At 44.6% G+C, this 72,089-nt stretch overlaps 2 protein-coding genes and 1 long non-coding RNA gene across 4 annotated transcripts; 1 reads left to right on the top strand and 2 right to left on the bottom strand.

Moving 5' to 3' along the window:
* Positions 1–33,062: 33,062 nt before the first annotated feature.
* LOC142767553 (uncharacterized) lies at positions 33,063–70,294 on the bottom strand. The gene is made up of 2 exons (XR_012884984.1): positions 70,223–70,294; positions 33,063–36,296 (listed from the first exon to the last, which is right to left on the bottom strand). It is a non-coding gene; the product is annotated as an uncharacterized LOC142767553 (long non-coding RNA).
* On the top strand, positions 51,189–54,708 carry LOC142767551 (uncharacterized). The gene has a single exon (XM_075869464.1). It carries the CDS (start codon positions 52,411–52,413, stop codon positions 53,431–53,433), a length of 1,023 nt encoding a protein of 340 aa, XP_075725579.1. The 5' UTR covers positions 51,189–52,410; the 3' UTR covers positions 53,434–54,708.
* Positions 54,923–58,288, bottom strand: LOC142767552 (uncharacterized). 2 transcript variants are annotated; one of them, XM_075869466.1, is made up of 3 exons: positions 57,882–58,285; positions 56,954–57,074; positions 54,923–55,475 (listed from the first exon to the last, which is right to left on the bottom strand). In XM_075869466.1, exons 1-3 carry the CDS (start codon positions 58,195–58,197, stop codon positions 55,370–55,372), a joined length of 543 nt encoding a protein of 180 aa, XP_075725581.1. In that variant the 5' UTR covers positions 58,198–58,285; the 3' UTR covers positions 54,923–55,369. The 2 variants fall into 2 exon arrangements, with proteins under 2 accessions (XP_075725581.1, XP_075725580.1); XM_075869465.1 differs by having other exon boundaries at positions 55,049–57,074; positions 57,882–58,288.
* Positions 70,295–72,089: the final 1,795 nt, after the last annotated feature.

Genomic DNA, 72,089 nt, shown 5'->3' with positions numbered 1-72,089 from the left:
TTCGGCAGAATCGATAGTGTCTAACACCTTAAGCCCGGTTCAGAACGTTTTGCGGATCACTGGAGCCGCTCCTTATTCCCTTGGTACTTTGCTTTCACACAATTGTCCGCAAATAGTCACTTGTTTGTCCTCTGATGGGACAGTGCACTTTGAAAATGAAGAAGCTACTCGAGAAATGCTCTTTAAGGCAAGTGTGAGGGCTTATACCCCGCACCCTAAATAAGTTTTAAAAATGGGCAGATCCCACTTAAAACGGGAATCGATATGTGAGGCACAAATAAGGAAGGTTGATAAGTCCCTTTAAAATCAGCACAACGGTACGAGGCGGAAGTAAATTGTGTCGTACATGACACGCATGCCATAATTATCATGTTTGGACGTGTCATTTACATTCGTCGTCTATTCACGACACGTAATACCAAGTTTCGTATATGTTCAGCTAGTAAAACGGCCACGAGCGCGCAATGAGCATAGCATGTGTTCATCTTTTACATGACACGCATATCAAGATTATCATGTTTCCACCTGTAATATACATTCGTCGTTCATTCAGGTCACGTAATACCAAATGTTGTATATGTGGAGCTCGCAAAACGGCCGCGAGCGCTTCATGAGCGTGGTATGCTGTCATGTTTTTACATGACACGCATGTCATGATTATCATGTTTGTGCCAGTCACATACTTTCATCATCCATTCACGTACTGTAATACCAAATTTGGTATATGTGAAGGTAACGAAACGGCCTCAAGCGCATCATCAGTGTGGCATGTAGTCATGTTGTTACATTACACACTTGCCATGGCTTGCATGTTAGGGTCTGTCGTTTGCGATCGCCATGCAGTCATGTCATACTATACCAGTTGTTCAACATGCCATGTGAACGAAACTACTGCAAGAGCAGCAAGACCATGAAATGTAAATTATGACTATCATGACATACGTGTCATAGTTTTGATGTTACGGCAAGTCAATTATGCTCGACATACAGTCAAGTTATGCCATACCAAGTTTGGTATCGATACCACTATCGAAACGACCAGGAAAGCAAAAAGTCGGATGCAGATAGATAGATAGATAGATAGATAGATAGATAGATAGATAGATAGATAGATAGATAGATAGATAGATAGATAGATAGATAGATAGATAGATAGATAGACAGATAGATAGATAGATAGATAGATAGATAGATAGATAGATAGATAGATAGATAGATAGATAGATAGATAGATAGATAGATAGATAGATAGATAGATAGATAGATAGATAGATAGATAGATAGATAGATAGATAGATAGATAGATAGATAGATAGATAGATAGATACGCTCAATGTCACCGAATTTCGCTAAGCAATGCTTCGCATTTAACAAAAATAAAACAACACTACACCAATGTCTTAGTGGCAAGGGTAAGCAAAGCGGGCGCACGACTATCTAAACCTAACAAGACACGAAAGACACCAAGAACACGAGAGCTCGTGTCCTTCGTGTCCTTCTTGTCTCTTTGTCGTTGTTATCTTCTCGCGCTGTAACTATCGTCATATCATACCAACTAGCCCAAGCTGCCACACATCTAAACCTAAAGCAACGCGTTCTGTGATTTGCAGCCATAAGGAAGACATCCCTGGTAACACGTGTTGTCGACGAAATCGCTAAAAGCTACGCAGGAAGGGATGGCGTGGAGAAAGAAATTAGGTCACCCGATTCTTGTAACCTTGAGTCCCATTTCCGTTTCTTTATCTTCAAATAGGCTGTTTTAGGCATATCATATGCGCACGCTTGGACAAGCCATGACCTCTCATGGCGGTTTCTGTAACGAACGATCGCGCCATGCTCCAATCTGCAAATGGATGATACAAAGGCTTTGACGAGCGATTTTTGACCATGTAGTCTCATTTGCCCAGAGAGGATAAGAGTTTTTTTTTTGTTTGAATTTGAGAATATATTGTGATTCGCAAAATGCGTGCCATGCTATGATATTTGGCTCGCGTATTTTCAATAGCGTGGACAACCGATTGGTAGCGTTTTCTGACCATGCTCAAGAACTGTTGCATGGGACTTTAAGTATACATTGGGGCTTCGCTGCAAAGCACAGTTTTCCTTTTTTTTCAGGTGCTTTCACTGCTTAGCAGGACCACACTATAATGAAGCCACTTCAACCGGTGGTTGAATATGTGGCTATATATACAGCTATTCGTTCATTATGTATAGTTCAAAATTTCTCATATTTTAATTCGAATCAAAGTCAGTTCGAATACTTTTCCGTTCGTTAGAACCTTCGAAGCATTCGAATAATCACACAAGCTTAAAATAAACGAATAAAATTTATTAAGGGTGGCTATTCATTATACTAGCCATTGTTGAAAACCCTTTTGCACGAGTTTTTCGCTAGCATCAAATATGTCATTAAGTACTTGCCTGCATACCATAATTACTTGCATGATGGACGCACACTGAAAAAAGGAAATCATGCAAAATATAGAGTTGCAATAACTATGCACAGTAAATATTCCACAGAAATGTCGTCACCCTATGTATTAAGGAAAAGAGTGTACATTTAAGGGCTTGTCTTCTTTCTTAGACACAATCCTAATGAGATCTAACAGTCAATTATGTGAACAAAATTATAGAAGATGATATTAGAAGTAATGATAACGTAAACATGAAGAAATAAAAGAAGAACGGACGAAAAGTTCATTCACCACGGGCAGGGACCGAACCTGCAATCTTTGAATAACGCGAATACATGAATTGCATGCTCCCCTTTCATTCTTCTCTCAATATACAAATTACACGAAAATCCAAAATAGCCCAAACTGTTGCCCTTACTTCTCCTTCTCACTGCTTGTTTTGTCGTTCATGCATCTCAAACAGATGATGCAGATCAAGTTGCAACCACCTATATCATGTCACTATAGTGACATGATATAGACTTATATCACTAACCAACGTTGACTTCAAGATTTTCATGAAGGTTCTAGCGAAGAGACTTCGAAGTGTCATCATAAACGTCGTTGCAGATCGCCTAACCGATGGGATAAAATGCAGAACTATTGGCTCCAACTTTAACAAAATGGGATGCGTGTTTCAGTGTTGTGACGAAGCGTCACTTGGTCTCGCTGTGCTTCAGGTCGACCAGGAGAAAGCATTTGATTGCGTAGCGCACGATATCTTGTTTGCCATTTTAGACCATGCTAAAGAGAGAGAGAGAGAGAGATAAATAGAGAGGAAAGGCAGGAAGGTTAACCAAGCATGGCTCGGTTGGCTACCCTACACTTGGGGTGGGGGAAAAGGAGAATAATAGAATGGAAAGAGGCAGAAAAGAAGAGGATTAAGAAAGAGAAGCATAAATAGTCAGCTCTAGACTACACAGCACGGCCTCGCACAGTTCATTCACAAGCGGTCGTGAAGTTTGGTGGTCCTTAAAAAGTGCAAGAGGGCTTTCGTGGCTTTGCGCGTATTGGAAGCCGTCGGCCAAGGTCCCAGGATCTTCTCTTCTGTAAGCGGCCGTGAATCCAGCTGACAGAGCTTGGCTCCCATAATACGTCGTTCGGTCTGGTATGCTCGGCAATGACATAGAATGTGCTCAAGCGTTTCCTCGCAGGCGCAGATGTTGCATGCCGAAGTGCTCGCCATTCCAAAGAGACGAGAGTACGAATTCGTAAATGCCACGCCCAACCTCATGTGACACAGTAAAGTTTCAGCGCATCGTGGGAGCCCGGGTGGCAAATGAAGTTGCAAGTTTGGATCGATCGAATACAGGTGCGTGTTGAAGAAAGCCTGCGTATTCCATTGTAGGAGAGATATACAGCGAGCAAGTGATTGCAGTAGCCTTGCAGCGTCCGCTCTCAAGAGTGGTATGGGCGTGCGCTGGTCTTGGTCTTGAGCCGATCGAGCAGCTTCATCCGCGTGGTCATTACTGACGATTCCGCAATGACTCGGCAACCACTGAAATACAATATCGTGACCTTCCGTGAGCGCTTCGTGGTAGTCGTGCCTTATCTGATATACTGATTGTTCATGTAACCCGTGCTGCATAACAAACCATAGTGACTGTAAGGCTGATTTGGAGTCGCAAAAGGTGGCCCATTGGTTATGTTGCTGGCGAAGAATGTACTTTACTGCACCTTGAAGTGCTGCGAGCTCTGCTGCTGTCGACGTCGTGGTGTGAGAAAACTTGTACTGAAGCAACGCATTTTCTGATGGAACAACCACTGCTCCTGTGGAGCTGTTGGAATTAGTGGAGCCATCGGTATAAACATGAATGCGGTCGAAGTACCTTTCGTCCAACAGACGCAAAGACAATTGCTTCAGGGCTAGCGTTGACATGCGTGCCTTCTTAAAGATTCCAGGAACTGATAAGCGCACGTCAGGTTGACGAAAACTCCATGGCGCAGTTGCTGGATGCATCGCAAGTTTGAAGCCAGGCGGTAGTATGTCCTGATGTTTTGTCACGATACCGCAGTACGAAGAATGGGGCCTCCGAGCTGTCAAACACGCTAAATGATGTGACGGTAGCCGTGATAAATGCCAAATGTGCGCTCTCAGCGTCTCGACAATGATGTGCGTTGTGACCGGTTGTTCTTGTGCAATAACAATAGTTGACACTGTCGATGAGCATCTTGGAAGGCCAAGTGTCCGAAGTGCTTGGGCATGTACGCTTTGCAGTGCACGGATGTTAGTCTTGCACGTGTTGGACAGGACAGGAAGGCTGTACCGGAGAGTTCCGAGAAAGAGGGCTGTGTAAAGCTGTAACATGGAGTGCACGGATGGGCCCCACAATTTTCCGGCGACGAACTTGAATACATTCTCAATGCCAATGAGCTTTTTCTTCAGGTATGTGACATGCGGGCTCCAGGTTAGGTCACGATCTACGATGACGCCTAAGAATCTATGAGTGCTCTTATATGGGACTGATCTGCCATCGATGCACAATGAGTAGAAAGACATCGGTTTGCGTGTAAACGCCACCGCTGCGCATTTTTCTGTGGCGATAGTCAAACCTTGCCTGCAAATGTATGTCGATATCATTGTTGCCGCTTTCTGTATTCTTGCGCGCACTTGAGGCCGTGTCACGCCGGACGCCCAAATGCAGATATCGTCAGCGTAGAGAGCTATATAAGCCGTCTGTGGCAGGATTTCGGTGAGCCCCACGAGAACCAGGTCGAAAAGTGTTGGACTCAAAACACCGCCTTGTGGCACCCCACGACTTGTGAAATACTTATTCGTAGACCCATCTTCAGTTAAAACGAACATGGATCTCTTTGTGAGGTAGCTTCTTACCCATCGAAAGACACGACCTCCAAGTTCAGCTTCTTCAAGAGCATTGAGAACAGCCTCGTGGGTCAAGTTGTCATAGGCACCCTTGACGTCTAAGAACAGAGCTACCGACAGCCGCTTCTGAGCTTTCTGATGCTGAACAGAGGTCACTAGGTCAATAACGCTATCAACTGAGGACCGACATTGTCGAAAATCAGCCATAGCATCAGGATAGATGTTATAATGTTCCATGTACCATTCCATGCGTGTAAGCAGCATCCTCTCCATGACCTTGCCAATGCAGCTTGCTAGTGCTATAGGCCGGTATGATGCCAAATTGAATGGAGACTTTCCGGGCTTCAGCAAAGGCACCAGGCGACTACACTTCCACTCATCAGGCACCATTCCATCATGCCAAGACTTATTGAAAATGTCCAAGTGACAGCGCTGTGCCTTCGGGCCTAGGTGACGTACGGCAGTATAGGTCACTCCATCCGGACCTGGGGACGATGAGTGTCAGCATGTGTTCAATGCCGCATGAAGTTTTTCCATGGTGAATGCAACCTCCATTTGCTGATCTCGTGCGACTGGAACATCCTGTGGCAATAGATCGATCGGTATAGAGATGTCGCCGGCGATCTTTGCACAAAATTCCCCAGAAACATAAACCTGTGAGCGACGTTTATGTAGCGCCAGAGCGGCGAAGGGGTGACTCTGTTGCGGATGCGAGTGAATACCTCGAAGAGTCCTCCATACGGGAGACAAGGGCTTTTGAGGGTCTAGTGAGTCACAAAAATTCTTCCGCCGTTGTTCATGAAGTTTGTGCATTCGACGCTGGATTTTTTTCTGGATGCGTCTGGATTCTTTGAGGTCAGAGATAGATTTCGTGCGTCTGTATCGTCTTTCGGCACGTCGGCGGACCGCTCGAAGTTGTTCCAACTCTTGGTCGAGTGCCGATTCTTTCGAACATATCTTCGTGGAAGTCTCCATTGCACAACTAATCACTTTTTCAATGGATTCCGGTGGTTCGTGCATGCACTTGCTCTCCACTGATATCTGAAACTCTTCCCAGTCAATAAGTCTTGAATGTCCAGGGGAAGGGGAATCGTCCAAACCTCTGACTGTCACGTACGTGGGGATATGGTCGCTGCCGTGTGTTTCAATATCTGTGAACCATTGGACTTTTGTGACAATGATATGCGACACTGATGTCAAGTCCACGCAACTGCTGTAAGTTACTCCTCGGAGATAAGTAGGGCTGCCGTCGTTCAGCACCTGAAGCCCGTGCTCTGATGCGAGATCAACTAGGTCCGTGCCTTTTCGATTTGTCCTGATGCTTCCCCACAATGGATCATGGGCGTTCAAGTCACCCATCAATATCCAAGGTGCTGGAGTCTTTGCAAATATACCATTTAATATCTGTTGATCTAGTTCACGTGAGGGCGCTATATATGCGCCTACCAGCGTAAACGACCACTTCTTTTTAACATATAGACACACGTAGTGATTTCCATTGTGAGACTCTACTCTTTGGAGAACGTAAGTGAGTTCTTCATGGATGTACACAGCAACTTGACTTCGCTCAATGCACGATGAAGAAACGAACGGTTCATAGCCAGACAGACGAGGTATTTTTGAAAAATTCGGTTCACAAATGATGATGATGGGAAACTTATTTTTGAAAATGAATTGTCTGAACTCAGGCATTCTTGACTGTAGACCTCTTGCGTTTCACTGAATTATGGAAGGACGTTTGACTTTTTCTCGGAAAGGCTGATGCGGTCTATGGTGCGCCATGTTGTTACTGAAGTCCGGCAAGGACTGGTTCTAGTGTGTCCAAGATTTGCAGCGCGCATTTAGCGGCAGGGATCTGTAGACTATCCAATAGAGTGCGAATAACACTCATGAACAACCTCAATACAGAAAAGACTTGTACCTTTTGGGCGGGCAGACTGCCTGCTGGGGGCATATTCGTTGTTGACTGTCGATATTGTGGTTCCGTAGACACGTGTACCCGCGGTAAAGTGGGCCAGTCAGAGCCGGATGCTCTCTGTAGCGCCACAGTGTTTTCCGGCACCTCTGGACGTACCCCACCTATTGGCGGGGGCGGGGCAGGTCTCTGTGGTCGTGGCGGCGGTGGTGGTGGCGGTGGCGGCGTTAGTGAAGGCACCTTCGGCACAGGACTGCTTTTTTCTTTTCTTCGAGCACCGCCGTCGACGGAAACGCCGTCGTTGAACAACCGTTACCGCTTCCTTTCGTAAGGATCCGTCTTTAACCATTTGTCTCAGAATGCTCCTCTCTTTCTTCAGTACTGGGCAGTCTTTGGCCGAGGTCTCATGGTTCCCGTTGCAGTTGCTGCATTTTAGGAGAGTTGCTTGGCAAGCCTCTGCTTTGTGGGGTCCGGCACAACGTGGGCATGCTTGCTTGTTGTTGCACACAGCACTAACATGACCCAGTTCTAGACAGTTGTGGCACTGTAGTAGTCTAGGGATGTATGGTCGGACAACGTGACGAAAATGACCAACCTTTACATGTGATGGGATGCAATCACCTCTGAAGGTCACCTTGATGCAACGGGATTTGCCAAGCCGGCATACTTGCAATATGTCTGTTGCCCCAGTAGCTGGCTTTATCGGAACAGGAAGGTCTGCGTTCGGTATGGAAACATCAACGTCATAAATGACGCCTGTCGTCGTGTCACTATCCTGCGGAATGTATGTTCTGAGATAGATGCCTCCAAGCTCCGGGACAGTTCACAGGGTATGTAGCGCAGCCGGGTGCTCAACGTCTATGGCCAAGATATTCTTCCGTGGGTTGAGTCTAATATCATTTATCTCATTAGGCACGATAGCGTCGAGACGCACTGATATCACTTGCCTGTTCATGTTCTTCAGGTTGATCGAAGAGTCGACAGGAACAAAAAGTATGGTATGGCGTTCAGAACTGCACGCCGCCTTCACGGTAGAGACGCTAGCTGGCGAAGACGCGCCGACCATTCTTCTTTTAGCCTAACGCTTCACTGCAGGTATGAAATCATCGTCGCTGTCTTCACTACTCGCCGTGTACAGTTCAGTGCTGTCACTGGTGCTGTCGTCCTCCCGGCTGTTGCGCTTCCTTGAGGTTGACGTCGAAGGTGACGCCAAGTCCGGATTGTGTACGGTGGGGCCTGGATCCATCGCTGCCCACAGGAGAGCGATGATCCTCGGATAAAACGTAAATTCACACAAAAAACACCAAACGAAATAGGCAGCGTCCGGGAGAAATACACTTCGTCGTCGTCTCTCAGACCATGCTAATGTTGGTTCCATCATCAAGCAGGGAGCGTACCAGAGCTGCACAACACGTTATTTGTCAAGAAGTCTTTGGGGCCCCCATTCACGTGATGCGATCCGTTTCACAAGCCTTCCCCCGCCGTCCTCTTTTGTTTTGTTTTTACATTGAAGAGATGTGTTTGGCAATCAATGCAAACAATAAAGCACGTGGTTTCAGCTTGGCGGAAGCGGAAGTAAAGCTGCTGGCATATGCAGCTGACATTGCAGTATGTTGTACAAACAAACAAAATGTGCAGAAAACAATATATGTGGAGGAATTTTTATGTATTGCCACAGGGAGCCGAGGAAGTTGGGGGAAATCTCTTGGGCTGCAGCACTGAAGGTGGCCTTCAACACAAGACCATTTCGCAAAGGTGCGCTGGACGAAAGTGCCGACAAGGCACATTGATGTTCCCCTAGAATGTTACAGAGACAGTGCCGAGTATTGGTCGAGTCAAACCAAACAAACAAAAGAAAGAGCAGACAGGTGGAAAAGTATTAAGGTGTCTGATTTTGGTAGGGCTAGATATGGAACATATTTTTCATCACTAAGCTGTGGTACGTGATGCAGGTGCTACATTGTTTCAGGATGAACGTGCGAAGGCTGCACAGCGTGTTCGCGGCGTTTATACGGGCTCGCTTAGAAAAGGTGCAGGCAAACTATTTGGTTCAGGTGCGTGAAGGACAGAGTCATCGTTTAGCATACCCGTTTTTGTTCATCCGTCACGTCGGTAATCCTTTTCTGCGTATGGTATGCCAACTCTGGTTAAGCAACGCCTTAACAGATCTCGTTGTCACAACTGACAATAGCATGCCGGGGACATTGCGCGGTTATCTCAAAGAAGTTGTAGACAGCGTACGTTTCTTAGTTGTTCGTTTTTCCTTTGATTGTCTATTTGGTGTTAGAAGAAAAGAACACTACAGAGATATGTTTTTCCAGTGCCGTTGTACAGGATCATATACAAGGGAAGACTGGGACAAAATGTACAGAAGCGAATGAAAAACATGCAGGTACCTACAGAGGTGCGAACATTTTTTTTTCAGATTACACACAGCAACACTATCAGTAAAGACATCCACAAAGAAACAGAACTGTTATACGCCAAGGGGATCACAGTGCTTGATATGCAAGAAGCCTGAAACAATATATCATATTTTTCTCCACTGTCGGGGGGGTATACTTTTAGGACGTCTTACAAAGAACAGTAAAGAAGGAGTTCCTACTGAATCCACACGGAATCAGGTGTCAGGCGGTGAATATCATGATAGAATCCCATTTAATATCGTGATGTTGACTGTCCTCCACTGTATATCGCGTAAACGAATGAATGGATACCACAACGACCCGGATGCTAAGCCAGCAAAGATATATTTCAGGCAAAGCATCTCCGTCGTCACTGAGATGGTGTGTGTGTCTCTGTGTGTGTGTGTGTGCGTGCGTGCGTGCGTGTGTGTGCGTGCATGCGTGCATGCGTGTGTGCGTGCGTGCGTGCGAGCGTGCGTGCGTGTGTGTGTGTGTGAGTGTTTGTGTGTGTGTGCGTGCGCGCGCGTGTGTGTGAGTGTTTGTGTGTGTGTGCGTGCGCGTGTGTGTGTGCGTGCGTGCGCGTGTGTGCGTGCGTGTGTGTGTGAGTGTTTGTGTATGTGTGTGTGTGCATGTGTGTGTGCGTGTGTGTGTGTCAGTGTTTGTGTGTGTGTGAGTGTTTGTGTGTGTCAGTGTTTGTGTGTGTGTCTGAGTGTTTGTGTGTGTGTGCGTGTGTGTGTGCGTGTGTGTCTGTGTGCGTGCGTGTGTGTGTGTGAGTGTTTGTGTGTGTGTAAGTGTTTGTGTGTGTGCGTGCGTGCGTGTGTGTGTGTGGGTGTTTATGTGTGTATGTGCACGTGTGTGTGTGTGCGCGTGCGTGTGTGCGTGTGTCTGTGTGTGTGTAAGTGTTTGTGTGCGTGCGTGAGTGTGTGTGTGAATGTTTGTGTGTGTGTGTGTGTGCGTGTGTGTGTGAGTGTTTGTGTGTGTGTGTGTGTGAGTGAGTTTGTGTGTGTGTGCGTGTGTGTGTGTGTGAGTGTTTGTGTGTTACCTTTCTTTTTTATGTGATTGTTAAAAAAGAAAAGACGAAAAAACTGAGCTCCGTAAGTGTCTGCATCACAGTGCGACACCTCAACAGAATCTCACGATAAACGGGGGTAAGGAGGGATTGAAAGGATATAGTTAAAGGTACAGAGATAGAAAGAAAAGGTAGAAGAGAGCGTGGCGCAGGGAGAGCGCCATACGGAACTCAGGAGAAGATAGGAAAGATGGACACGGTCGCAGGAGTCCGAGGACGGGGCACCACTCGGCGAGAGCTCTTGTCGGCATCAGGAAAAGGTGTAGGTTGAGCCAGTTGGCCAGAGCTGCGATGTCGTTGGAGATCGCGGGGTCACAACCTGTCGGCACGAAATCCAGCGAGCGAGCCTTTGTATAATAAAAAAAGTGTGTTTATACTTTGTAACACAAGTTTCTGAATATTGTCTGAGACCGGCAATAACTAAAAAATGGCAAATACCACATACAGTGGCAATGAATGATTTGAGAAGCACCAATTAGAAATGTTGATATGTTAATTTAAAAACGGCAAAAGTTGTGGAGGTAAATAATGACGTACATGAAATGATGACGTACACGACATGACGTACCATATCATGTCTGGATGTGTCGTTTACCTTCGTCATCTGTTCACGTCACCTGATACCAAATTTAGTATATGTGGAGCTAGTGACACGACAGCAAGCACTCTATGAACGTGGTATGTTGTCATGTGTTTACATGACATGCGTGTCAGGATTATCGTGTTCGCACCTGTTCTAAATTTTGTCATCCATTGACGTCACGTATCGCCATATTTCGTACATGGGGAGCTATATACTCCGGCTACGGCCCAATATACTCCAATGTAGCGTTGACGCGCACGCTCGTTGAGCACAGCAACGCTACGTTAGCAAACGTGAGCAGTATATAGTCTGAAGGCAGGCGCAACCAGCGTCCGTCCGTGCGGCCCGACGGCAACCAGTGCAAAATGCGACAAGCTGCATTTCGTACCGATGCGTTACCCAGAAAACACTGCGTCTCCCTCTTTTTGTGACGGAGGGATGTCGGACGCGCTGAAATGCGCATGCGTCCCAGCAATGCGGTCCTGCCATATACTCGCAGGCGCGAGTATATGGCAGGACCAGTGCCTGGCGTTGCAACGCTGGCGACCACGCGCACCACGGCAAGTCGATATGTAATGGCGCCTTGACTGTGGCATGTAGTCATGTTCTCATATAACACACATATCATGATTATCATGCTTGCACCAATCACGTACCTTTGACATCTATTGGCGTCACGTAATACAAAATTTGGCATATGTGAAGCTAGGGAAAGGGCCGTGAGTGCATCATGAGTGTGGCATGTAGTCAGGTTGTTACATGACACGCATGTCGTGATTAACATGTCTGGATGTGTCATTTACATATGTCGTCCGTTTGCGTCGCGTAATATTGAGTGTGGTAGATGTGAAGCTAGCGAAACGGCCGCGAGCGCATCATGAGCGTAGCATGTTGTCATGTTGTTACAGCACACACATCTCATGTAAATCATGTTTGCACCATGCAGAGTTATACCTTCGTCATCCATTCACGTCCGGTAATACCAAATTTGATAGAGATGAAGCTTGCGAAACGGCCCCCAGCACATCATGAGCGTGTCTTGTATTCATGTTGTTAAATGACACGCCTCTCATGATCATCGTGTTTCACCAGTCACTTACCTTCGTCATACATTCACGTACTCTAATACCAAATTAGGTATATGTGACGCTAGCGAAACGGTCGAGAGCGCATCATGAGAGTGGAATGTAGTCATTGTAACCGAGTTGGCACGGCCGCGATAGCGAGTGCAAGCTGTCGCTCCTACGTAAGCGTGACGTCACCCGCCTGGCCTACTTAAACTCGTCACTATAGGCAATAAAGCGTTGTTCGACCCTTGATATCGTCTCGTACACAGTCATGTTGTTACGTTACACGTATGTTAAGGTTTTCATGTTAAGGTCTGTCGCTTGGGCTCGCCATGCAATCATGTCATACCATACCAGTTTTGCAACATGCCATTTGAACGAAACTACTGCAAGAGCAGGAAGACCATGAAATGTAAATGATGACTATCATGACATACGTGTCATGATTTTTAAGTTATGACTATTCAGATATGTTCTTCATACAGTCATGTTATGTCATACTAAGTTTGGTATCGATACCATTATCCAAACGGCCAGGAGAGCACAATGTCGTAGGCAGCTAGATAGATAGATACGCTCAAAGTCGCCGAAGTTCGCTAAGAAAGGTTTCACATGTGAAAAAAAATTGGCAGCATATCCACGGAGTGGATGATGGAGAGTGGGGCGAAACATTCATCCGCCCATTCGTTCTTGCTTCCGTCCGCGCATGCGTCCGTCTGTGTGACCATCCATGCGTCCATCCGCCCGTCCGTGCGTGCATCGGTTTGTGCGTCCGTCCCTGCGTTCGTCCATCCCTACTGAAACGTTCCGTATGAAATCTTACGGAAAATATAAGGACTCCGTAACATTTCCTTGTGCTACATACGGAAAAAATATGGAGTTTTATGGAAATATACGGAAGTTGTATGGCATTTACGGAAAGCTTCTTATGGAGTATAAGGAACGATAAGGAAATGGTATGGCGTATACGAAAAGCTTTTTATGGAGTATACGGAAAGATAAGGAAAATTTATGGCATATATGGAATGCTTTTTATGGAGTATATGGAAGGATAAGGAAAGATAAGGAAACTTATGGAGCATACGGAGAGTTCATGATAGAAGATATGGAAGGATAAGGAAAGTGTATGGAGTGTACAGAAGCTTTCATAAGGAAAATGCAGAATGTAAGGTCTTACGGAAATATACAGATTTTGTAAGGTGCTTACGAAAATGTGCAATAGTGTATGAAAGGCATGTGGATTGTTGCAAAAATGTGGAAACTGTACAGTTGTTGTCACATTTTCAGCAGGAAATCCGAGTGCTATAAAGTTATAAATGAATGCACAGTGACATATATAGTACAAAAGAATAACGCAGGCTAGTCTGTGTTGTCAGTCACCGCTGTTCGCCCTTTTCCAGAATGAATACAACTTCTGCAGATGACCAGGTGCTAAAGTCTGTCACACAGAAAATGTGTCATTCACAAGGAATGACAATAACTGTCATTTTACTTGCGCGCTGTCGCACGAAAACAAATCAAGCAAAAAAGCATAACTTCAAGGGCTCGTTTTTTGGTAGAAACAATAATAATGAGAACTAAATTTAATGTGAATGAACTTGTCAATATTAGTGAAATTGTTCTCATTAACATAGGCAAAGAGAAATGTCATTTTAAAATATCGACCATGAGCTTAGCTCTCCTGAGCGCCGACAAAAGAAACGAAAATCTATGAAAACTAATTGCATGTAGCCTAAAAATAATTTTTATTGATAGTATGTGCTCCTACAATATAAATACAGCTATACACAACTTGCCACAGCTTCACGACAGAAACGAGGTAGGGGCTGAGGGAGTGGTCAGAAAAATAATTAAGTATGAGAGCACAACTGATATGTACAAACACATAATGGTGCTTATCATTGATGCACGGATGGTCGTGTGTAGAGCTGGGTCGTTTTGAGATTTTCAAAAGCATTCTTTCAGACCACCATGCAGATTACGCTTCAATTGTAGTGCTACATAAGACACAACTTATGGGCCAGCTTTAATGAATAAGAAGATTATAGGTTAAACAAATGCTTTAAAATATATCATATCATGGCTGCATGGACGCATACAAGCTATGTAAAGCGCAATAAAGTGAGGACACATGAGCTTCTCTTGATGCTTCAGTTCTATATAGATGCTTCAACTGTGCTGCAAAGAAATTTAACCAATGTCTGTGTGTGCAACATTGTCCATTTTAAACTATCTATATGTAGATATAAAATTCCTACTGCGAGTTAAGCTACGTAGCACTCCATAACTCTTCCTTTTATTAAGGGCAATTTTTCAAACAATCAACATTATTCATTTTCTGTCTCATGACTTCGTGCTCGCAATTCTTGGTTTGGCTTGATCACAATTGTGCAGCCCTTATTTTGGAGGAATCAAAAAACATCAACCAAAATTTTGGAACTGCTTCTCGGTGATATTGCCTTCCCTCAACTGCCACAGCTTGAGATGAGTCATATAGCAAGTCTCGCGCATACCTAGGGCCTACCCTTTAAGAAACTGGTCCGGCTGTGAAATGCTCAGTTTTTTCTCAAATAAATTTTTTGGTTTGAGTTTTCTCACTTCTCGAGTCCCTTCACAATCAAGCAGACCCAATGTTCCCCTTAGTCCTTAATTTTGTTATATTATGAAATAAATAAAAAAAATTAATAATGAAAATAAAAATACTAATAACTGTTGCGCAAAAAACACAGTCCCACATACGTACTTGAACGCAATATTGCTTTTATTTTGTTTTAGAACCTAAGGCATTAGAAAAGATAGCAGTACAATGAAAACGTTGGAAAAAAAAAACAAAAAAAAAATTAGACTTGGCGGGACTCGAACCTGCGCCACTCAGTTGTACTCGCGTACGTGAACTGAGTGCGTTAGCTTGCTAAGCTATTCGCGCTAAGGAGCGCACACGAGTTTAAGTTATGTATATAAATTTGCTTTTTACACGCTATGTGTTGGCATATTTATGTACGATATGCGATCGTATCTATTGTTGTGTGCATATGTTTTGGGATTGTATATACGTCACATGCTTTTCGCATGTCTTTCAACTATAGATTGCTGCCGCGCCGCGGATGAAAACAAGTATTTTTACACCCACACACAAGATTGAGCAGTTGAAGGTTGTTTCCCGGGGCTCTCTTGCGATTGAGTCGGCCACCACAGGGAATTAGAGTGATACGCCATTAATCCCTGCATCTAGCTGTATTCCACTTAGTAGCTCTATCGCTTGATGACAAATCGAGCGCGGGGCGCGACGCTATTGCGCACGACCATGCCTCGCGTAGTGGCGACATCAGCTGATTGCGCCGGCCGGCTTGCTTCGATTTGCTTCAGAGCAAAGAAATTTCATACCTTTAATGATTGCGTACTGCACTATGTCAAAATGTTATTGCTTTGTAGCCATCCTATGATTCATTGAGAATTGATAACTCTGATATCACTACTGTAGAGCTTTGCGTCGGCGACACGCACCGAACGTGAAACCGCACTACGTCTGTCGTAGAAGCAGTAGGAAGCTGTCGTCTGCTAGAACAAAAACAAAACAAAGACCTGGAAAATATTCATAAGTTGTAACTTGTTTTTTGAATAACCGTCTATCACTTTTAAAGTTATTTTGCCAGATAACATACATTTTTTTTTCAGTTTAGAGCAGCGACAGATGTTTTTTTTTTATTTTCATCACACAGATATCCAAGTCAAATCCATTCACAGCTAAAGCCACATGTTGTTTGTCTTCTTTGTTTTCGTGGGCATGCCGTTTCGGTGCGTCTATGTGTTCGCGCTGCTACACACGAGAGCACGAAATGTTAAATTTACGCAAGGAAGCGCCGTTCCTCGTTCGTGTGATGTGCTAAGATTGCGCCCTATTCCCACGGTTGTTCGAGTGCGGATCAAGTGCGAGTAGTCCAAGGAATCGGCGGGTTGGGCGGGCGTTCGGACTCCGAGGTGACGGCTGACGCCTGTGGTCGCTTCCCTCAGGACAGTGTGAAAGAAACTAAAGGTAAGGGGGACACTTTTTTATGTAGACCAAGTATGCCACTCAGTGCAAGTGTGTGTTGCTGCACTCGAACGAGGCGTCGTGAAACGGCAACCTTGCGCGCCTTTGCGAGTGCGGTTGCCGATTCGCTTTGACAATGCTAACGCCAGCAGAGCCACAGCGCATCGGCGCGGCCTTACTGGAGCTAATTCGAGACAACTGCGGCAACATGCATGTGTATGGTGATCGATTTTTTTCATATGTGCAATGTAGTGAGGAAGACACGCATGGCGCTTGCTACGTTGTTGATTAAACGAAGCCTGCAGTGCCATTTGATGCAAAGCAGCATTTTGTTTACGTTCGCGGGCGATTCAATTTGTAACTTGGCTCAATTCACCTAGCCAACCGCCTAAGTGGGTTGATTAGTATACGTTCACGGTAGAGCGTTATTATGCCCCTAAACAGTGGCGTGTGCTTGTTAAAAGATATAATGTGTGTGCCTAGTGTAGAGAGAGAGAGGTGTTCGTGCAATCTGCATGTGTACCTGCAAGACGCCTTTGCTTGTAACTAATAATGTACCGGCCAGCACCTACATTGTACGCCTGACTTTGAAGAAAACTTGCATGCACAATGTGAGATTTTGTAAACTGCCAGAGTTGCTTTTTATAAAATAATACACTGCCAGCATGTTCAAAATATGTTTCGCTGCTGTGTGGCAGGGGTGCGGTTATCACGCTGTTGTGTAGTTGCTCAAGCAAGCACTTATAGTTTTGATGCGTTAATATTTCTCATCTAACTCATCAGGTGTTTGGCTGTTTCAGCACAAACAAGGCAAAGAGAGAAGGAAGACGGGTAATGACAGGACCAGTGCCGACTTTTGTTTGCAGGAGAATACCCATGTTGGTGTATTTATTGTGACAGCCTTTCTGTGTTGCTTTTTTGCCCAATTTATGCAACAACACAGTCGTCAGCAATATGAGAGAGAACACTGAAATTTGCTTTTAAAGATCATGGAGACTAAATGCCTAGTAACTCACAGCACAAAGTAACAACAAAAGACATCAGTATGATCAATGTGGATGAGTACAGTCTTGCATCTAAAAAATATATTGTGCAAAATGTTGCCTAAGTAAGAAACCTCTCTATGTTTGCAAATAGTGTGACGTCACTTTGAGCACCGTGCCAGCCATTCCCTCCCTCTGTGCAAGGGCTCGTTGGCAAGGAAGTTGTTTGTGACGTTCCTGATAGACCACTGAGATGTATGCGATTCTAAACCTGTAGCCTAATATATACGTAATCTTTTGTGCAGTTACATCGCTGCATCTGACACCTACAACTTATTTGCATATTTACATTGCTCCCTTAGGACCTAACAAACAAACTTGTTGTTTGCATTGTCACTTCATGAATATCGAGCGGTAAAGGTACTGAGTATATGTGAAACAAGAATCTCTGCTTATTACATGAAGACATATGAGGCCTTCGATAAAACGAGTTATACCTTTATTGAGCTTGCGTACTCGTCGGGGCGATTCATACATGCAGCTTCAGCAAATGGTATCTTCCAGCCCGGTGACCTTGCAATTTTTTTCTGCACACAGCGCAAACACCGAGATGTACCCACTCGCAGATGGTCGCGTCAAGTGCATATTTACCTTGACTAAAATGTCGAATCAAGTTTTTTCATCGACCGGTCCCTGCCATGAGTGCTAACGTCTTCGCAAACAAGACACATTGTTATTGACACTGCACACACCACACACAGTATTTTCAGTTGAACCGATATTCTCAATACCTTTCAATGCACACTACATGCCACAATCAACAGTGCACATTTTTGAAGACTATGCCGCTGTTGCTCGCACAGGCCACCACGTGTGTTCACTTCAAGATAAACAGACAGCGTGTCAAATATTTTACCACACAGTTTACCACACAGCTGGATGTTTGCTGACACATACTACAGCTAATGTCGACATTGTAACGTGAAGTGTAAGCTTTGAAAAATTAAAACTTGCCCCAAACACCGCACGACTGTACCGGGCTGAGCCACCAGCGGGAGTGTTTTTCCAGCCACACCTTTTACATGTGCCAGTGACATCATGCTGTGACGTACCTCGGTAGGGGCCTATCGCTGCATACTTTATGTGAATGAGGGTCCTGTTAGTGAAAGCAGGCATTGTTGATTTCGTAACTTGTTCATGCCCAACTGGACCTTCATTTGCACAAGTTGTCTGACTGATATTCGGGCGAACTTTTGTGTAATAATGTATACAGTTGGCAGTCTGTGCTTGCCCCATACTGTGGTTACTGGTGTTTCTTGTTGTTACTTTGCACTGCTCATTACTGCTCACCTACAGAAACTAGCCTATCTTGCCGCTGTTTTGGACAAGATGCAGCTGGCAAGTGTGATAGTGTTCATAACTCTAAATTCTCGAGCAAAAATTATCGTTTCCTATTCAGTTAGTTGCATTCATATAAGTACATTATAAGAAATCATTGATTAAACATGAATCCGTGTTCCTTTACATAATGCTCACAACTTTTATATCAAATTGAATGGTGTTTATAAAAAACATGGGTTTTAGCTAAACTTCATGCTCTTTTCTCGAACAGCTGACAAAACCCTATTGCATGCTTACTTGCCATGAATCGGACTGTGTTCGAAATACATTGCAATTCTTCACCGGACTGCCAGTACACTTCACATTGGGGGAGCATTTATTAACCATGGATTGATTAATTAAGAACGGAAAGAAAGAAGCGGCAGGCCGGGATACTTGATATTGGCATCCGTTTTGCTACCCAGCGCATTATCATGCAAACTTCCTATAGAGTGGTTATGCGTCTTGCATGTGTGTCTGTAAACCAAGAACTTTGGGTAGAACTATATTTATCTTACAAATGGTTGCAGGACTGTGGAGGCTGTAGGGCTGCTTAGGAATGGTGGAATCCCTGGACATGTGGTCAACCTTGCCGCATCAGCTCCTTGGTGTTTTCATGGCATCTTTACAGATGTGTTGGGTGAGTAAAGCAAGCAGGTTTCAACACAAGGAAAAGTATAATATGGCAGCACCTCTTGTGCGTGCCTTACATCCCAAGTATATCAAAATTTTATCTTGCCTTGTGGCCTGTAATTTTTAAAAAGACACTTCTTTTTGCTTTATATTTGAGTCTTGATGCTTCGACAGCAATGTATTTGTGTTTGACAGCAAGTGTTCTTGAACAAATAACTGATCTCAATAATGACAAAACACCCTTCATACTTGGTCCTTAGCATAAGCTAGCACATATCTGTAGCAGATTCAATTATTCATTTTTTGCTGGGATGATACGGGGAAGTAGCAAAGGCAAGTTCAGATTGGAGTGGTCGGTGACGTCTGTTTAGGCTCTGCCATATTGCTTTGCAACCAGAGTTACTTGTGGCCACATATACAACGAAGCCACATGAGGTGCATTCTAAATGAGATTACCATATCACATTTCACTGCATCTTAGTATGTGCCAAACAAATGCAGATATCATTAGCTTGCCACTATAAAGGGATCCTAAACCAACACAAGGTTGAAATTTAGTCGTGGTGTTGCAGCTGTGTATGACTCTACAATGGATACATAGCCGTGATAATTTTTCTATATGTCGTCGCAATAGTAATGTTACACACATTGTACGATACAAAAGAGGTCCTCGCTTATTTCGCTTTTTTTCGCTATGCTTCTTTCTTGTCTCTTCTTGCCATGTGTTCCTCCTCACTGTACAAGGAGCAAGAGCAGTGGGCACACAAACACGTGTTTAAAAAAAATGTTGTAAGGTGAGCACTGAGAAGCTGAACACTTCCAAAAGGCTCAAAGAGGTAAAGGTATTGTTTCTAGCTACTTTTTGGGCACCCATAGCTAGTTGTGCTGCTGCAGTTAAAAAATAAGTTAAATGTTAAAAATTAATTGGAGATGGTTTGGCACCCATAATTGCAGTTACATACAGAACTCGGTTTCAATGCGTAAGCAAAATCTGTTCACTCTAAATCAATCCTAATGATATCTGAAATTCAGGAAATATTCACAGAAAAGCTCAGGAAAAGGCTAAGTAATTGCCCCTTGAACGTGAAGGAGATACCCTTCTTCTAAAAGGTCAATAGACAGTCTAGTAGTCTCGATATTACATGCACTATAAAATATTCTGGTGTGGTGCTTTTCATGTATGTTATAATGAGAGGGGTTTTTAATAGAACTGTTGCCACTTTGCCCTGCATTGCTGAAATTGTTCACATAGTTATAATACATGAATCACTTTATGCCTTTTGATTTTATGCAAATGGTTTGCTTACCCAGTCGGTTTAACTTGATTTGGATAAAATCATAAATGCTCTAAAATTTTTTTTACTATACAGCAGGTTTATTTTTAAAATACGCGACCATTGATGTGAACGCAGTTGGTGGCGTGCTTGATTAATCCTTCACTATCTCCACTCTAACTACACCTGCTACAGTGCATAGTGCGACAAAAGTAATGGTACTTAACATTACTGGCAGCATACACTTTTATGTCTCAAAATAGGTTAAAAAGCCGGGTAAAAATGTGTGTACGTTTTTTTTTTCGCTCCAACTAAATATTCTGGTCTACTCAAAGTAGCTTCCGCTCTTTTAAGGTCCTCAAACTTTTAGGTGTTCAAAAGAAGTATCAATGCCATATACTTTCTTTGTCAGCCTACTCACCACTCTAATAATGAGAATTACCCGACAACATTACCCAGTAAAATCAAGGAATGTTATAAAAAGTAATGTCAATTCAATTGTCAAAAAACGTTGCCAAGTTAAGTTTTTGTTCACTTTTCTTTTCACAATTTTGTTAAAGTTACCTTTGATAACTTCCCCTATAGTTTGTTTGGCATCATTTTCTGCTAGTTCTCATTATAATGTGTTCAACAAAGACAACAAACCCTTAAATTTATAGTTCTTTCCTTTACTCATGAATCTGAAACAGTGAATCTCAGTAAACTTAGCGGTGTGTGACTTGTTTTTTTTTTTTTTTTGATCAGTTGTGCATGTGTTCAAGTACATGCATTTAGGTGGGAGGGCGAACTATTGCCTCCTCATGTGACTAGCAGATTTTCTTAGAACTGACAGATGCATAATGCTGCCAAAGAAGTATAGGGATATCGGAAGTAATCGTAACGTAATTTCAATCGTAATGTAATTGCCAGTAGGCAAAAAAAAGGTGTCCCGTGCACACTCGCCATAATGGTAAGAGGCAGCGCCGACTGACTCTTCCATGTATAAATGCACATATATACCGTACAAAATGGAAGAGGGATAGCCGCCATGGTAGCTCAGTTGATAGAGCATCGGACATGTTATTCGAAGTTCGCAGGCTCGGTCCCTGTACAGGGCAGGTTGTCTTTTTTTTCTTCTACTTTTCTTTCTTCACAATTACAACACTTCTATTCTTCTTGAAGATTTTCTGGTGTAAAAAAGGTACCTTATAATCTGAAGAGGCAAACAGAATGTGCCAGTGTACGAGTTAGCTCTTGTAGTGGTTACAAGTAAGATATGTTTTGAAAAATAAATCATTCTGCCACTTGCCTAAAGAATGGCTACAGGACATGGCGCTGGATGCACTTTGTTATTTTTGAATCAAGCTATCTTGTATTCTATTTTTATAAATTACATGGCATACACATGACGGTATCACACACTTTAACGCCACAAAGATTATGCAGCGAACAATGTTATAAATGCGAAATTGCATAAGGATAAGGTGAAAACTGCACCCTCAACGAAAACGTACAGAAAGCACAGGGTGCAGGCGTCATTCCTTCTGCCCGTGCTTTTCAAGTGCGAGCTGTTTTCACCTCGTTCTGACCAACTAACTAGATTGAGATGTGTTGTTATAGTGCAAGAGGATGCTCCACGGAACACTAGGTTTGTCTCAAAGTCTGTGTGTGTCTTTCAACCTATATGGTGCCTGGTTCAAGAGTTCATGCAGACCAGATCGTGTAAAACAGGACCGTGTAAAATGGACCGTGTAAATAAAATGGACCATGTAAATAAACAGGATCGTGTAAAATGTTGTTTTTGTGTGCAACTGTAGGTGTGGTTGTGCTGAATGACCTTTCTTTATATACACTACATAACAAACTTGCTTCTTTAGAGTCGAGTGCATCTTCGGATCGATTGTAAATGTTTGCATATATGAGGCCTTAAGTTTTATAAGAAATTCCTCAGTGTGCCACGAGGAAATGTGTGTTCAGCGAAAATTTGTATATCACTATATACAACTCTTAAAGCCTCGTCTACAACTTTATGCAGGTTGACCTTGAGCAGAAAACGAGGAGCGGCAGCAGCCCCCAGAAAAGAGCAAGCACCCTCCAAGCTCCCGAAGCTTTCTTCTACAGGAACAGCAAGGTCACTGTGTGGCATTGAAAACCATTGCAAGGAGTGCCTTATCAGTACACTGTGCTGCTCTTTCATCGCAGAAGACGAAGTTGACCACTCCAGAGGAACTTCACGCTGTGTATTGTGAGTGCTTCAGTGGTTTTGTTTTTGTCCAGCCAGCAGTTAGGAAATTATGTGTCAGATTCAGCCAGGATGGCTAGAGGGAGTCGGGCAGGCATGTTTGGACATTTGTCTAGCCAAGTAGTGCCAATTTTCGCACTGGTCCTGTTGGAGTTACTGCCACAATCACAGAAGCTACGTCACCTCTCTAAATGTACAGATGTGTCGGGGAAGATTAGCCGCATTAGGTTTTTCTATAACTGATAGCTGCCAACATTCTTCATTATACAGGAGTTTTGTTCCTCACTTATGGGTGTAAAGCCCTCTACAGAAAAAATGCAACACGTCTACTTCCAGAAGGCTCCAAGGCCCTACTTGTAGGTTTTTTCGGCTTGTATCATAAGCACCTCGTTTGGGGTACATGAACGTTTTATAAACATGTACAGCGAAAATTTTGGGTGGCTGGTCGTTTTGTCGTTATCTTGTTCCTCGCAGTATTCTTAAGCATGTTGTGCATTACGTTGTCAATCTGGTTCATGTGCATTGAAGACATTACGAAGTTTCAGGCTACAGTATAAAAAGCCTGGAAGCAAGCTATCAATAATTTTTTAACAGAGTTGCTTAATCTCATACATGATACATCACTAAACTTTCGTGCGTATTCATCAATGTAAGCTCGTCTTAGTGTTATCCAAAATGAAGATGTGAGTCGACAGATGGAAACATCTAGTGGGGTAATCAGGGTGAACAGTAGAAGTGCTTCAGACAGGCTGGTTGATGTTGCGATAGGAGGACCTATTTTTTAGAAGTCACCTTGTCATCCTCGGCGTGTTAGTTTAAATGGGGTCAGTAATGACATCATCTTTTGGTATAGGCGTGTGTGCTTGTTGGAAATGTTTGTCTGAAAAAAAAAAAACCTATAACGCAGAAGAGCGCAGCCCTTGCTTATTTTCAAGTTAGGTTGCGCTGATACAAAGTGTTCTCCTGTCGGAGGTTGGGGGTAAGGGAAGCAAAAAAAAGATAAATGATAGAAAAGAAGAAAAAAGAACAAAGAAAAGGGGAATGCAAAGTAAAAGTAGTGCTACACTGCTCCTACTTTGCATCCCCCTTTTCTTCTTTTTTTTCCCTTGTTTTCTTTTTTCACCTTTTTTGTTACATTTGCATTGTCCCATCTAGTGCATGAATCAATGACACATGGCTTTGCTATAGCAAAGATGCCTATGTGGTGTTGGATTGAACAGTGCATTGTACTTCATTTAGTTAATTACAGACTGATCAGTCTTGCAATAAGTGCTTCCTGTCTATCACCACACACGTTCAATTGAAAAGTTTGTGCTTGGCTCTTAGTATGCTGGTATATAGCTTGTGTCTTGGACTACTCAAAATGAATGTTATTTTGCTGCTGTTTATGGTAATGAATTTATCCAACATGAAAATATCTTGCCTTGTGAACTTTGTCGGACCTGCCTTTCTTTTTCTTTCCTATGCAGGCATTGTATGTGAGGGAGGCAGTAACAGAGAGGTGATAGCTTGAGCTTCGGAAGAATAAATGCTGGCAGTGAGGCAATTACGCATCAAACATCCCAGCCATTTTGCCAACCGTCCTAAATGTGTTTTGAAAAAAAAATGTTGTGCTCGTTTACTGTATTTTTCTGAAAACAGCAAAATGCTAAAGTATATCACAGAGAACAAAATATTAGGCCACGTTGGTGCCTTCTGGACTTCCCAGGATGTCGTCTGGGTGTTGTTTGTAAAAAGTAAAGTGTTTCAAAAATACTGCCTCTTCTACACCAAATTAGGTCTTGGTATTAAGTAAAGGTGATTGTGTGTAATGCATGAAGCTCAGTAATATTAGTGCAATTTTTTCGCCACATCAAAAGCAAGGAAGCAGTTCTCTTTATATGGCAAGTTATATGATTACACTTTGTCTTAAAGTAGAAATGAATTTATGAAGGTTTCTTATGATGGCTGTTTTCTGCATTTGATGTACGACAGCTTCCGTTCCGAAGTTCCCCATGGCCCTCAATAGGAGACTTCAAAAATCATTTTCTTCATTTAAACAAAAATTGTAATGATAACACTTGCCATGTAACAAGAACTGTTTATTTGCTTTCAACTTACATATAAAAGTAATTTTCAATTAGACAAACACACAGCTCAAATTGCATCTCAATGTGGACAAAAACTATTATATAGTGATATTTGTAATCTGGAGCTAACATTATTTTTTTTCGTAAAATATAACTTCTGTGCAGTGAGTATTTGTGGCTCAAATATTCATACAAAATGCAGTATTGCCATACAAGAAATGCAAACGATAAACAGTTTGGCTGAATTCTTCAAAGCCTATGTAGCAGAAAAATTGCACTATTGTTACTAGACTTTAAATACTTTAAGAAGCATCTTTACTTAATATGTAGATCAAATTTGATATGGCAAGAAAAAGCGGTACTTTGAAATTTTTCTCACAAATAACACCCGCAAGAATTTCTGCGAAATTCTGGAGGTACCCACGTGACCACTACTCTTTTCTCTTCGAAACATTTCTGCAAATAACTATTTTCAGGAGAGTAAATTACCATCATTTTTTAAACTATACATCTGTGATGGTCGCCAGGCAGTACGGTTTGTATGTTTGGTGTAGAATAGCCCAGTGCAAAACACAACAAATGGCTGAGCATCCTTTGACGCTCGGGCAATTTCGAAAGCATTTGTTTGTTAGCAGCAATTCAGTTAAGCCCTTGTCTTTATGCTTAGGCCCAGAAACAAAACACAAGTAACTAAAGTAGTCCTAAGAGTCATGTAGTCTCACTGTTCCAAGGCTTGTGGAGCCTATTTTAGTGCAAGCTTAACCATTTTTTAAAAATTCAGATTCAACCAACAGGTTTTGGAGGCACAGTGCATTTTCAGCTAACTTGTTTCACACCAGTTACTTAGATAAAAAGCGGAAAGTAGAGGTAAAAATACCAATATAAAGGCATTGTAGGTAATAACAAAAAGGACTGCTTTCTTTTTTTGTGTGGTGCTTTGCCTGAACGCTGTGCTTTTTGTGGTATAGTTCATTGTCTAGTGAACATAGGCATTAAAAACTAACATTAGCCATGTTGAGGTCAATTTCTTGGTTATAGTCATAGTAGCCATATAAATAATTATGACTTCAAACTTGATTGTTCTTTTGAAGATTTTTCCCTTGCATAATGATATTTGAGAGTCTTAGTCAATTTTGTTATAAGAAAACGTGATGTCATAATAGGGTCACTTTTTGTAGAGTCGTTCAGTTCTACCTTACCTTTTACATTCCTAATAGAGCAGTTATTTTCAATATCGGTATTTAAAATGGAATGAGCATGCTGTATGTAGTAAGGTGTACAGATAGCACATGCACCCAACTTTTCTGTTGGCAGTTTATTTCTGTTATTCTTGATTTATATGTGGGGTTTCACGTCCGAAAACCACTATATGATTGTGAGAGACGCCGTAGTGGAGGGCACTGGAAACTTCGACCACTTGGGGTTCTTTAACATACACCCAAATCTGAGCACACGTGCCTACAGCATTTCTGCCTCCATCGGAAATGGAGCCGGGGTTTGATACCGCGACATGCGGGTCAGCAGCCGAATTTCTATTACTCTTGCTCCCCTATATGTGTGCAGTTCGGTTATAGTTATCTGGCTTGCACAGATTTTTAATGGCACCTGCCTGGTCCTGCTTGCTTTCATGGTGATTTTAAGCTTCATAAGTTGCATAGGTTTAACTGTCAAAATTGTTCAAGATGCCAATTTTGTGCACAAACTGTACAGTATAAAGGCAGCAGATGTACATTCACACACTATTTAATGTACATTGAGAGCTTTCACTTGCAGTTCCTAAAGTTTTACTGTGCAGGAAGCAATTAAATCATAATTTCATAAGGACATAATAATCGATTATCTCTACCATTGAAAATCGTGACAACCTAGTTATTTTCACTGTGATAAGCATGCTGTTTTTTTTTGATGTGGCAGAACTAATTTATACACTCATTCCTTCTTATATTCACATATGCATAACATGAAAGATTGTGTGCCTTACATTTTCAGTTTCATTCTGTGTGTTATATTTCTTGTGCATGTGAACTATTGTGCTAACATGTGTCTCTGACATTATTTGTGCCAATTATTTTCATTTCCAGGTGCCTATGAAGGACACATAAGTTCTATCGCAGTGACCTTCGAAATTTACACTGGTGCCGGAGCCTCAAGCAGCATTTCGCCGATCTCCACAAGGCATTCATGAGATAAACACAGCGCCACACTTTCACAGTGCTATGATTATTATTTATGTTTAAACATTTCGTTTTAAAATTGCTGTTACATTGTGCCACCATCCTGTGGCTTAGGTGGAGCTCGTGAAATTACGGTGCAGTCACCTCATTTGTGTACGATCAACACTGCAATGTCACTATTCACAGCTGGAGCATACAGACAAATAAAAAATATATTGATTGTAGCAGGGCTGATGTGTATATTAATGCTTCTCTATTGATAATAATAACTTTATAAGTTCTTTAAGTCTTGCATAGAACACTGCATTAATGTGTTGCAATGTAACCACCATTTATGATCGCTAGCATGTTAATTTAGTAGTTTTGTAATGTATTTTATTTAAAAGGTAATTTTGCTTCCGCATCACGACAATTAGAAAGATGCCGATGATTCAATCTCTCATCATGCACATTTAAGAAATATTGTGATTTGTACACAGTATTGCATGTACTCAAGATGTGGGCGTCTATTCAATTTACACATTATATTGCTTTGCACTAGATTAAGACGTAACATGCACACATTTCAGTAATTTCCGCATGATACGTCTTTCCATAAGATGCGGAGTCCTCATCATACGTCTTATGCGGAGTCCGCATCATACGTCTTATGCGGAGTCCGCATCATACGTCTTCCATATTCCAATAATTCCGTACTTGAGGTCTCCACATCTTACGGAACGTTTCAGTAAGGATGCATCCGCACCTGCGTCCGTTCATGTGTCCATTCATGCATCTGTCTGTGTGTTCGTTCGTCCATCTATTCAACACTCCAAGTACCACCATCTCGCATCTTTTCATCATATATTCCCCCTATAGAAGCACCGCCATCCAGCGGACATTTCAAGGACTAAACGAGAGATGGCACACGCACACTTTCTTACGGTTTGCGCTTCGGGTCTACTTCCCACCTTTAAACACCTCAAGTTCATAGTATATACTAGTTAACTCTATTCACGGCATTGCAGCGTAACGCTCGCTAAACCTTTCTAAAACCAAGGAGGTTACGCCCAGCAAGTTTAACGTAGCAACCTTTTTCTGTCGGATAGGGCTCAATGTACACGCTAATGTCTGCTATTGGAAAATGAGAGACAAGAAAATTCAGCTTTTACTTTCTTACGGCTTGCGCTTCGTATCTACTTCCCACCTTTAACCACCTCGAGTTCATGGTACGTACTAGTTCATTGTATTCATGGCACTGCGGCTCAACGCTCGCTAAACCTTTCTAAAACTAAGGAGGTTACACCGAGCGAGTATAACGTAGCAACCCTTTCTTGTCAGATAGTGCTCAATGTACATGCCGATGGCTACTAATGGGGAATGAGAGACAGGAGCATTCGGCTTTTAGATATCGCGCACGCCGCGAACTTTTTATTGTTCAACAAAGCACAGGAGAAATCTCCAACTGGCACCACCTTGGAGGTCAAAATGTAACACTTGTTACACACTACGACTACGAGGAACGAACGGGTGCCGCTTTAAGGAGCTTCGCCCCTAAAACGGCTCAATGGTTACGGCACTCGCCTTTTGATCATGAAGAGCTAGGCTCGAATCCCATTGTTGGGATGACGTCTTTTTTCTTCGTTGGTGGGACGCGTATGGTTCAGATGCATTCGATCCAAGGAAGCGCTGTTGCTTAGCTAAATAGTTAGGACCAAGGAAGTTTGAAAAAAATTGTTGGAGAAGCAGATTCTGCAATGTTTTGCCAGCAATAGAAAAGCGAGCCTTTTCCCTCCAAAGATCTGAGAAACCTGCTATTTTCCGGTGTTGTCCATTTAGACATCAAGTGGTTACCTGTTAGTTTTAAGGCTAAGTTAATCATAAATTAGAAGAGAATTGTTTCTGATGAAATAACCTACAGAGACAGGTTGGTGTTGGTCCCCTAATTTCCAATATAATTTGCCTTGAATTCGAGGCTTACTAAAAAAAGTAGTAACAGAAGGACGCACTTTCAGCACTATGTGACCAGAACAGGTGGCTATGTTAAGCTGGCCGGGCATGTGAGGAAAACGCTCCTTTTAGCGCCAACAGCTCATCTTGACACATTAATATGGCTACTGCAGCCGCCATCTTGCGGTGGGCACGGCTTAACTTTTTGGCGATAACTTCCACTTTAGCAATTTTTTTGACCTCGTTGGTTAGCAAGCTCGCCTGACGGACTGGGTTCAATTATCAGGGTTGTGTTGATAGTCTTTTTCTCTTCGATTAGCCTTATCCTTGTTGATAAATGTATGGCCTGGGAGCAGGATGGGATTGTCGTGCCAAACCAAGAGGCACAGGCCTCCACTGGAAGGTCATGCGGGTTTGGATGTAGCATCCATCGATGAGACTGAAGGGCTGTAAGGACACCAAGAATTCATTTTAAGTTGTGATCGTTTGCGTTGTGTGTTCCACAAATAAATTGTTGTTGCTGCTGTTAGCTCACAAGATACTTACATAATGTGTTATGTTATCTGTCTTAGTGTTCTGTGGTATTCAAGTTGTCGAGCACTTCTCTCCAATATTTTTATATTGTTGCCTGCATGTTTATTTCTAGTGTATAATGTAAAATTATGAAATGACGGCTGTAACTTCGTGTCTCGCATTTCAAGAACTGCTCCTTGCGCCTGCGCTTATCAAACATTAATAAAGTGGGCATGTGCTTACCAATAGTATCACTTCGAAATTAAAGCTTTCACGCCTCCAAAAGTTCTAGTGTTGTAGTTAAAATGTGTGAATAGGCCCACACTGGCATCGTTCGCTTGCTGCTCTATCAGTGCAGCCTACACGAAGCTAATCTATCCATGAAAACAATGCACTAAATAAATTAAGTATGGCCTCAGGGACGATCACGCACGTCGAAGAGGTCTCGGAGGCGGTATAATATTCCTTGTGACTACAAAAATGCCCTCAAGACATCCTTTTTTTTTGTGTGGTCTGCCATCTCTGAGGCTGCAAAGTATCTGGTGCGCTGCGAAACCAAATCAGCCGTAGGGGTCTCTGGAAGTGTCCTTTTTTAACCTATTATAGTACTCTGTAGACCCTTTTGATAAATACGCCACCTGACGGTGAGCTTTTCGTCAGTTTCGCTTCGCAAAGGAGCGTGGGATAGCTCGCGCCATCTCGAGGGCATGGGAAGCGAGCGATCAAATGCGTGAGTGCTGTGATGTTTGAGTTGGCAGCTAGTTCTCCCTATCATCTGCTGCAATCGCATCGCATCGCTTTCTACCTTGAACGAGCTCCTAGTACTCTCTGATAAGCTTTCTGAGCTGCTTCCGCTGCACAATGAGCAATATTTTGTACCCTTTAACGGATTGGACGAGCAGTTTGACTTGTTATGACTGGTAATGCGTGGATCCGGCCTGCAAGAGACTCTCATCGGCGTGCCCTCCCGATGCGGTCTGCGTTCTGCAGGAACGCAAGAGGTGTCTGTGTGCGCTGCAAGGAACACGGATCAGCGTCGCTGGGACACACAGCCTACGTCGTCTGCTGCGGTGCCCTCACCATAGTGGCTAACTGTAGTTCGCGTCCGTGGCACTAGGGGTGCCCTTTTTTGAAAAGGGTCTATAGCTTAATTTAGCTCGCGAAAAAAGCGTATGTGGGACGTTAGACAAAAGTTGAGCCTTATCGGGGGTGATAACGCCCTAAAATTTTTCGACTGTTATGACCTTTCATTGTAGTGAAACGAATGCACCAGAATAACTTTAAGCTCGGTTTTCAACATTATCTGGGTGATAAGGGTCTAAATTTCTTCCACTGTTTTTGTCTATTCGCGTGATGAAGCCAACATACCAGAGAAAATTTTAACTAGGAAAGTGCGCATAGATGGCACATCACTGCAAGGTGTGACGTAAGAAAAAAGGTGAGCCTTTTCTGGGGTGATAAAAGGCTAAACTTCTTCGACGGTTTTTGGCCATTTCTGTGGTGAAGCCAACGTACCAGGGAAAACTTTAACTAGGAAAGTGCGCATGGATAGCACATCGCTGCAGGCTGTGGCGTCAGACAATATACGAGCCTTATCGGAGGTGATAAGGGGCTAAAGTTTTTCGACTGTTTTTGTACATCCATACGGTGAAACCAACGCACCAGGGGAACATTCAAGTCAGAAAATGCGCATAGATGGTGCATTACTGCAAGGTGTGACGCCAGACAAAAGTTGAGTTTATCGGGTGTGAGAAGGGGCTTAACTTTTTCGACGGTGTTCGTTCGTTCGTGCGGTGAAACCAACGCACCAGGGGAACATTCAACGCGCAAAGTGCGCATAGATGGCGCATCACTGCAAGGTATGACGTCAGACAAAAGTTGAGCCTTATCGGAGGTGATAAAGAGCTAAATTATTCCGACTGTTTTTGGTCATTCGTGTGGTGAAGCCAACGTACGAGGGGAACTTTTAACTTGGAAAGAGCACACCGATGGTGCATTGTTGAAAGGTGTTACGTTAGCCAAAAGTTAAGGTTTAGCGGGCGTATTAAGGAGCTAAACTTTTTCGACTGCTATTGACCCATATTGTAGTGAAGCTAACGTACCAGGGCGACATTTAACTCGTAAAGTGCGCGTAGATGGCGCATCACTGCCAGGAGTGACGTAATACTAAAATTGAGCCTCATGGGGGTGATAAGGGCTAAACTTTTTCGACTGTTTTCAACCCTACAGGTAGTGAAGCCAACGTACGGGGGGGGAAATTTGAATCTGGAGAGTACACAAATTTTACAGTTCATTGCAAGGTGTGACGTCAGACAAAAGTTTATCCTTATCGGGGAAGGAGATAAGAGATAAAATTGTTCTGCTGTTTTTCAGTCAATGAATTAGCTAGGCGTTTTGGCAGACTTTGAATACTATGACACGAGCTGGCCGACACCTGCACGCCTAAACTCAAATCCATCAGCACGTGTCATCTTTACCGATGCTTGCCCTCTTCTTCCATAAGACCGCGACGCGTTACCGAATCGACACCCCACGGACACGTTGTGAGGCGTTGGTGCGTGAAAGGCAAAAGAAAAAAAATTCACCTGTTCCTCCAGAGCAAGGCAAGGAAACAATGGTAAATGCACCAGACTCCGCCTTGTTGACATCGATACTTGACAGAAGCGCAGAGCGATTGATGGAATTTTTATTCATATATTTATACCACCATTAGGAGATAAAAGAAGGGCCGCTGTGCAATATGTACATTCAAATGAAGCGTTATGTCTGAATTTCTTTTTTCATGAATGGGAAGGAAAAAGTACGGTTAACTACGGGGGGTCGGTAGGCTGGCAGTTTATACGATAAAGTTTAGAATGAATGCTCTTGAGGGGAGGGCTTTGGAGAGGGGGCACAAAGTAATATTGGGCAGGCAGCAGCCACCTTACCTCTTCCTAGCGATTTCCATTAACTATGAGCTGCCAATCTTACCTTTGCAATATTACTTGCATGCTGCTGTCGAAGGTTCTGCTGTAAATTCACAGTATATAGAGAGATCGCATCTCAATCTTCAGTTGTAGACTGACACTGATCATCAGTATTTAAAGATGTATAATGAGAACTTTGTATAGGTCAAAAATTGAACACTTCCATACAAGGGAGCGTATAGGACAAGCTAAGGAACGCTCGCATGCTGAGCACAATTGTTGAATACCAAGCATCGACCGGAAAGACATGTGAAGAAATAACCTTGTCTAAGCCCCTTGCCATGAAGACAAATCTACTCGTCAAAATGACACCAGCACCACGCTGTGTTGAACTATCATCTCGTAGAGGTTCCATATTCAGAACTTGTTTGTATTAAGATCTCTTTTGTGTGAAATTTCAATTTAGCAATGCCTCATTTTAATGTCTAACCAACCAATTCATTATCGACTCTCTGACAGAGGGCAACTTTTTGCCACCTTGACTGGTACTGCAACCGCTATTTTGCAGAGAAGTGCTCGACCAGTTGAACACCAGAGAGCACTAATTAATAAAGAACATAACACGCAATGTAGATTTGATTTGAGCAAATTCCAGCAACTAAAATTTATTTCTGAAATGGAAGCAATACAACCCATCAGAACAGCAAAAGCAATTTGACAAAGAATACAATTGGGGAAGCTCCAAGAATACTGTGAACACATAAATAGTAGCTACAAGAAAATTCACACTTAACTGACCAAAGACGACAGGTATTAGCACCATAAATGAGAATGAACAATACATTACATACAGATAGATATTCTCAATCGAAGAATTGTTGTAGAGCCAGTAGGTGTTAAAAAAGCCAAACAAAAGAAAAAAATACAAATGTTGTAGAGGCCTAAACCTACTTTGCAAATTACGAGCAATATTAGTACAAAAGAACTATGCACAGCAGAGCAACAAACAACCTAGTATTTTCACACAACCCTCAATATTTCAAATCTTAACATGTCATGGCGCTAAGAAAGGCTTCAATTAAAGCTTTGTACCGTACTAAACTAACAGTTACAACTTTAGAAGTCAGATGCGTTTCCTCTTTAAAGGCATACTCACAAGCCTGCACCAATGGGCATGCACTCCAGGCAGACATCAAAAGCCCAACGTCCAGTGACCTCGCTTTTCGAAAACATTGTCGAGTGCATCAGCAGAACTTTAGCTACCTTTTTAAGTTACTTGTTTAGTCGCCAAGATGACCCACTGCCATCCCACAGTAATTAGGGTGGGCCTTTCTGGACTTGTTAACCTAACTATAGTGCTCAACATAAATTTAGAAAAACATACATTCATTAAGTTTGTCTTTACTACAAAAATACTTTGCACACATGAAGCGTGGTGTAAAAACACGGTGCACCCATATCCTCGTGTGGCACATGGAGACACTCGCACACGACACTCCACCTCAAAAACGTGGGAGAGGTCCCTCAAGAGCTCACTTGTCGCCGACCAGCAATGGGCGGTCGAGCAGACCCGCGAAGCAGCTGCCAGGTACTTCGTCAGTTCCTACGCAGTGGACGCGCGCTACGCACTAAGCGGGTCCTGCAGGACTAAAATAACGTTTTTTTTTTCATTCATTCACTCCCATCTAGAGGAAACCAATTTGGCAAGAGAAAACCAAAATCAAGAACATTAGGAGTACACTAAACTCAACCGAACGTACTTACAATTCCAACAGTCAGTCAAGACTATAACTTTACCGTGAAACAGTCTTTACTCTAGAAGTACCTCACACACCTTCGCTGCCACACTGCGCTCATGTCTTGGCCCCTGCAGTCGTGTTCTGCAATATCTTATGGAACAACACTGCAGTAACAGAAAGAAAGAAAGCGCGCATTACGCGCCAAACAGACTTCCGCTAAACCCCAAATTTTTTTTGCACCGATTACGGCCCTCTCCTGCATACCCCTCCTTTCACAACGTTCACTTTTTGGCATAAAGTTCATCACGCTCACCGACAGGGTGAAGCGAGAGCGAAGCATTCAATGTTTAATGCCGAGTTAGAAAGCATATAGTGTTATCAAAACACACACTTAAGCACGTAACTGATACTTAGATGAAATTGGGCACCATAAAGAAATGGCGAAGTACTAGTATTGGACTAAACACCAATGCTTACCACACCCTCCAACCAGGACGCCCGAAGCAAACAAGTGCCCCTGAAGCGAATATTCGACATCCCACAATCAACGTTCGGTGATGCTTCAGCTCACCGAACTTAAGAAGAACCTACCGAGTGCGTCCGCAAACTAGCCTAAAGGCCGCACCCAAGGAGCACCAATAAGTAGTGTTGTAATTGGACGAACGTGTCACCGTAATGCATAACAAACAAGCGCAAAAAATGGCAGGCATGTGCAGAAGGCGCAGCACATTCACAGCGAAAGCTAAAAGAGCGGACTTTCAGAGCTTTTTATAAACACTCATAGGGACACTGCTGTAAGCACATTTGCTGGGTACCCACTATGGCATGAGTATTAATTTCTGGGTAGTAGGCCGGCATTCACTATGCAAGCTTTCGTCATTCTTCTGAGCAGTGATGTACCTGCAAAACATTTGCAAGGGATTCTGTGCCAATCGTTCATGCAGGGGCAGAGGACGACGATGAATTATGCCTAAAGAGGGTATGTGCCACAGTTAGGAGGTGATCGATAACAAGCTTTTCTAATAGAATGGAGCACTGGACGACCCACTCGTTACACTATTCGCATTGTGAGACGTCTGGTTGTTCTTTCGCTGTTCTAGAACGCTTTATTTTTCATATTAACACGATTTCTTTTCCGACATGAAACGTACCTAAGGCAAGTTTGCCAACAAGTTTTAAGCGCCAGCGTGGCTCAGTGGGGAAGAATACTCGGATGGCACACAGTGGACCTGGGTGCAAGCTTCACTGTGTCTTTATTACTAGGTTTTCTGTTCGTATTTTGTGCGAAGTGGTTATGGACAGTGGCGGCGAACAACTACGGCGTGGTGCGTGACCCGAGTTGTGATCTCATAACAGCTTTCGCTGGAAAACATGCACACACAAAAAAACTGATACTCCCTGTTACAAAGATTGATAGATGAATCTGTTCCAAGTTGTCAAACTTTACATCCAGTTTAAAGCGAAACAGCATCAATATGCCACTGCATATCACATTATGAATGGATGCTTGTCGTGGTCAACAAACAAGGGGGTCGGTCAATTAATCTGGCTGAGAATTTATATGGTGGTGAAATACGAGCAGTAAAGGTGCACTTGCTTTATTTGATCAATGTTATGTGTACAGCATATTTGGTGGTCACTAAAACACGATTATATTAGTGGCATCTCAATAGACCACCATTTCACAGTTCAGTACATTCTGTAAGCCTTTGGACCACCCTTCAAACAGCCCTATACAAGAATAGGCAATATATCACCGACTTTAAGGTATTGCACAGCATTTCATGGGCAGCTGGTAGCCCAATGTGGATACAGAGATCACTGGCATGTCTTGCAAGAGCAGTGAGAGTTGTAGTCCTTCACGCACTTCATCCACCCGCTAGCGAGCACTGTCAAACGACACCGGAAAGCACTGACAAAGAGTCATCACCCCTGTGACAAGCTTTTTGCAAGATGAATTTCCAAAAAGGCAACCAAGAGGCAGGAGCTGGAGGGTGAACTCCTGCTGATAAGGTACGGCCAGGCTGCAGGATAGGGATGGTCTCGCTCACCTAAGAGGCACAGGCTGGACGTAGAAGGCTATGTGGGCATGAATGGAGCATTCATCAATGAGGTGGAAGGTTGAAGAGCTGTAAGTACACCAAGATGTGTGTTTACATGTGGCGCAGATACACAAAGTGCGCACAGCATTATGAGCTCACGGGGGATGCAATATTTGAGAATGCCGAATTTCTACTTTGTCTAGGAGTGCACGAGATAATGGAATTTTTCTGAAAATCGTAAAGCATCGGATGCGATACGCTAAGGTAGTGCGTTTGAACTGAAGCAAAGGAAATTCGTGCAATTTGTATCACAATCGCCACACAACAGCTAAGAACAACAATGCCCCCAATGCTCTCATTCAAGTAATTTTTAGATTTGGTCATGCTGAGCGAAAAATACCTCTAAAGAAAAGCTTTTGGTTTATAGTGAGCGTCTCACCTGCAGAGTTCACACCTTAGGCTAGCATACAAAGGTTTATTTTTCAGCAGCAGTCTTCTGCAAAGGCCACGATCCATGCTCTGTAAAAAGAGTCACACTCGACATTTCCACTACAAGTGATGCTGGCAATGCTCCCAGGAATACATGTACAGATATCTCCTTTAGTAAAAGTTGTTGTGTCAATTGGTGCACGTTACAAGAAAATTGGATGACGTAAATCACCGGGAAAGGCGAAAAGAGAGTCAGCTCGCAGCTAAATTTATTCTTGCCAATCAACCACAGATTTCTCGCCTTTCTTTCTTCGATATGGGCGTGAGCCATGCACCACCCCTGACACCATTTTGCCGTATCGTCCCGATGTTTCAGAGTTCAACTCTATTTCTGAAATATTCCACCACGCTGAAGAGTGTCGTCAGTTGGCCCGATCATTCACCTTGGACAAGGAAGCACTCAAAAAGACCGCCACGACCGCGACCAGCAAGTCGAGACTTTTCCCGTGGTCTCGCTCGTCTGACTCCAACTGTCCTTCCACTCCCCAGGTTTCTTCTATAAGTTTGCCCCCCAGTTTCACGGTCCTTATCGCGTCGTCGAACGTCAATCTTATGTCACATACGTGATCGAGCCGGTCACTCCATCTACAGACAGGTGACGCCTTGGTCGTGAGACTGTCCACGTGAGTCTTCTCAAGCCCTATCACGACCCACTCCTACTCTCGTCACCTTGACTTGCCAGGATGGCTAGTCTTCGTCGCCGGGGTATTGTAGAGAGTAAGAAGATTATGTGCCGCAGTGGGTCACGCTTTTAGCGAGAGGAGCCGAGCACGAGTTGTTGCCCCGAGTTCTGTGATTCCTTTGTCGGTTTCTGCCACGCGCTTTCCATAGCAATGGACCTGGTGTGAGAGTACTACTTACGTCAATAAACCCCATTTCAGAAGAACCAACAAAGGCAAGGGATACCTGCTGTCTTTCATTCTGTATAAGACAGGGCGTTTTGGCGTGTAGACATCAATGTTTGCTGCTGAAGTGCCAGCCATGACAAAGGAAAAACTGTTAGAAGTTTGAATTACTAGCAATGGAAGTGCTCTCACTTTGATGTGCTCTCTAGAAGCAGTGAACCGATTACTGGCGACGACTACTTTAATGGGAATCGATGCAGAACCAAGGGCGCCTGCTTGTTACTGGAAAAATTTTGGTCGGATAAGGAACGCTCGTTTGGAATACACAGACTCAGAGCTGCTAGAATACCTGAAGGATGCAGGAGTCATCACAGTTCGTCGCCATTCGCCCACAAAACAGAGTGAGAACGGTGAAGTTTGGACTCGCTTCTACAAGAACGTTGTTTTACACTTTCGATCGACCAACTAATGCCAGCAAGGGTGATGCTGGGCTTCACAAGTCATCCAGTGACCGAGTTCTCTTGAGTTGTGCAACGATTCAAATGCCAAAGACACGGAAATATTGCGAATTACTGCTGAGGAGCACAAAGATCCAAGATCTGTGCAGGTTCTCACGGCCACAGGGACTGCACGCCATGTCACTAACCTCGATGTGCTAACTGCGACGGACAAAACCCGCCGTAGTTAGGAAAGTGTCCACAGAAAAAGGCAGCATTGGAGTAGAAGAAAGAAAATCTATAATATGGAACCGTAAAACGTCACCGACCAGCCGCTAATCCTCAAGTGGTGGAGAACACTAGGCCTAAACAGCACCCACGACAACGTCAGTGGACTGAGCTGCACCGTGGAAAAAACTATATGCCGATGCACTGAAAAGTCCAAAAACTCTTCAAGGTCCATATCCATCAGAAGTGCCAGCTTCAAAAGAAAAGCCTACTGCAGCACCAAGACACCTAAAAGCTAGTGGTACCCTAGCACTTCAAGAAGCTCTTTTGGCAGATGTGCTCACAAGTGGCAACATTCGACAAATGCTGGTGCCTATGTCATTTGCCGCACATAAGGCCATTATGAAAATGACACCAGGGTGTACATCGCTACCAGAGGTTCAGGTTCTAGTTGCTTTTGAACCACTTTTAGGACTCAGTAACATGACTTACACCGGTGCTGGTAAATATTATTGGTCACCAAAAAAATGTCGCCATATTCGAATGGAATGCTAATAGCCTGTGGGGGAAACATGCGACTTCTGCCGACTAGTTTACGAGCAAGACTTCCCATTCTAGTCATATCAGAAGCTCGCACAGATCAAACTTTAGAATTTCAAACTATATATATATATATATATATATATATATATATATATATATATATATATATATATATATATATATATATATATATATATATATATATATATATATATATATATATATATATATACATATATGTTGTGTAGAGATCTTGTTGCCCTAACAATTAATCTAGTTGAGCAGTTCTGTGTTGCCTCACAGATGTATTTACCATGTTGCAAAGGCTTACCATGTTGCCTCACAGATGTATTTAGATGTATTTAGATGTATGCTCCGGAGTTTGTGGCATGGAAAGTTCAGTTCGGGAAGTGTGAAATTCACTTAGCGAGCGTCTATACTGAACCAAGAAAGCCAGTTCTTGCTACTGACTTGGACCACTTTTAACACCTTTGGCTGGGCAGATTATGGTTTGCAGTGACTTCAATGCTCATCAAACTTTCCTGGGGTGGAACGTATTGCTATTCTCGAGAAAAAATTATAGAGAGCTTTATACATTGTTACAATGTCTGTACCGTAAATGTTAGATCGCCGACCTTTTTTACCGGACTATTTAAAGCGTGTGTTTAGACGTGACATTTGGCTCCTCATATATTACAGCAGCTTTGCAATGGACATTGGACATTGAGGTACAAGGAAGTGACCATCGGCTGGTAATAGTAAGTCATTCTCTCATAAAGTTTGGTTATCGCAGAAACAGTAGATGTGCATGAATCGCAAATCGGCAATTATTCAAGCGCTTAAATGCCAGCAATTTACAGAACTGTGGCGACGCGGAAGTGTTCATTATCACGCTTCTCACCATTATTGAATGTTGCAGTGAAACACTTCCGATTCCACAAGGACACTCAACCGTAGACGCTGAATACCAACAACATCGCGCAATTCATCGAAGAGCCGAGCGCCGATATTGCCGTACAGGCAGCGTTGGCGAGTATAGAAAAGCGCAACAGATTTGCTCGGTGATGCACAGAAAGCTTCATAAGCTTTCGCACAAGAATGGAGAGAGTTTTGTGAATATTTAGGCTCTTATTCTTCAGCCTTAAAAGTATGGCGATCATTTCGCTCTTTAAAATCTTCAGTAACTCACACTCATCCTTTCGGGCGATAGTATTGGCAACAAATTCTACGCAACAGATCATGGCTGATGAAATTTGCGCTTTCTTAACACTACCAGCAAAAGCAGTGTCTGCAAAACTGTTCATTTCAAAAGAACAGGCTATGAAGCGGCTAATAGGAGACGCACTTGCACAAGAGCACTCATCACTAGTCGTAGAATTTAGCCTAACTAAACTGCTGTCTGCCTTACGTAACGTACGACAAAAAACTTCCGCAGGCCCAGATGATGTCTCTTACAGAACGCAGTGTAACCTAGGACCTTCTGGGTGTACGGCGCTCCTTTGCATACATAATGACAGCTGGAAAAGTGCGCCGGTGCCAATTTTCTGGAAGGAGGGAAAAGTAATTCCGTTTGTTAAACCCGGTAAACCAGCCAACATGCTGTGATCGCTTTGACCAGTAAGCTTAATTAACTGGATTAGCAAAGTTATCGAGAAAATGGTAGAACAGCAACTGCAGTGGTGGATGCAAGTCAGTGATGAATTTCCTGACCAATTATCTGGTTTTTGTCTACGTCACAGTGCATTAAACTCCATTTTAGACCTCATCACTCCTGTGGAGCAGCAGAAGACATACGGAAGAATGATAATTGCAGCTTTAGGATCCTAGATGTTAGGCGTGCCTTTGACACAGTCAGCCACGTACATGTTCTGCACGGGTTATATAGTCTAGGAATGAAGGAATGCCTACTTCGTTGGATTTTAGATGTCCTGACTAAACGAACTGTACGCATTACGATAAGTACTGGCAGCAGCACGCCATGAGGTCTCAAGGCAGGTGTACCCAAGGACGTATATTCATTTCTTTACTATTTAACATAGTAATGCACCAACTGCCGACTCTCTTATCATCATCAGGACGCATTTTAATGTACGCAGATGATATCTGTCTCTGGTCATCAGGGCATGAATGCCAGAAAATACAGGATCTTTTTCAAGGAGGCATAGATTTAACGGTGTGCTTTCTGACAGAATGCTGCATGAACTTTTCAGCAGAGATATCTGTGGTGTTACGTTTTACCAGAAGACGTCAACACCAGCTCAGTCTCTCGGTCAACCAGACTGTTGTACCTGTTGTGGGCAAGCATCGTCTTCTTGGCATAACATTAGACCACATGCTAACCAGAGGACCTCATATTTCCAACATTGAAGAGCGGGTCAACCAGACACTGAATGTTCTCCCATGTATTACAGGAACCAAATATGGTGGCACGTCAGAATCACTTCTGAAGGTTCATGGAACTCTTTTTCGACAAGCCATCGCATATGCATTATGAGTGATGCAAAATATGTTTCAGACGAATGAGCGTGAACTGAACAACATCGTAGCCCACTGTTCTCGTATTTGCCTTGGCTTGCTGCGCTAAACTCATAGTGGCTTCGTAATCGCAGAAGCGAGGGAACCACTCATTCAAATTCTTCGGATTCAAGAACTCTGCCACCACTTTCTCCGCTTATGGAGAAGACATTATGCCCATCCGCTCTGTGAAAAAGTTATTGAGAAAACGGGTGAATTGGCGACACCTTGCGAACTTATGAGGTGGCGCTTCAACAAGAACAATATTCGTTGCATCCAGATAACGATTTTCTCCTTGGTAGTTTACATCACCTCCAGTCACTTTTGACATCAAAGGGATAGAAAAAAGATCCTCGATACATTACCTTGAAGTCAAATTTCTAATGCTTCAAAAATGTGCCATTATCAAGACCGTTTGACATTTGTTTTCACGGATAACTTTACAATGAACAAATGCTCGACTGGGGCTTTTCATATACCTGCACATAAAATGAAAAAAAGATTTCCGACTTTTTCGAAAGATATTGTCTACAACAGCGCAGCTTGTCGCAATATTACAAGCTTCAAAATTCATTGCTGAAAGCAAGCAAATGCGAAACTGTGTAAAAAATGTGGACTCCAACAGAGCGCTGTGATTAAAATTTTTTATTTTCATAGGGATGATAGCATCATATATAAAATATTAAAAACAATTACCATCAGTTATCTGGACGGCCACAAGATATCTTTTCAGTGGCTTCTAAGTTAGGTAAGAGTGATGGGAAATCAAATTGCTGACAAATTAGCCACTGCAGTGTAGAGAAAAGCTAACTTGACACCAGCCCCCGTTTATTTCTCAAAAAGCAAGAAGGTTCTTTCGGAACTGTGCCACAAACTATGCAATGATGCTTGGTTTGACGAAAATACAAAGTCGTCAATCTTACACCAAATAGATCCGTCTCTCCAATTTTCACCTCATCAAAAATCAATAGACCATTTGACACGCTACTGCACCTTCTACGATTAGGTGTTTCGTACACACCTCACTTTTTATGCCGCATAAAAAGAACGTCCGCGCACTGCGACCATCGCGATCATGTCAATGCTCAGAGGAGCATAATTTTTTTGAATGTCAGCAATGCGATGAACAATGCACTGAGATGAGGAATCACTTGAGCCTGCTCGATAGACGACCCTTTTTGATTACAAAAATACTTGGACCGTGGCCGCATTCGTAGTATAAAAGGCGCGCAGTGAGCACGCTTCGCGATATCCTAAAGAACACTAATCCAAAGAAGAGTCTTTAGTTCATACTATACCTTGCCGCTATTTGTAAAGACTATATCCGCAATTTGATCCCGATATAAGAACGAGTTTATGACCATACACGCTGTCCTCATTCATTCATTATAAGCCCTGTAATGTACAGGGTATTGTACATATTGCCTCTGACTGGTGTTTTTTTTATTTTATTACTTTTTGCTTTTTCGTGTGTTTATATAGTACATTACTGTTATGATGTTGGGATAGCCGGCTCTAACGTAGCCTACCTGCCCATGTTCTTCCAAATATAAATAAAAAATCAACCCTAAGAAGAGAATAGGTAAGTAAACATATTTTACAAACTGCCACACGTGCGCGCATGGGCTTAAATTTCTAACTAGCTGCGACGCGCTTTTAAATTGCAAAACACCGCGTGACATTCCCACGTTGAAACTTTCAACGAAATGTGCCTAAAAGTTGGTGGTGGTAAAAAAAACATTTATTTGAGAAAAAGCTTACTAGAAAGTACCGACGTGGCGCATCGGCGTGCTAGAGTGGCCAGACCCTATTGCGGAATGCCAGTGGAGCTCGAAGCTACCCGTGCGCGCTCCACCAAGAAGCGTTGCGCAGCCAAGGTAGAGCAGCCGAGCAGGTGCTCCTCCCAATCCTCTATATTTGGGATGAAGAAATGCGATGAAAAAGGGACGGGATGAACTGGGCACGATGCTACGATGCGATATGTGTCAGCGAGGACATGACAGGTCGAGCAGGTGCCATTGATTTCCGGCAAAAAGTGCCTGGTGACCACCGGACTGATAAAAGTGTTCGTCTGCTGGCGGCGTAGGAGTCATTCGTCCGCTTTCTCCAGACCGCATGCGGCGTCCGGGTAGAGGCGGCGCGAAGCTCGGTAATAAGCCAAAATGTCGCGAAAGCGCGTCAAGTTGGTGTTGCCAGATTCCGTCTCGGGACATGGAGGGGCAACGGCCCGGATAGAAGAAGCGCGGCCAGCGGCATTTGCCGCCTCGTTGCCAGGCAGGCCTGAGTGGCCAAGGGTCCAGACTATATGAATGGAATGAGGGTTAGAGCGCCAAAAAGCTGCGTGACGTAGGCGAGCCGCCAGCGGGGCAATGGAACCCTGAAGGTACTGAGAACAGGCCGAGCGCGAGTCCATCAGGATGGTGCGTGAGGCAGGGTGAGGGGTGGCCAAAGTTATGAAAACCTCTTCAGCGTGCGTAAATGTGTCTGCTCGAAAGGAGAGGCCATCGACGTGTTTGCCTCTTGTAATCACGGCAGCCGTGAAGTGACCCGAGGGGGAGGGAGGGACCCGAGACGTCCACGTAGAAAACACCAGGACGATCGGAGTGTCGCGTATGAAGGCCCGCGGCGTGCGCTAGTCTACAGCCAGGATGGAAATCGGGGCTCATATTACGGGGTATGGGTAACACCCATAGCTTTTGACGCCGGAGCTCTGGTACCGGCTGCAGAAGGTCTTGGTCAGATATCGGGTTAACGCCAAGTCTGTGTAGAAGACGGAGCCCTGAAGGCGTCTGCGACCGTCGATTGAGATGGTTAACGCGATGAGCTTCTCGCATCTCTGCAAAGGTGTTGTGTACCCCCCGAGCTGCGAATCGGCTGTTGGAAGTTGCAATACGTAGGTCGAGAGAGCGTTTGTATACTGAGCAAAGAAGGACGTCCAGCTGGTGCTCGTGTCGACGACGCAGGCGAAGGTAAGGCAAGGTGTAGAGGACGTGACTGGCCCGCCGTGCTTGGTAGATACCCGCCGTATCATGCGGCTCACCTGTTTGCTGGTGCGTCTCAGGCCTGCTATTGTGCCCTTGGGATCCAAGGAAGATGTGAGGTGAAGGCCAAGAATCCGAATATTTTGAACTGACGGGACGGGCCCGGACGGAAGAAAAATTTGAGGCGGCGGTAGCGGAGAGACTGAAAGAAGAGCTGATTTAGCTTGAGAGCACTCCAGACCGCATGAACCAGCGTAGGTGTCTACCAGAAGTGCAGCCTTTTGCAGGTGTTCTTCGATTTGCGCTGAGGAGCCGGTGTTGGTTCAGATTGTGATATCGTCCGCATATAGTGCGTGTTGTATTCCCCCGACCTTGCTTAGAAGAGACGGGAGGTTCATCATCGCCAGGTTAAAAAGCAGAGGAGACAGGACTGCCCCTTCAGGTGTACCCCGCGTGCCTAGTAAGTACGGGCCGTGATTGGTATAATTGAGGCAAATGAAGGTGATTCGATGTGATAGAAAGGCTTGAATGTAGTTGAAAGTCTTCTGCCCGCAGTTTGTGGTAGACAAGTGAGTGAGTATAGTGCTGTGTTAGACGTTGTCGAACGCCCCGTGGAGATCGAGAGCGAGCACGGCTTTATCGTTATGGTGCATAGTAGTCAGCTCTATGATATCGTGTTGAAGCTGGAGCAGGAAGTCATGTGCCGACAGATGCGGGCGAAAGCCAAAAATCGTGTCAGCAAAGGTCCTCTTGGCCTCCAGGTAGGCGGAAAGGCGTTCTCAAACCATGGTTTTCAAGAGTTTGCCTGCGCAAGACGTTAGTGAGATGGGTCTCAGTGCCTCGATACTTACGGACTTTGCCGATTTGAGTATGAATGTCACGACCGATGCGGTTCATTCCGTTGGAAGCACAGAGCCGTCCCATATGGAATTTATAAGGTGGAGTAACGAGGGGGGTGCTTGGTCGGGAAGATTTGCCAGGAGCGATACTGTGATTCCGTCGCGTCCAGGGGCCGTGCCCCGTCGCATTTTCGTGAGTGCAAATCGTAAATCGGAAAGCGTGTATTGGACGTCGAGGTTGGAGTTAGGGGTGCCGGAATACGTATATGCTGGACCTGCGGGATCAATTGTGCGGCAGATGTAGCGGTCACAAAGTTCTCGCGCGAGTTGATCCATAGTGCCCTGAAAGGCAAGCAGAGCACGGCGGAGCTGGCATTGCGTTTCTCCCCTGGTGGCAAACAGATCGAGAAGGCTTTGAAAAAGTCGCCATGCGCTCGTAGAGGTCATCTGGTTTGCAGCCTTCGAACAGATGTCTGCCCATCAGTTAGCATCGAAAAGTTGTGCAGAATATGCGGCCGCCTCTGCAGTGAGCGCCTCAATGCGAGCGCGAAGTTTCCGATTGAGTTTGTTGCGGTTCCAAGGGCTTACAAGCCCACGGCGAGCGTGCCAAATATGTAAGAGGTGTGGATTGATTGCAGGAGTCAAATTAGAGGTTACAAGGGTGCGAGTGTTCGCTTGTTTTATATGGGGGGCGTATGGTGCCCACGCTGCATATTCGGTCGAGGAGAGGACGACGGGAAATGGTTGCATTCTGAACTGAGTCCAATCGGTACTACGGGCTTGGCCCCAGTGTTGGCGCATTTTCTGCCGCGGTGTGAACGAAATTCGGAGTAAAAAGTCATCGCTGCTTAGGGTTTCGCCTGAATTTTCCCATGGAGCATCGCGGATGTGACGGGTGAGGGAGAGGTCGGGGCATCTGTCTCGCCAGACGGGATTGCCGGAACGTGTGGGTTGTGCCGGATCGGTAAAAAGCGTGAGGCTCAGCGAGGAAATGATATCCTTGAGCTCTCTGCCCCGGGCCTTCTCGTAGTGGTAACCCCAGTGAGGGCTGGGGGCATTAAAGTCCCCGACAATCACTAGTGGTTGTCGGGCCGCTATACGCCATGCCCGATGGAAGAGATGCGCAAAGGAAGCCCTCGCGATGCGAGCGGGACAGTACACGTTTAAGATATGTGTCGATGGTTGGCCCCTCCACTGAGACAGCACTCATATCATGCAGTAGTCGTAAGGAAGATCCAGATTGAGGTCAATCTGTATCGCCGTGTAAGCTTTATGCACGAGGAGGCACGTGGTGGTGCCGCCGACATAGGAGTAGTATCCAGAAAGGGATGGAGCAGGGCCAGATTCTTGGAGCACCAAGATGGCCGGCTGAGAGCCAAGTGAGCTGAGGAAAAGGGAAAGATGTGAACGCTTTCGCGTGTTCCCGAAGCCTCCAGGGATTCAGTGTATGATCTCAATTTTAGACGCAATATTTTAACTAGACGTACGGTTGGTAGCCATCGTGACTGTCTTAGGTTTCAGATTTGGTCCTCCATGTCCCGCTCGGAATCCTGAGAGGCCGGATTGTCTGACGGCGGGGTGGTGGTAGCCACCTTATGACGACGCCGTGAAGCTGAACCCTCACTGTTTACCGAGCAGGAGTGGGAACGCGATGGCTTGGGTTGAAACTGAGTGATCGTCCAGGCTCGAATAGCCTGAGTAACCTCTACTACTATGCGTTGGACAGACAAGCTAGTGAGCAGGTGATTAATCGAAGCTTCGACGCGCGTAAGGTGTTCCTCTATGCGTGGGGCGCGCTCCTCGCTGGCGAGAGTTTCGTTAGTGGGCAAGAGAACCTCAGGTGCCACAGGAGCCTCAAGAGCTTCTTGAGTAGATACGGCACCGGTTCTGAGTGCTGGAGTACACATGGCTGCTTGAACCGGTGGTTTAATGGGAGTGGACTGAATGCGAGGTCTAAGCTTGGACGTAGCTGGCGTAGCCGCCTGGACAGAGGAGGCAATACCGGATGGCCTTGCAGTACACTGTTGTTGGGGTTGAAGTTGCTTATTTAAGAGTTCGAGTTGTTTAGTTAAAAGAGAATTTTGCCTTTGAAGTGCCGCAACGTGCTGGCGAAGGGCCGCAAGTTTAGGAGAAGGAGGGTCGACAGAAGGGGGTGAGAGAGGCTTAGAAGCAGCATTCCCTGCCCAACTGCTCACCTGAGGTACCGCTGCTGGTGCGTTGAGCGCTGGGAAGGCCTGAGTGTCGGCGTGTAATGATGGAGCCGACTGATGCAGGTTGGTGCCGCCGTCTGGTTGTGACGAAGTTGAGGTGGTCCCGCGAGGAGATGTTGAGGGCTGATTGCGTTTCCGATATTTTGCCGTGCAGCCACTGGTCCCAGTCTCGTGGGCGCCGTGGCAGAGGAGGCACTTGGGGTGGCAGTCGTGGGTATTGAGACTTGCAGTTGTGGGCACACTGGGTTGGAGCGGGGTGAGGACACTGCGGTGGTCGAAGACCAATGGTATCGCACTTGGTGCAAACCGGGACCGTTTGCTTGTAGGCGCGAATATACGTCGCCACGCTGTGGTAGAAGAGGAAGTGGGTTAACTTCGTGCCCTCGGAAGTCACCACCGCCACCGCGGAATCTCCGAGTTTGCAGACCACGAGGATAGTACCTCGAGGCCAATGCAGTTCTAACTTTATCTTCACCAGGCTTTCAGCAGAGTTTATGTTGATGACGCCCTTGTATGTATCCCCTGGTGCCTTGGCGTGGCCTCGAAGGGGCAGCTGCTGATCCCCCACATGCAGCTGGAAGTCCTCGAGCAGTCGTTGTGCCATAGGCAAATTGGTGGTGCTACAGACCAAGAGGTTTTGTTCCCAGATCGGCCACACTTGAATTTGCGTGGTGGCCCGGTCGCCGAGGTAGCTGCGGATGGCGTCGCCCGCGCGATCGGCCGGGACGAATGTGCGTAGCTCGCAGAAAACGCGAGGTTTCACTACTACGATGTAGTCATCGCGAGAGAGGTGAGGAGTCTGACGCGGACGCCACTTGCGTTGCTTCTGCGAAGAGGGAGCAGAGGTATGCGCACCACCGGAGTGAGGGCGCGCCGGCGTTCCTTGCACAGCTGGGGAATGGCGGCCAGCTATGTCGTCTCGTTCTTGTTGAGACGCAGACTTCGATTTCGCTTGCTTGCGTTGCCACAGCCTCACTATGTCGTCGAGGTATTCGTCTTCTGATGGCATAGTGTTCGCGGAGGATAAAATCTCTGTGGACACTACTTGGCTTGAGGTAGAATCATAGCCCGTAACCACGTTAGCGGCCGCCGTCGCTGGGCTGAGAGCCCCTAGCGAGGCGGCGTTGTAGCCGGGAGTGAAGGACGTCTCTCAAGTTTTCAAAACTGGGCCCACCTGGACGAAGGTGGTGTCTAGGCGAAGCGGAGAACTTGGCGGTGACGATAAACCCAAGTTTCATGGGTACCAGGGTGGATGTTCCTAACAGGGCCATGGCAAGACTTACCACAGTGCTAGCTATATCAACGAAACGATAGAGACGCTACATCACTACGCGTTCTACGGATGGTGGCACCCTTTAGAAGCCCGCATCAACTCTTCAGAGTGCCATGGATGATCTCTAGATTAACGCAGCTTGAAGCAAGGCGGCCCTTAGCGTTTAATATCTGTGCACTGTTTACTCGTTGTAACAGTGAAGACATGCTTACTCCATGCAGTGCCGGTAGCACGTCCGCCAAAGTCTCCGTCGGCGATAGTGCGGATGATACGCCGGTGTATTGCGGGGCGCGCGAGTACGTTCGTCGTTCAGCGATCCCGGAACGAATGAAAAACTTGTTAGGCGGCGAAAACGTACACGTAAATAAACGCAGACTCACAAGTAACGCTTGAGCGCGGAGCCACGGCTGGGTTACGAGCCAAGTAAATGCTAAAAAAATTGGCAGATCCCACGTACAGTGGGAATCTGTAATATACGAAGCACGATGAGAAAGGTTGATATGTTACTTTAAAATGAGCAAAACGTTACAAGGCGGAAGTATATTAGACCGTAAATTACTTCCTTGCCATGATTATCATGTTTGAACGTGTCATTTACCTTCGTCTCCTATTCACGTCACCTGATACTGAAATTCGTATATGTGGAGCTAGCCGAACGGCCACAAGTGCATCATGAATGGCCCATTACACTCCGACGTAACGTTGACGCGCTTGCACGCTGGGCACAGCAACGCTGCGCTAGCAACGTGAGCACTTTATAATATGACGCCAGGCGCGACCGGCGCGACCAGCGTTCGTCGGCGCGGCCAGGCGGCTACCGGTGCTAAATGAGACAGTGCATTTCGCGCCGATGACGTTACCCAGACCGCACTGCGTCTGCTTCTCTTCGTGACGTTGAAGTGCCCTCCGTGCTCACACGCGCATGCGTCTAAGCAACGCAGCGCGACGCACGCCTGCGAGTATACGGCAAGCAGATCGGCGCCTGGCGTAGCATCGCCATCGTGACGCGATGAAAGGAACGCGGCGCGCACGTGCGCCTGGTTTCATCGAAGTGTATTGGTGAGGCATGTAGTCATGTTCTTACATGACACGTATCTCAGGATTATGACGTTCGCATCAGTCACATACCTTCATCATCCATTCACATCTCGTAATATCTAATTTGGTATTAGTGAAGCTCGCGAAACGACCGCGAGCGCATCATGAGCGTGGCATGTAGTCGTGTTCTACCATCAGACGCATCTCATGACCATCATGTGTGCACCAGTCACATACCTTAGTCATGCATTCACGTCCCGAAATACCATATTTGGTATATGTGAAGCCAGCGAAACGACCCCAGTCGCAACATGAGCATGGCATGTAGTCATGATTCATGACCTACATGATATGCATGTCATAGTTTTTACGTTAGGGTCTGTCGCTTGCGTTCGCTATGCAGTCACGTCATACCATACCACTTTTGCAACATGTCATGAAAACAAAACCACCGCGAGAGCTGCAAGATTATGAAATGTAAATCAGGACTTTCATGACATACATGTCATATTTTTCATGGTATGAATAATGTAATATGTTCTTCATACAGTCACGTTATGCCCTACCAAGAATGGTATCGGTACCATTATTGAAGTAGCCAGGAGAGCCGTAAGCGGCTAGATAGACCGACAGACATATAGATAGATAGATAGATAGATAGATAGATAGATAGATAGATAGATAGATAGATAGATAGATAGATAGATAGATAGATAGATAGATAGATAGATGATACTCAAAAAATCGCCGAAGTTTGCTAAAGAATGCTTTTCATTTAAAAGAACAAAGCAAGGGCTAGTACGGCAAAAGAAACACTCAAAACGCCTGTGAACGGTTGTGTGTTTAATAGGAAGCTTTAGAATACCATTTGCAAGTGCTGCGGGCGTTGCGGGCAAGGCGGGCGCCATAAGAGTTTTATAATAGCGTTTGCGCTATTGCGAACCGCATCGCACGATCGCAGTGACACCGTAGCCTTGAAACAAGCGCTTGCGGGCCACATGCGGGCCGCCATCACCGCACACAATTTCGGATTTTCTGCGTGCGGTCCGCGAACGCGAACGCCGACTCGCGTTATGACGCATGCGCAGTGGCAGCAATCACACCGCAAGGGCTCGCGGTGCGCTATTCTGAAACTCTCTAATTTACCTGCTCTTCGCCCACAGCAGACCTCTGCGCGAAGTGTTTTAAATACTTGAAGTGCTTGAACCGCTTGATATTTGCACGCCAGTCTTCAACAAGCCGGCAAGCCAAACCAGGCTTCGTGTCACGACCCACGAAAACCACGTTTTACGTGCCATAAAAGACTGGCGCTAAATATTCGCAGCGGTGGCTTTACGGGCATTCCAGATCATCACACGCAATAATCCAGAGGACCTAAAAGCTACCGGAATTACCTGCCAACTATAACTGCAAGCTCAGCCTACCCGTCTGTATCCCCGGGAATATTCAGCATGAAGTAGCGGCATCTTCAAGGAACCCACCAGCTAAAGTTACACGCAACCTATAGCCTTAAATTTCACTTGAACTAAGCCATAGCAAGTGAGGTCCGATGAACACGCCCCCCCCCCCCGTCTTCCCGGCTTGTCACGTTATGAAACTCACTGATTTGATGCCGAAGACAAAGCTCGTAGTGATCCTCGAGGAATTCCTGGCAGCGTGGTTCCTCGCGCATAGTTCTATATGTCCAGGTGAAGTCAATAGACACATTAAATACATTAAAACGCGACTCGTACGTACACCCGTTGACAAAATAAATCGGGACAGCCTAGTGACGACCACAATACCATAAAACTGCATCGCTGCGCGATCTGACGTGGGGAGTGCACATGCGCGTATTTTAAATTTTGGAGCCATACCTTTTTACTCTCTTGCAGATTATCAGTGATTACATGTAGCGTTCTGTGCTACGCGTCGCTTTCTTCATTCCTTGACGTGCTCATTTCAACGGGGGCTCGGTGGCGGTGAAGTGTATGTGACCTGCTGCACCCTGATTATAGATATAGCGTATCTTGTCTCAATGGCGAACCGTTGCCACACACGTCCTCAATTCTCTTCTTTGCAGATTCGTTTTAGTGGAAGTGTACGCTGTAATAGTGAAACACAAACGAGGACATCAAAAAAAAAATTGGCAGATCCCGCAGTCAGTGGGAATCGATGACATGCGAAGCACGAATTAGAAATGTTGATGTATGTCACTTCAAACTGAGCACATTGTTACGAGGTGGAGGTAAATGATGCCGTACATGATGACTTTGGCGTCATTATTATCAAGTTTGGATGTGTCGTTTACCTTCGTCGTCCATTCACGTCACGTGATACCAAATTAAGTATATGTCGAACTAGTGAAACGGCCGCGAGCCCGCTATGAGCGAAGTATGTTGTCATGTTCTTACATGACACTCGTGTCAGCATTATCATGTTTGTACTAGTCATATATTTCGTCATCTAATGACTGCACGTAACACCAAATTTGGTATATGTGGAGCTAGCAAAACGACCACGAGCGCATCATGAAGGGCCCAATATACTCCAATGCAGAGTTGACGCCCGCACACGCAGGGCACAGTGACGCTACGTTAGCAAAACGCGAGCACTCTGTAGTCTTACGCCAGGCCCGATCAGCGTGCGTCGGCGCGGGCCGACGGCAACCGGCGCGAAATACAAGCTGCATTACGCGCCGATGTGTTACTCAGACAACACTGCGTCCCCCTCTTTTGATGACGGAGGGACGCCTGACACGCTGAAACGCCCATGTGTCAAAGCAACGCAGCGCGGCGCGCGGCTGCGAGTATAGGCACCCGACCATGAACCAGAGGGCGCGACGAAGCTGTTTGGGCCGCTTCAGCATTGTTGGTACTGACCACCGGGGATGCTTAGGCCCGTATTCACAAACGCTCCTCCACTCGACCCTTCACTCGAAACGCTCCTTAAGTGGCGTTTTCCCATTCACAAACCGCCCTTCACTTGAAACGCATCCTTCACTTGAGAAAATCTTGAGCGTTTCCTCGAGATTTCCAAGAAAGCGATCGAGCTACCTTGAATCGTCCCTCGAGCCAAGTATCATGGCGGACTACGCGTCGTTCGTCGATTATGTTCTTCGCGTCGACGAGCTGTTTGGCGACGTGGAGGACTGTGTAAGCATACCACGCCAACAATCGAGAGACTGGTTGAACCCCATGGAGCACTTCACAGACAGTGAATTTCTCGCCCGCTATCGCTTCACCAAGAGCAGCGTGAAGAAGCTACTTGAGTGCTTGCCATTTGAGGAGAGCTGCAGCAATTGTGGCCACCCTCTTCCACCTGTGATGCAGCTTCTGATTACGCTGCGCTTTTATGGAGCGGGTACTTTTGAAGTAGTGATGGGCGACTTGGTGAATGTGTCTCAGCCGACGGTGAGCCGCGTCATCGAACGTGTGTCACGGTTGATCGCGAAGCACTTGTTCCCGGCTGTCGTGAATTTCCCTAACTCCGATGACAGGTTCCGTGAGACGATGGTGGAATTCTACCGGATCGCCAAGTTTCCCGGTGTGACAGGGTGCATAGATTGCACCCACGTCCGTATCAAATCCCCTGGTGGGCCGAATGGCGAAGTTTACCGCAACCGGAAGGGGTACTGCTCCATATATGTTCAGGTAACTTGCTCATTCTTCACTGCTAACGTTGAAAGCTTTGCAGTACTTCTAAAATGTAGTAATTCAACATTAACATTGCACAAGGCATTCCACGGGCTGCATATTAGCAAAAAAAAATTCATGGTAGATAATTCGATTATAAAACCCCATGCATGCTATTGTAACAACGTGGCGTATTTTTATTATTTCGTTTAGCTTGTTTGCAACCCAGTAAAGCTGTATTCACAAGAAAGACCAAAGCGCGATTTAAACCCGCGGATTGCTTGCTACAACACCAAACATCACATGTTCTCTCGTGGTCCTCCTTCAGTCCGCGCTAAGCAATTCGCGAGATGAGCGAGCAGGCCCAGGTCCCATTTGCAATGCTAGGGGTGGAGTGGAAGGGGGGGGACTGAAGTTTTTGGTTGCAGTGGTAATTCACCCCTCTCGTGCGAGTGCTGGCTGCGGAGCGATCTGAATAGCGTCACATACATTCCATGAGTGTTTCGTCTGTGATGACGCCTGTCCCGTGAATGCAGCTGATATTGGCCCACAAATGGAATAGCTTTAAATTTTTATGACTGTAGCTTTGCACTCTGAAACAAAAGTGAATACTACTGCACTGAAACAAGATCATGCAGGCATTAAGTACGTTCGTAGTAGACGGCTGCTTCAGCACAAAAACACAGTATAACATGTATTGCATTTTCAATAGGTGATTGCAGGGCCAAAACTACAATTATACGACGTCGTTTCGAGCTGGCCGGGATCAGTGCATGACAGTCGTATTTTCGACAACAGTCGTGCACGCGTTCTGTACGAGAAAAAACGAGTACCGGGTCTCCTGCTTGGCGATGCTGGATACCGCTGCACGTCTTTCCTCATGACACCGATGTCTGACCCGCCACCGGACAGCCCTGAGAGCCGGTTAGTACGCCTGTATAACCCTTTAACTTTCATCTCCAGAACGAAACGTGTACGTGTGTGCTACCTATCGCGCTTGAAGTCTTTTATTACAATAAGCGTGGTACATGTATCGTTTTTTGTGCCCTGAATATATCCCACGTTACAATAGAATCGGCATATTAGCAGCAACAGTTTTGACTAGCGGCCTGGCTATAATACTCAAATGTATCGTTTAATAAGTGTAAGTTCATACAGTAATACGACATTGATTTCTTTGCATAGGTATCAAGCAGCTCACATGCGCTCTAGAAACACGATCGAGCGGGCCTTTGGCGTGTGGAAACGCCGCTTCCCGTGTTTAGACATGGGGCTACAAAACTTGGCGGAGCGCTCCGCCGTCATTACAACGGCGTGTGCTGCCCTACACAACCTTGCAGTCCTAAGGCAAGACGCGGAACCACCACCTGTGATTATCCCACGACACTTAAGGTGGCAGCAGCCTGATGTGGCGAACCAAGCCGACACCCTACTCGGATCTCGATGCCGAATGCGGCTGATTACTCGTGCATTTACCTCGCCTAATGAATAAATTGTACAACATGTTCTTTTGAGTAGACCAACAACCTCAGATTGGGAAATCTATGCATGTTCACATACGATAGCATGCTGAAAAGTTCCTGAATTCGTCACGTTTTAGGTTTTGTTTTCATCCTTGCTGACTCGCAAAAATAAATATTTTTTATCACACATGGAGCTGTTGCAGATGTCTTTTGAATAAAAGCATCAGGTGTGTGAGATTGCACACATGCTTTATTTTTGTTCCGTCTGGGTTTCTATGCGCTGCTGCTGCTGTTTTTCTGTAATTCAAAAGGAGCTTCTGGCGCTCGATGTTGAAGCGCCATTTTCGCTGCTCCAGCTGCTGCTCCAACAGCTGCATTTGCATTTTATGCAGCTCCTGCTCCCGCTGCACTTGCATCCTGTGCATTTTTCGTTGGTGCAAGAGCTGCTGCTTACGCAAGCGCAGCTCCAGGGCATGCAGCTGTGCCTTGCGCTGCTCATCAGTTTTCAGTGCCTCCATTCGGGCCGTAGCTTCTGGGGCGAGCACACGCTCTATGGCTGCTAGGCGGCTTCGCGTTGATTTCGGCCGTTGGCGTTCTCCTGCACCAACTAAATTTTCCCCATTTTCTTCTGGAGCTGCTGCTGCTGTTCATGACTCCTCGTTTCAGGAGCAACTACTGCCAAGGTGTCAGAGGGACAGCTTGCGCAAGCACCTTCCGTGGGTGGCTGTGTAGTCTGAGGTCCTGGGAAACCAGCACCCTCGCTCGATCGCAGTTGTGGCTGAATTGTCTCGTCTGCACACACACAATACAATTGCATAAGGTAGGGAAACGTAACACGTGTAAGCAGTGTCAGCATGACTGTTAGATGCTGCTGCAAGTATAAATACAAGCACGTTTTATATCACGCATCAGGCCTGAAAGTAAAAGAGAAGTGTGGCAATTTACCCGGGTCATGCCCGGCCTGTTACTTGCACACATAATTCATAATACTGTTCTGTCCAACCTCAATATCGCTATGGCAGTAGCTAAGAGAGCTTTACTGCGGAATACCTCAGCAGCATTTTATTTAAAATAACTTTACCCACATCCTTTTTCTGAAGTGTGTGATATACGTTAATCACATATTTCATGCAAAAGGCAGGCTTAATTTTACATAAAACTGTAGAAATAACTTATCTTCAATATTCCTGTTTTATGTTAGTCACACAACCCGAGAAGCTATGTCGCCAGCACTTTTATAGTTGCATGCAGTTCGGCCGTATGACTAGCGGCGCCTGTGCTCCCGATGTCGGCAAACCCATAGCTCTTGGTGACTCCAACAGCTGGACATGGCATGAAATTGGTTGTGTCTGCACATACAAAAGAAGCAGAACTGGTGCTCTGCTGGCATGCGACGTAATCAGAAAAGCCTCTTTATGGTACAGGCACAAATATTTGTGTGTTTGCATGCTTCTACGTGAACACGCGACATTTTTAACAAATCAGTACGTGATGGAAATATAAAAAGTAATAACAGTTGTAAATATGAAAATAAATAATGTGAGCTGGTGGCATGCAACACCGTCACTCTGCAAACATACAAGCCCCTTACCAGTAATCACACATGGTGACAGATACTTCATGTGCATGCATACGGTATCAGACACAAACACAATAAAGAAAGCGACTGTCCTTCACGAATATGAGCTTCAGTTGTAGCAAAAATATTGATTCAATTGGCGAATTCTATCCCTGGCAAATCAAGAGTACTAGCTCGTGGGCTAGTCAGCCTCTTGCTGCCGGGAAGTGGCGCTGGGAAAAGGGCATCTGCACACAAAAGCAAAGTTGAAATACAATTCCAAAGTTGGGCTTATTATAAGGCCACTCATGATGTGAAATGTATGTGTCCCACAAGTACTTGCTGAACCACGTCAAATTATGCTAGGAACGTTTTTAAAGAGTAATAGCAGGCTTATTACATAGCATTACTTTCTGTTAACAACATGGCATGTTCTTGTAATGAGAATGAGAATTATTTGTACACGTAAATTTTAGTAAAATGTATATGCAAATGGTAGGAACAGAGGCATTAGTCACAAAACAAAACAACATTGAAACGCAACACCTCCCACATTGTATACATGCATAAGTTGATGCAATATAGCAGCACGACCGTTGCTACATCTGAGTTTTTGCCCATTCGTCTTTTACCAAGCAGCTCTTCCGTGTTGTCTTGGCTACCAGTGAGCATGCTCTCGAAAATCCGCGACGGCGATAAAGAAAGCACTGACTGATTGAGGTGGACTCCATCGCTGTCATAAGGGTTCTGGAGCCGTGTCCCCATGTGTGATGCCGCCGCTCCAACTAGCGCCAATGAGGGGCTCATTGGCCGGCAGGTAGATGGCCCGTCCCCTAAGGAGCGAAAATGTTGTTACGTGGATACATTGAAATTTCAAGTGACAGCACAAAGAAAGTGCTTAAGGAAGACAACGCATATGCGAGAGAAATAGGCAGCGAAAATTTATGGTACACAGATAACTATTTAATGTACTACTACTACTACCCATTTATTTATTTATTCATCATACCTTACAAAGCCCAATACGGAATCGAATAAGAGGGGCTAGTACAAAGTAAATAGAGAAATATACATCAGTAAATACAAGAAAAAAAATTAAGAGAAAAACTGTACATTGATATAAGTTGGAGAAAAAATTATGTCTTGCAAAAATAGGCAGAAATACTGACAAAGAAACCAAAACTTGCCCTTATATATAATATATATGTATATAGAGTGCAAAGCACGTTCAAACTGAGCAAAAGCATTTCTTAATTCATAATGAAATGACACACTTGGCACCCGATGGCGAAAAAAAAGTGCAGGAAGATTTTGCCGACAAAAAAAAGAACGGTGACGACGTGATGCATGCTATTTAAAAAATGTTTCTGCAAGCGAAAAACCGTCACCCCCTTCCCCTGAAAGAGAACCCTGTGCACGCCTATGATTCGCAAAATTCTTGCAGGTACACATTTATTTACGACATATAATTCAGAGCGGAACCTATGCCCTTATTAGTGCGTTTTCGGATAGCTTACACAAGAGACGCAATTTGAAAACTCATATATGACCCCCATACGCAAACGCTACGCCCACGAGGCCTGCTAACTTAGTGCTATTCGAAACTCCCCGATTACAGTAGTAAACAAACGTAAACTTACCTGTGGCATACAAGTTTCTATTTTCCTCTGACTGCTTCTTCTTCCACTTGGACTTTTCATTGTCCCACAACTTACGCAGCTGTGCCACCGTAACGCGACGAATGCCTGGTTGGCTGTTGTATTCGCTCGTCAGCTTTTCCCAGGCACTGTCCTTAGCGCGCTTGGTGAGCGCGTCAGTTCTCTTGTTTTCGATAACTGCCTTGTGCCGCGTCACCAGATTGACAAGCAGTTCACGCTCCTCACGCGTGAACACGAACCGCGTTGCGGTGGTCTTCCTGCCGTCACGCGCGACGCCACGGTCATCGTTAAAAGACATTGCACCGTTCGTCACTACGGCACCACGACACGAGGTGCAACAAAACTTCGTTCACACGTGCAAACGAGTCTTCGCAAAACCGGCATCTAATCCTGGCGGCTTCGGCTCTGGCGTGGCTTGGCTAATATGGTGCCTGCCTGATATCGAAACTAGCTTATAGTATTTGAAATCTCGCCTAATACTTCCACCGTATACACATTTAATGACAGTCGACAATTTTTTAACCTATCCAAAGTGTTTCAACCTAAATTTTTGTAATTTAATGTGGTATTTTATCACATACCCTCGCTACCAGATGTGTCTTGCGTAAGTCAAGTGAAGGAGCGTTTCTCGAGTCGGCCCTTGGCGAAGGAGCCCTCGAGTAGCGTTCATGAAACACATCGGCTCCTTGAGTGGAGGAGCACGCTCCGCCTTGACTTCGTCAAGTCGAGGGGAGCCCTTAAGTGAAGGAGCGTTTGTGAATACGGGCCTAATAAAAGGCCCGTATTCACAAACGCTCCTCCACTCGACCCTTCACTTGAAACGCTCCTTAAGTGGCGTTTTCCCATTCACAAACCGCCCTTCACTTGAAACGCTTCCTTCACTTGAAAAATTCTTGAGCGTTTCCTCGAGATTGTCAAGGAAGCGATCGAGCTACCTTGAATCGTCCCTCGAGTGAAATATTTGCGCCAGCATCGCGTCCATGGCGGAGCCCGTCTCAATTTGACGGCGTTTCTCGATCAAGTAGGCTGCCACCGCCGCGTTTATTCGACAATGACGGTGCGCGTTTACTACGGAGCTGTCTTCGAACGGTTCAGCAACGGCTACTGTGGCGCCGGGACAAGCGGGCGTGGTGTCAAAAGGAGCACTCACCAGTGCATTGATGTGTTGCGTTCCGTCCATGAGCCAGTGGATTACCTGCCTTCGGGTGTGCGTACACTCTTCGTGCGAGTGCTCCATGACTTACTGTGGATTCCAGTGCTTTGAAGTGTTTTGATGAAGCTCGCACACCGCATTAGTTCAAGCGTGGTGCGAAAGCTTGACAAGCAAGCGGCGTAGCAAACTTTTGATGCGCTGGGTTCACCGTACATTAGAGTGGCTTCCTCTCCGGTGAACCTTCGCTGCCCTAGCCGAAATTTACGACGAAGCAGACCTCCGTTAGAAGACCATCTGTACCAATGAGAAGGTAAGTTCTCCTGTGTTTTTTTTATTTTTTTTCTGCTTCGGTCAGATTACTATTAAAGACAGTTTAAGAAAAGCACAACACAATACATTGGGCGCAATGAGTGTGCTGCTGTAGCTACTACGCGTGAAACATAGCTTTTTTGTACAGTGTCTATGCAGCTCACAATACTAATGAACAACCAAGTACACATTTAGGGGATCAAGCAGATGATCCTGCTCTGTGAAACCTGCATGTGCGCAAAAGTGCGTCGAGTGTCGTATGAAAACGCAAACATATGAAATATAAATACAGCAGATACATGATGAGATTGTTTTTTTTTAATTTAACCCCATTCCTACCCCCCGAAGAATAATTTCTGGCTATGGCACTGATTCGTGCAATTAGATAATAAAATTATGTACCCATATGCCTGGTCAGCTGCCCAAGTGCCTGAACCAAACATGTGTCAAAATAGTCAAAGCTCAATACTTCAACCATGTCTGTTCTTGAACGCGAGACATACTAATGAATGTGTGCACAGCTAGAATTAAAGAAAAATGCGGCTTTTGTATCCAAGCTATTACGTTTTTCTAATATTATTTCTTGCCTCTTTTGTGCAGGGCACCAGCTGCCGAAGAAGAACACAGAGAAAAGGCCTCCTAGAATCTGCCGTATTATCAATGCATTGCAGAGTATGCACGACTGTATACAAAAGCACAAAAACAGCAGTGAATGCGTGCAGCTACACTGCATTAGGCGCGCTATGGTGTCTATTTCCTTATTCTTATTTATGATGTCCTCTGAGCTCGTACTTTATCTTTACAGTGTGTAGGTTGCATATGTTTGATTGATGAACACTTTTCATTTGCATTCTTATGTTTGCCACGTTGCTCCTCATCAGCCACGTGTAATAAAGGTCCATTTGCCATTCACAACTTCTGTTTTGTTCATTTATCAATACATAATTATCGTCGTGTTTGTCTTTTCATGATGAGACAGGACTGCAAAAACCACGTCTCCGATTCTACAGGAAAGCAGTTCTAGGAAAATAAACTTGTTTCATATAAAGCAGCACCACTCCTCTTCCACGGAACTGAGATGGCGTGGTTCTAACTGGTAGACTTGCTAATGATGCAGCAATAGCGGATATTTTATTTACAGGGTTCTGACCAGATGTATCCGCGATGACTGCAATACTCTTGAGCATTTTTCTCCACTTTGTTGCACTGGTCTTCAATAAATCAGCAGAATAATATACGCTGCTCTTGACGACACTTTCTTGAAGGTTGAGAGAACCCACAGGATAGTTTTTAAAACAGAACAGCGCCAAAATTCAGACGCGGCTTCAATTTTATGATTTCCAAAAAATAAAACAATCCCTATAATTTATGTTGTGCCTGGGCTTTGGAATGCAGAACAGACACCACAATCCTTTTCAACATGTATTTCCAGTAGTTATATTGCAAATAAAATCCAAAACATTAGTGCGAAGGTCATTCATGCACTAACGATTGCGATTCTGAGCATGCAGATGAAGGAGACGGGAAAAAATTTAAGACGTTGCCGCTCTGTGAACTTGGAGACGGAAGCTACACAAATTTAAAGGTTACTTCCGAATCTGTCAAATTAGACGCATCCACAACTGCAGGGCAAATAGAAAAACAATGCAAAAGCAATAACTTATTCCTTGGAAGTTTAAAATGTTAAAGTTGACACACACACACACATGCACCAGTCCCTGTTAACCAACTATATATGTTACTAAATGAAGAAAACAACTTTAAAATGTATTTTTCGCCAAAAGTGAAAGAAAGGCACACGATCGCTTTTCTTAACTTGCGTAGCAGTCTAATTCGAACGCTCAGCCACGAGTATAACATGCCTAGTTTTTAACGCTACCCTGGTATAACCTTGAATATCAGTTGCGAGCAATGTCTTTCAAATTTCCCATTATACGCAGAGGAACAACTACGAAAGTGCCACGGTGAAATTCGCAGTAAATGAGAAAAATAAACATTGCAGAGGCCCCTGAAATTGCGAACTGTGCACGTACTCCCGTAGCGAGAACGAATTTACGTACGAGTAATCCTTATACATAATGCGGTGGTGAATGCTAAAAGCACGCCAACATACTGTGATATATAGTAAAAAATACTCATTCCACCGCGTTATACATTCGGTGGCTACATAAGTGATCAGAAGGCTCTCAGTAAACCGAAAGTAAACAAAGCAACAAACCATCTATTGCGCTTTCTGTCATCACTCACGTAATTCGTTAGTCACCCCGGCGAAAGTAGGCTCTCAAACGACACACACGCAAACACTACCGTAAATATAAACTGCAATTATTAGACGCATACAAGACAAAATAAACTAAGCAGGTAGACACGTTCAGGAGCAGACGAAATGCCATCAGCTGTTCGTTCAGATGCCTGGGTTCGACTGTTGCCAGACTTGAAGAATGGTTTCGCTAACTCTATCAGCACAAGGCTTAGGGAAACAACACTACCACTCTAAATGCACGTATTTTGCTGCAACGTCAATTTAGAAAAAAGAATAACTAGAAAAGGCGTTATCTTAATGTACATAGATAGGCAATTCTTAACCAAAATTGCGAATACTCTCGTTATCAGGCGCTTTTCTCGGCGCATGCAGTTCACTCAAGTGAAGGGAGCATTTCCAAGGCCTCCCTTGGCGAAGGAAGTGTGGAGGAGCGTTCATGAAACGCAGCGGCCCCTTGAGTGGAGGAGCACGCTCCACCTTGACTTTGTCAATTCGAGGGGAGCCCTTGAGTGAAGGAGCGTTTGTGAATACGGGCGTAAGTATGGCTGCCTGAGCGATACCTCGCAATGCTACCGTGACGCAGAAGAAAGCCAACAGATCGAAATGCGCAACTGTCCTGCATTCTAAGGAGAAAATTGACGTATGCGACTGAATCATGGTGCAAAGCATAAACTTCGAAAGACCGTTCGTTTTTCGCGAAACGCTACACATCGCTTACGTATGCTTTTAACCGCCGTGGTATGTGTGAAATAAGATTAAAGGACATAAGGCGCGTCCGCCATTGTTTGGTTAGTGTCCCGTATTCAGTATCTGTTTTAAAGATGTGAGTGTGTGCGAAAATTCATGCAGCGTTCAACTCAATCAAATGTTATAAACAATTGGTGAAAATACTCACTCTATTTAACGGTTTAGTTATGCGGTACTTTGCAGGTGATACCACTAAAATCACAAACAGAGCGTCACTTGCACGTCGGGTGGAATACTGGTATCTTACCAGTGGAATGTGGGGTGTGCAGATGTTCTTGTAACTGTTCGCTCAATTTCGCGACGTTCCTTGAATATGCACGTAGAAGTGGCGGATACTAGTGGCCCTGTCTTGTTCAGGAGATTAGTGAACAACAACAAAAGCAAGGAAGGCGAGTGAAGGTGTAACGTTTCATCGTAATTTTTATTGCAAGCATAGTTTTGTAACAAAGGCCATGAAGGTGGGTTTAAATGATCATGACAGTGCGTATACCTGACATTGATATGTAAAGTTCGTGTGGTACAAGGAAGACTGATAGAAAACTTATCCAAAACATACGAAATAATTCAATAATAAATACAGATGCGTCATACAAACGAAAAAAATGAAATGATGCGATTATAGCCATGAAATACAGCACTGCGTATCATGCTCGATGAACACGGAAACAGACTCTAAAATTTCAATTTCAAGACATGAGTGAATTATGCACTGCTCTATTCAAATGTGCGCGAGCAAAATAGAATCCACAAGTATTTCATATGCGAAAGCAGATGTTTCCTTCCAACATATCGATGACTGAAAGAATGAGAAGAGGATGATGTTTGTCGACGGCGTCATTTTTGGTATGTTATTGTACAGCACGCTAAAAAAATTCAATGTAAGGAGAAGTGTCAGCGCTAACATGTAATTCAATTTCTTCCAGCAGATATTTGCTTGCAGCGTTTAGCCGATAAGAAAACGTCCAGCCACTGGCTTTACCCCTCTGCTGAAAATGCCGATTAGAGTGGGTTCAAAGTATTGCCATGCCGCATAGATAACTCCAGTATGTATACATACAGTAAAATTTCACGTGTAAGAACGACGGTTGAGCGAATACTTTATAATGACTAACTTTTGAAAAATCCTCTGAAGTTTTCTTCTGCATTCTGCACAAAAATTTTTCTGGTAAACGAACTTTTTAAATAGACGATATTTGTGTTGAAAAAACTTAAGGTACTGAACATGTGCAGAAGCAAGCTCATTCGTGGGATCAATTTAACGAAGTTATACACTCCTGAGCAATGGCATATTGCCCAAGCTTGATGCCTCTTTAGTAAATGATACATATATCGCTTGTGGTGCCTTATTCTTTGCATCTGCAGCAAAGCGGTCTTGTGTGCTTCAGTGGTTGCACCGTGCAAGTACATTTGAAAATGGGGTCAAGTGTTCGCCCAGAACAGCAAGAATCAAAGTGCGTCGAAGAAGTTATGATGGCTGAAGTAAGTTAAAATTCGTCACCTCTATACGAAGCTGTAGGATATATTTGATAGTTGCGAGACTACACGTCAGAATGACAACCTGTGCTAGAAGAAGTGCTCAAAAACCCACACTCACCGTACATCCTTGTTTCTACGTGCGCTTCCAGGTCACCAGTTGACATAAAAATCACAGAATTCATTTTAAAATGCACTTTCCAATATTTGCTTATTTCCCTGAACCCAATGCTGTTCCGTATTGCAGTGAATGTTCAGTTTAGCGTACAGTAAATTTGCTGAACTATTCCTTCTTGAAGTTCTCTCAAGAGAGCTTCCCATGTTGTAGTGTAGTACGTTTTGATTAAACTTTGTAAAATAAAACAAACCAAATGGCCTATACAGATCCATGCATATTTAAGCGAAATGTTGTGGTGTAAATAAGCATTCTCGCGCTGAGCTTCGCACATTGTTCTCTCTGTGTCATTTGCTTCTTCTTACCCATCGAACATACCTTCCCCAGTGCAGGGTGGTAAAAAACGTGCGCATTGTTAAGCTGCCCGCCTGTTCGTCTTATTGTTCTGCTGCAAGAAATTTGAATACTAAACTTTTCGTACTACAATTTGCGTGCCCAGTTGGAACAAGGAGCTGTATAATTGGCAAAAGCCTCCACAACAAAGAAAAACAAAGTTAAGAAAAAATAGATGAAAAGCCTATTTTCGAAATTCCGCTGAATTCAAGCCTACTCAGATCCTATTGAGAATGCGAATGACAACCCCGACTGCTGGCATTGCCATCCGGCGACATGGTGAAGACGCTGCAGTTGCATCGACGAGCTGACTTGCACAGAGGAAGCCTGCGCGAACCATTAGCTTTCTGGGAAACGTGGACACGCTTCCCTGATCATGGAGAATTCTTAAAATGGTACTCTTGCACTTCATCTGCTTTGCAAGCACAGCTTCCATTTACATTTTCGGGTGTCAATGTGGCATTGGCGTTACTGAAATGTCACCGTTAAAGCTGTTTGAACACTTGCCGTCGTAACATTAGGAGTGAATATCTACTGCAGTGGCGCCCCACGCGGGTCAGGGCGTTTCACCTACCCTTACGTACGTCCGTAAGCGTATAAGAAACTAACGTTGCCAGTCATATGCAAGACCTATTCTAATGCATTACTTCTGATAAAGTAATTTATATTCACCCACAATGAAGTGACAGCAAACATAAACGAAAGGGCCACAAAGTAAGTGCTAACGTAAAACAAAGCCCGCAGCCCTATTGAGAAGGTAACGACAGTACGAATTGCAGTCGTGTTTACAGCAAGTCACCCTGCAGTGCCATCAGAAAAATAATAATGCGGCGTACTACGATGACGACAAGAATAAATAATACAGATCATAAATATACAAAACAAACTTGATATCCACCCATCATAAGCAAGTTATGATGGGTGGATTGTCCTCAATTGTCCTGAACCCGCGTCAACATACAACAAATGAAATGGAACTCGCTAGGGCGCTTATGCATTACTTTAAGCCGGACCGAAGGCAAAATTTGTGTATTTTTTTCGCAGTCAGTGTGATGATCCTCCTTACCACCAGCCCCCTGACATATTTGCACACCAGACGTAGTTTACTGGTGGAGACAACTCTAGTTTTAGCCTTCTCCCTTGATTTTAATTGCAAAGCATTTCTTAACGAACTTCGGCGACTTTGATTGTACCTATCTGTTTATTTTTCTACCTAGCTGTCTATGTTATTTAGCTCTCCTGGCCGTCTCGATAATAGCTTCGATACCAAAATTGGTATGACACAACATGACTGCATGGCGATCCTAATTTAATAGTCATATAGTCGCAACATGAAAATCTTGATATGTATATTATGAATGCTATGAATTACATTTTATGGTCTTGCTCTTGCGGTGGTTTCGTTCACATAACATTTTGAAAAACCTGTACAGTATGACATGACTGCATAGTGAACATAAGTGACAGACCCTAAATCATGACTTGCATGTCATGATTTTAATATTATGACTAGTCGTGACTACACACCATGCTCATGGCGTGCTGACGATCATTTCGCTAGCTTCACATACACCAAATTTAGTATTATGGGACGTGAATGAATGACAAAGGTACAAGACTGCTGCAAACATCAAAATGATGAAATGCGTGTCATGTAATAACATGACTACCTGCCACACTCATAATGAGCTCGCAGCCCTTTCACTAGCTTCATATGTACGAAATGGAGCGTTACAAAACGTCAATAAATGACCAATCTATATTGCTGGTGAAACATAATAGTCTTCAGATGAGAGGCATGTAAGTACATGACAACATACCATGCTCATGTTGCACTCGCAACCCTTCCGCTAGCTTCACATATACCAAAGTTGTATTACGTTATGTGAGTAGACGACAAAGGTAAATGACACGTCCAAACATGATAATCAGGACACGCTTGTCATGAAAAACATTACTACAGGCTACACGAATAGCCCGCCCGTAGCATTTTCTCTAGCTCCACATATACCAAATTTCATATCACGTGACATGAATAGACGGAGCTAAATCGCACGTCTATACATGATCATCATGATATGCGTGTCATGTGAGACATCATTGCATGCTACGCTTATAGCGAGCTCGCGGCCTTTCGCTAGCACCACATATAACAAATTTGGTCTCAGGTGACGTGAATAAATGACGAAGGTGAATGCCACGTCCAAACATGACAATCAGAATATGCATGCCATGGAAAACATGACTACATGCTACGCTCATAGCGTGCTCGCGGCCATTTCGCCAGCTGCACATATACGAAAATTGGTATTGTGTACACAACATGAATGGAAGAAGAAGGTAAATGACACGTTAGAAGATATTAATCTTGATATGCGTGTCATTTGAAACATTATTACATGCTACGTTCATAGCAAGCTCGCGGCTGTTTCCCTTTCTCCAGATATATGAAATTGGGTATCACGTAAAGTGAACATGATAAACGTAAATTACACATTCAAACATGATAATCGTGGCATGGAAGTCATGCACGGCATGATTTACGTTCACCTCGTAACGTTGTGCTGATTTTGAAGTGACATATCAACCTTCTTCATGCTTGCTTTGCATATCATCGATTCCCATAGTACGTATGATCTGCCTTTTTTTGCACTGCTTTCTAGGTCGGAATATGTGGCAAAGGTGTGTGAAATAAGGAAGAAAGTGACGTTGTCATGCAACCGGCCTCATGGAACAAGTGAAAAATGAAACAAGGAACAAGTGGTTTTAACTAGTGGCAATGTCATGCGCAGAGTCATCGTTTGATGTCAGTGTTGTCATGAAGAAGCCAAAAAACGCACACGTTTCTGCCATCAGCTGTGATGTAGTGACGTCAAGTTAGGATATCATCACATAATTTTGATGTTTTTTGTTACTCGCACTGACGCTGACCCTTCCGGGTATGAAACACCAGTGGGCAATCTTCCCGTTTGTTGCGTCATCTAAAGTTTTCATGTTACGAAAAATAAAGTTTTTGGAGCAATGGAAATTTAAAAACGTTTTTTGTGGGCGATTGTTCTACTTCTTTTGAAGACTCGTCTACGCTGCACAGCGTCGTCTAGGCGCTTTTACAGACTTGTCCACAGTTGTTTACCCACATGTTTTTGTTTAGCAAATTCAATATTTTCGGTATTTTTCATTGCTTAGGTTATACACCAATTACGCGAATATTGCGTCATTTCAACGGTTCAAAGTGTTACGTTAGACACATAGACGCAATAGTAGGATATTCGATGCTGTGCGAATCTGCGGAAACATAAAACATATAGCGAATGCGAACGTTAAGTGCGAAAAACCACTCAAGTTACCGTGGACGTGGGTCATACGAGTATTCATTTCCAAGTTTTAACCAGTCTTGATTTTCAGCCTTTGCCCTGCATATCTTCACTGGATCGGCTTATGCAAGAAACACAGAGTTTTCGTGTTATGATTGCTGGGGAAAGAAGGACAAGAGCCAGGTCTTTGCTTCTCAGCCTAGTAAAAACTAGCAGTTGTGAAAAAACACGACGCAAATATTCGCAGATAACGCTATCAGACAACTGCGAAAAAAAAAAACAAGTCTCCACAGCTCTGCGTCATGCTGCTTACACTGATTTGCAAAGCACATTTATGTTTGAGCGCACAGGTATACCACTACTCTTTATTTTCAAGATGACTCTAAGGAAGGATGTGCAATCGCTTGTTTATTTATTATTATTGTGAGCGAAACTTTGTTCGCTTCATATATTTTGCGTGCAACGATGCAAAATGTTTGTTTTCTCTGCATCATGGTGCATGAAAACACGCTGACACGAGCATGGGAATTTCCGGAACAGTGATGTTTACATAAGAAACTTCCCCTGGCTAAGAAAATATAAAAAAAAGTTTTAAGGGGAAACAGGTACTCAGAAAAGAAGGTCGCCAAGCCGACGCGTACGCATGGTTGCCCGCCGCGGCAGCACACAATCGTTGTCAACGACCACTTTTCTTGTAGTTTTGGCAAAGTCAACGACCTATCAGGATGTCCTTTAGTTCAAGCAATTCTGCATCCTCTGGCAGCAACTCCACAATACCATGCATTTTTTCAAGGATAATCCACCTCTGACTGAAAACGAGAAAACTAGTGCCTTAGACTGAATTGCTATTTAAGACGACACACTATCACAATACTACAGCGAAATGAAATTGTTCTTCCCTGTGAAACTAGTTTTTCCTATATTGTTACATGGAAGGAACAAGAATACCCGTGAATCATGACAAAGACGACGAATGCATTAGCGCTTCTTTTCTAGCTGTTCCGCCATCTTGCCTGCAGCTGCTTAGGCCTCTTGATGCACATTTTGTAAGAATATTCTATCTCTCTAAACTCACACTCCCGTGACAGTGGGTGGTGGTGAAGGGTAACGGCGTAATGTAACAGAGCTCCGCAGCCGCCAAAGCTTGGCTGTTTCGGCGACAGCAGACCAAGGGCTGGCTCCCGCCGATGCGATCACCGCCACAGCTGTCCTTACACTGGTAAATTATCCTGGTATGTTATGCGAGAATAAGAATTTCGATCTGGAAGGCTGGTGACTGTTGTAGAAAAAAATTACAGCATATCTACGTAGTGAATAACGATGAGTGGGACGAAGCGTCTGTCCATCCATCTGTCCGTGTTTCTGTCTGTCCGATCATGCGTCCATGCGTCCAATCGCTTTCGAAAAAAAATTGCCCGCAGCTTCCCTCGGGGGAACACTGAGGAGGATGCGGAGCATATAATTGGTTAACGGGGTGTTAAAGTGCGACTTACTTGGGTCGATGGCTAAATTGGTTAACGTGGTTGTGAAATGTGGTGTTAAATTGCGACTTACTTGGGTCGCTGGCTAAATTGGTTAACGTGGTTGTAGGAGGGGTGTTAAATGAGCGCTCGCGGGCAGCATCGGGATCGGCCTCTCGTCGCCGACGCTTGCACTCGGCTTCCCGTTTTCGAAAGTCCGGGTCCTCTTGTCGACGCTTACGTTTCAAAGCGGCCGAATCCGGTGCTGCTGCTCGACGCTGACGTCTCTCAGCGGCTTCACGTTCTCTAAGTTGAGAATCTTCCGCTCGACGCCGACGTTTACGTTCGGCGTCGCGAGCTCTTCTCCGCGCTGCCTTGTCTTCGGACGACGACTTGGTTGCGGTTCCGCCAACACTTTGGCCGGCGCTGGTCGAAGGGACGTCGATCATTGCGACCTCGGACGTCGACGCGCCGTACAAACCAACCGACGAGCGGCAACTGAGCGAGCGAGCACCGACCTTGAGTATATATACAGCGCGATGGCGCATGCACTGTCAGCTGTCGAATGTTCGAGAAGGGGGAGAAGCGCAACGGCGCATGCGCGCGTTCGTGAAGAGGAGAAGCGCACGCGGTGTGTAGAGGAGGAAGGGTGCACAGATGGTGGAGGAGTGAAGCGCGCGCGGTGTGTAGAGGAGGAAAGGATGCACAGATGGTGGAAGAAGGAGGAGGAAGCTTGCGGACGGCGCCGCACTACAAGCCTCGAGTATTAGATGCTCCGCATCTAAAAGCAGGCAGCGCGCGAGTAACAATGACGAGACGCGAGCCAAGGAAGCTGAACGCAAGCGTCTTCAACGTGCTAGCCGCTCTTCTCCATCCATGGCCCACCAACAATCTGCCACGTACGGCGATTATACAGGAGACTATGCGAAGCACTCATTCGCGCACTATGCGGACGGCGCGTGGTAAAGCGACGATACACGATTTAAGGAGGCCGAGAGCAAGCGTCTTCAACGTGCCCGCCACTCGGCTCCGTCCATGCTCCACCAATGATTCGTCACGTACAGCGGCTATCCAGGAGACTGAGAGAGGTACTTACCGGCCAAGCGTGCGCAGCAGTCAATCGGAAAGTATACCGGCACTTCGAAGAGTAGCGGCAGAGTAACGCCATCTGGAAAATGAGACAAGAAATGGTCATCCATTTCTTTCGCTTTTTTTCTATCTCGTCTCTTCTTCTTTCCGCTACGCGTGACAAGGCACAAGGTTCGACTATTAGGAACTTCACCCCTAAAAAAGAATTACCGCTGGGATGAGACGGTTATGTTCGCTAAGAATATATTCACATGTGAAAAATTTTAAAACAAATGGGACTCCTGGAAGCAATGTATCAAAAAGTAAAACGGACGCGTTTGAAGCAGGATTTGTCAAGCTTAGCTGCTGTATGTGAATGCTTCATACGCTCTCCGCCAACCATATTTGAATAAGAGGAAAGCGCAAGTGCGACCTCTCCTCCTCTACTTTTTTGGCTGGGGGACAGGTGCTATACATACAGATATATACGCTTCTCTTGGGATCTATAGAAAACAGGGAGTTCAGATGTGTAATTCTTCCACGTTAAACAAAGAATTGATTGATATGTGGGGTTTAACGTCCCAATTAAACAAAGAATGTGCGTCATGTATTTTGTAATGTAAACCACACCCACATGACGTGTGCGGTTGCTCGTTGATTCTACGACGCTCACTCATCAACGTTTCAGAATAGTGTGGCAGTTGCACTCTCCTGCATTACGGTTTCATTATAGCAGATGAATGTTCTTTAACGTGGTATACTCAAAATTCTTACAAGCCGGCGCTGCTTCAAAATAGCAAAGCTGCAATTGGTTATTTGCATTCCGAACTTGGACGTTTTCTGTTTTATATATCTGTGAGATGCTTCTCATAACAAATAAAAAATTTATTAAGTCTTATAATTATAGTTTTCCATGATGCCTTCTGCCATTTGAATATTCCGGCGAATACAGCAGAAGTAACTGCGAGTACCTAAAACAAATGTCGCTATTTTCTGATTTGTAAGATTTTCAACCTATTTCTTGAACTTTACACAATACTATAACGTCTATGCATGTGCGAAAAACGTGTGCTAGTGAACGACATGTTATGACATCTTTCGCTTGCCTTATATCGGAGCTACGCAATTGTGTGTGCAGATTTTCGCTGCCTGCTTGTCCGGCATCCTTTCTTTCAATGAAGCGTTCTATTTTATTAGATTAATAAAAGCAATCATCGGGGCCATCAACGTAGCTATCATCTTAGTTCTCTTTTTTTTTCTTTTTGGGACGAATTTTGCACATCACGACGAGACGTGCAACGTTTCGTCAGATAAGATGCGACTTCAGCCTAATGCCTATGAGCTTTGTAAACGATGTAGCGTTAGTCACCGCTGCTAGATGCCACCGATTTTGAGGTGCCATATAGGAGCTGGGCTAGGTGAGGATGAAAAAAAACACTACAAGGTGGCAACATTAATTTTAATACGTTCCACAAAACAGCCGTTGTCATGACTGGAGAGAAGCTGTAAGCTTATTTGATGCTGACAATATTTTTGTATTTGCGGGCACTAGAGATGATATACGGCCGCAGGCGGGTGCACAGGGAAGAGAAGGTGAAAATCTGCGACTAAGTTATTAGAGTATTAAAGTGCGGAGTCATTGTTTTCAATTTTTCTAGTAATGAGGTGCTGTTGATAGAGGACTAATAAATACCGTAGGCACTCAAACACAGCTGTTATAGTATAGGAGGGTGAGATATACGTGGAAGTACAGGAAAAAGACTCCGCAGCAAAAAGAAAAATAATGCTGCAGTTATGAAGCACAGAACATCACGGGAATACAATACGTACGAGGTGCTTCGAGGTTTGTGTAATGGTTCCAAGAGAAATTGGGTAACTCAGTGGTGTGCATGAGG

Source organism: Rhipicephalus microplus, chromosome 7, assembly GCF_043290135.1.
Source record: "Rhipicephalus microplus isolate Deutch F79 chromosome 7, USDA_Rmic, whole genome shotgun sequence".
NCBI lineage: Eukaryota > Metazoa > Arthropoda > Arachnida > Ixodida > Ixodidae > Rhipicephalus > Rhipicephalus microplus.
The sequence above is the reverse complement of the archived record's forward strand: the minus strand, read 5'-3'. Positions and strand labels throughout refer to the sequence as shown.

What these genes read in the sequence shown, in the direction of transcription:
- LOC142767551 (XM_075869464.1), top strand. Translation starts at nt 52,411, where the DNA reads ATGAACCAGAGGGCGCGACGAAGCTGTTTGGGCCGCTTCAGCATTGTT.
- LOC142767552 (XM_075869465.1), bottom strand. Translation starts at nt 58,197, where the DNA reads ATGTCTTTTAACGATGACCGTGGCGTCGCGCGTGACGGCAGGAAGACC. An exon ending in TAGAAACTTGTATGCCACAG is followed by an intron (nt 57,075 to 57,881) that starts GTAAGTTTACGT and finishes TTCGCTCCTTAG; the next exon opens with GGGACGGGCCATCTACCTGC.